Source organism: Spermophilus citellus, assembly GCF_964194105.1.
Source record: "Spermophilus citellus genome assembly, chromosome: 14".
NCBI lineage: Eukaryota > Metazoa > Chordata > Mammalia > Rodentia > Sciuridae > Spermophilus > Spermophilus citellus.
In genome coordinates, this window is record NC_138194.1 from 56084841 (window position 1) to 56156929 (window position 72089).

Genomic DNA, 72089 nt, shown 5'->3' on the forward strand with positions numbered 1-72089 from the left:
ATTTAACAAAAGAGTGAAAAACCTCTACAATGAAAACTACAGAATACTAAAGAAAGAAACTGAAGAGGACCTTAGAAGATGGAAAGATCTCCCATGCTCTTGTATAGGCAGAAGTAATATTGTCAAAACGGCCATACCACCAAGAGCATTATACAATTTTAACGCAATGCCTATTAAGATCCCAATGACATTTTTCATAGAAATAGGAAAAGCAATCATGAAATTCATTTGGAGAAGTAAGAGACCCAGAATAGCCAAAGCAATCCTTAGCAGGCAAAGGGAAGCAGGAGGCCTCACTACCAGACTTTAAATTATGCTACAGAGCTGTAGTAACAAAAACGGCATGATATTAGTATGAAAACAGACATGTAGACCAATGGTACAGAATAGAAGACACAGAGACAAACCCACATTAATACAGTTATTACTTACTAGATGAAGGCGCCAAATACATGCATTAGGGAAAAGATAGCCTCTTCAACAAATGGTGCTAAGAAAACTGGAAATCCATATGTAGCAAAATAAAAGCAAACCCTCTCTCTCACCCTGTACAAAAATCAATTCAAAGTGAATCAAGGACTTAGGCACTAGAACAGAGACCCGGTGCCTAACAGAAGAAAAAGTAGGCCCAAATCTCCACCATGTCAGTTTAGGAACTGAGTTCCTTAACAAGACCCTTAAATCAAAAGAAGTAAAACCAAGAATCAAAAAAAAAAAAAATTTAAAAAAAAAGGAATAGAATCAAACTAAAAAACTTTTTCACAGCTAAGGAAACAATAACATGAAGACAGAGTCTACAGAATGGGAGAAAATCTTTACCACATGCACTTCAGATTAGAAGATTAATCTCCAAGATACATAAAGAACTCAAAAAACTTAAGACCAGAAAAATAAATAAATAAGTAACCCAATCAACAAATGGATTAAGGATCTGAACAGACATTCTCAGAAGAAGAAATACAATTGATCAACAAATATATGGAAAAAAATGTTCTACAGCTCTAGCAATTAGGAAAATGCAAATCAAACTCCAGTAAGATTTCATTTTAGTCCAGTTAGTATTGAAACCACTAGGAATGCAAACAATAACTGCAAGAGAGGATGTGGGGAAAAAGGAATACTTTTTCACTGTTTGTGGCATTGTAAATTAGTACAACCAGTATGGAAATCAGTTAAAAGACTAACAATAGTTCCATCACATGATCTGGCTATACCACTCCTCAACATTTATCCTGAAGAATTAAAGTCATCATATTGTATGTAATGATACATGCTTACAGCAGCACAATTCAAAACAGACAAATTACAGAACTGGCTTAGGTGTCCATCAAGCAATGAATAGATGAAGAAAATTTGATATATACATATATGTGATTTATTTGGCCATAAAGAAGAATAAAATTATGCCATTTGCAGGAAAATAGGGGGAAATTGGGAGTATAATGTTAAGTGAAATAAGCCAAACTCAGAACAACAGGATCATATGTTTTCTTTCATATGTGGATGCTAGAAAGAAAAAAAGGATTGGGGTAGATGGAGAAGGGGATCTCTTGAAAATTGAAGGGAGACCAGTGGAATAGACGAAGAGGAATTGGGAAGGGAGAAGGGGAAGGAAAGGAGACATACTAGTAAATGAAATTGTCCAAATTATACTGTTACGTTATGTGCATGTAGGAATACATTATAACAAATCCCAGTAGTATGTATAATTATAATACACCAATAAATTTTTTTAAATTAAATACTGTTTGATCACAAGGGCAACAAAATTGATATTTTAAATAAACACTGAGAATCATAGATATTATTAACTTCACTTCTAATTCTAATGGTTATGGCTCCTTAAATTCTAATTCTGGATAGATCTTGCAGTAAATTGTACACTCTGGTTATATAATCTAATTTGAATTGAAACTGAAATCTATCTCCCTAGGTTCTCCACATAATAAGTGAATTCATGCAAAAGCATGACCAAGAAAGAGTGGGTTAAATATAAAATCAAGTCCTAAGTTTTATGAGTGAGGAAAGGGCACTGTAGTTGATTTCCTAAAATACTTTGCACTTCTTTTATTTGTTTCAATTTCCCTCCTTGTTAAGTGGTATAATATCAAACACTTCCTGATTTGCACATTAGTCATAAGATTAATGGACTCTCATGAAGTACAGAGAGAAAGATGTATATTGGTAAAAAGAGTTGATGGAATCAAACAGATAAGAAATCAAGAATATTACTGAGTGAGTGATCTGGTCTAAAAGCATAACCTGAACTAAAAGAAATTATAACCTCTTCAGACTTGGATTCCTAAACTTCTATCAGTGGAAAGCAGACTGAGTGCATGTTGCCCCTCTAACCCCCCCCCCCCCCCAGGCAAAGCATGATCTCCAATATTCCTTAGAGATGTAGTCAAGCAGAATAAGGGAACAGGAGCACTTTCCAGAAAACAAAGCCAAGACCCCTTGTTTTAATCAGCTTTTTCCTCACTGACAAGAACAATGTAGAGGAGAAAATGTTTACTTTGGCTCATGGTTTCAGAGGTTCAATTCACAGGCAGCCGACACCATAGCTCTGGGTCCAAGGTGAGGCAGGACATCATGGCAGAAGGGTGTGGTGAAGGAAAGCTACTCAGAACATGGGCACCAGGAAGCAGAGAGAGCTCTGTTCACCAGGGACGAAATGTTAACCCCAACGTTGTGCCCCCAGTGACCTACCTTCTCCAGTCACACCCTAGCTGCCTACACTTACTACACAGTTTATCCATATCAGTAGATCAATGTGCCGGTTAGGGTAAGATTCTCATGACCCAATCATTTCACCTCCACACTGTCTTGTATTGTCTCACACTTCAGCTTTTGGGGGTACTTCATATCTAAACCATAACATCCATGGAGAATAATGAATGGTAAAATGATTCTCAGGGGTAAAATCCAAGAATAGTTAAAGAAAAAATTTCACTGACAAGTTAGGGACCCTTTACAATTTCCCAGTGGAACTCTAAATGTATACGGACCAGCAATTGCTATTTTCATCTATTTTTCCTTCTTCTGAATGTGAACCCTTATTATGGTTCTGCTGACCCTGGTAAGTCATTGTATATAGATACATATGAGAGCAATAACTTTTTGATAGGTCTCCAGACCACTGTCAAGGCTATGATGAGCCCCTAGACTTGAGACTAATGCTATGAATCAGGGCAATCAAGGGTTATCTCTTGGGGAAAGTAGGTGAACTTTGTATGTGGGAGTTAGAGAGAAGTGAATATTAGTGATATTTGGTGTTCTTGCCTGAGCACCAGGAAGGACTGTGGATTATACTTGCCCAACTCACTGATGTCAGGCTTATACATTTGATTTTCCCTGGCCAATGAAAGAAGTGACTTAAACAGAGTCACAGCTGGCCCTATGTACGTAAAGTATGAGCAAGAAATAAACTTTGGAGTCATTTGCGAGGGTAGTATAATCTAGGTTATCCTAATTGATACAATATATATTCATTAATCTATTTATTCAATATTTATTAAATTATTACCATATGCCAGGTACCTGAGGTGAAAATGTTGTCAGAGGAGAAAATAATTGCAATCGAGCAAAAGGGCAACTAGCTACACCTAACACGAGTGCAGAATATGTGCTGAGAATTCAGGATATGGAACTTGAAAACTGCATTTATATTGCTTAGGATTAATCAGATACACATTTGTGTGTAACTATATTTTTCATATGTAGTATATCTGCTTAGATGTATCAGAAGTGCACCAGTTAGGCTCATAATAGAGCTTCATAGTGCTATTTAAAAAAGAAGAAGAAGGAGGAAAAGAAATGCAAAACATCCTTAGAGCAGCAGGGGAGCCCTGGCTTCCTTGGTTGCTTCTATTTTTAGCCTGCCCTGCTTCTGTCAGATTGGGTCAGTTTGAATGCCAGGGGCAAGATGGCGTCCTTGGCAGAATCCAGATAGTGTGGTGTGTTAAAGAAGCTGTGCCTAAAGAACTCAAAAGGTGTGGAATGAAGTACTTATTATTTTTGAAGGGATTTTGTTGTGAACTCCTAAATATCAGAAGATGGTGAATTGAGTAGTTACTACACATGCCCTTGATAAACTCAAAACAGGCACAAGTGGTCACCTTGGCCCTTCTTTTTAAGCAATGTAGTGGATATCGCAGTGCTGATGAGGCACACTCCTTAAAGGTCAGTGTTCACCAGATCTTTATTTGGAAAGATTATCTAAGCATCACTATGTCTTACAGTTCGAGGCAAGGTCAGAAGGAAATCCTGAAATCTAAATCAAAGAAACTTTTCAGAAGGACAGAGAGATTAATCTTGATTCTTGGGTTCTCATAATCATCATTCAGTTGCTAATGAAAATTCTTCTGGAAAGACATTGCTTTGTTGTTTTGGCTTGTTTTCTCTTAAGTTTTTTTTTTTTTTTTAACTAAAGGATTTGGATAACTATTAAATGGTTTCTTGAATCCAGGTGAAGGGTGACAGATGTGTAATTTGATGTCCTCAAACAGGTTTCCCATATTTAGCACTCAGTGGGATCTGCTCCTAAGTTTCCAAAGTCAACCTCAAGGGGTAATAGTTAAAATAAATTATCCCATACCCTTTATTTGTACCCTGACTCCTCCAGAACTGATCATCAGCACATTGTATACATACCTAATCAGCTTTTTTTTCTTTCTAATTCTCCTTTATATTAAATATTGTCCTGGGACAGGACATATTTCATGCATCTCTAAAGATAGGCTTCTGACACAACTGGCAGGTCTGAATAGTAAATCTGAATTTTTCAAATTCAAACTGTGTAAACACTAAGCAATTGCTTATTTGGGGGCCCCAGTTCTAAAAAAAATCCAAACTTTTCTAATTGGTCCCCATATGCAACCCCAAATTTCAGACTGCAATTATGATCTCTCTGTCCACTGAACACTGAAGTGATTCTCCCACTTAGGGGCCATAACCAGCAGCTCTTCAAATCGACTTTCTTTTGGTCAGTTTTCACAAATCTTTACCCTTCTGGTTGTAATTCCATTTATTCATCTGTTTCTTTGTGTCAAACTCATTTTCTTCAGGTGACCTTCTTTCTTTCTTTTGAGATATAATTAAAGAAACTTTTTTTTTTTTTTTTTAGGAAATGAGGGAAGCACAGTAATCTATTAATGAGTAGAAACCACATATACCTGGTTTTTATCTCCTAGTGAGAGACTTTATGTAGGGAAGTCAAAAGTAAAGTGTAAGTTTAGTAGGAAGATGTCAATCAACTCCTCAAAGACGGTTCATGCTAGAATAACGTTGGTTTTTGCAATTTGGTGCTATAAAGTTACAGCACTTGCAATTCTTCCCCACCAACATTTTTTCCTCTCTTCTCTGCCTCTGCTTCCTTCCTCCATCTCCTAAGTTTCTTCCCAGCTCTCTGGTGCTAGAATCTATTATGCTACTACAAGTTCCTAGGATTGTGGGCTTTTTCCAGCTTGATCCAGACCCTGTTAATTTCAGGTAACTATTTCTCTTTTCATCATCTTTCCTAATATCTTGGCCAGGAAACCCTAGGAGGCAGTAATCTATTTGGTCTTCATTTTGGATCAGAGCTGCTATCATTTGTATCTTCATAAGAGACCCAGATGTTAAAGGATAATTCCCCAGCACAACATGGTGGAAATTTTAAGTGGAGCCTAATGTGAGATCTTCTGGTCATTGAAGGCATACCCTTTAAGGGGATAGTGCTACACAATCCCTTCCTCTCTCTGCTTCCACTGACATGAGGTGAGCAGCTCTCTCCACCACACATTCCCCACTATGATGTGTTTCTTTGCCACAGTCCCAAAAGCAATGGGGCCAATAGATTATAGACTACAACCATCAAACTGTAAGCCAAAATAAACTTTTTCTCTTATCAAGTTGATTTATCTCAGGTATCTGTCAACAGTGATGGAAAGTTGAACAAGAGCTTTCTTCCTTTTTAATGTATCATTTGGAAAGAATCTTCCCTTGATACATATTTCATATATCAGATAGCATATTATATTTTAAAAAATATTAGGAATTTTTTAACTAAATACTATTACAGTTCCTTTTTATTATTTAGCACATAGTCAAGTACCAGCATTATATGAGAGCCTCTTTATAGATATTTATCAGTGTTTTCCTCAGAATACAAAAAAATAGAGCAAGATACTCAGTACAAATAGAGAGAGATGTACATATATATTTCAGGAATGTTCCTTATTATACTTCCTTCTTAGCTATTTAAATACTCTGAAAAATTTAAAAAATTATAGCTTTTTAAATCAGAATTTTTCCCAAATTAATACTTTTTTGATAGTTTATAAAACCAGTGCTTTGTGGAGCAGACTTTGGAAGTTGCAATATTTTATCAGTCCTTCATTATAGATAAAAAAGTGTAGACATTATTACCTTCTTTTTAAGATATATGGATAATCTCAGAATGTTTAATATTCTTACTTAGTTATTAAAATAGAAACAAGAGGGTTAGGAATCCAGGCTGGGGCTGAGGTCAAGGCCCATTTTCTTGATCACTGTTCCTATAAATTCAACATTTCTAAAGTTAATAAAAACACATTTTTGAACAGCAATATTTTTTCTGCCATTTAGCTCTGCTGATTCCTACAAATTGGTCAACTTTGAATGTTCCACTTGGATTTGGAAGAAGATAAGATTTGCAATGCTTTGTATTTGCCTTAGCCAGCATTTTTACTTCACTGGCACACTTTTTTGAATTTTATCCATTTTGATGATTCATTTTAGTGGTGTTCTGGAGCAGTCTGAAACTGGTTCCTGGAAGCCAATTTTAATAGTTCTAGGAATTTCCTAAGCTAGTTGTTAAACATGACCATTCTTCAATGTTAAACTACATAATCTTGCAATTAAACAGGTCATATTAAAAACAAAATTAGTAAGTGCTTCAAACTCATGAATTCCTAGTTATTTTACTGCTTTTTACTATTATCTGTGCTCTTGAGGTTATTTATACTTACTGCGGCTGTTTGATGGAAATAGTAAGTAACACAGTGCTACTGTGAATCTAATCACATTGCTGATTTAAATTGACTGTGGTGCCGGTATTTACCCTACATTAAGAAAGTGGCAAATGTTTCATATCAGAGCTTGATTTATTGCTTTGTCAAAACTTGCACTCTATATAGTAGACATTAGGCACATGTGGCCATAGAGAGCATTTGATATGTGTAGTGCAAACTAGGATGCATTACAGGTATAAAATATAAATCAGAGTTTAAATGTAGTATGAATTAAAAGATGCAAAATATCTCACTGATAATTTTTATACTGACTATAGATTAAAATAATACTATTTTGGACATATTTCATTAAATAGGACATCATCAAAATTAACTTTCATTTCTTTGCTTATCATTTCTTTTCTTAAGTACTCACTAGAAATTTGAAATTACCATGTAGCTCACCTCATGTTTCTATTGAACAACATTATTCTAGGCTTTTAAAAATGATACAAAAATGTTAGCAACACAAATAAAACCTAAAATTATGATAATCCTTTAACCACTTCATTGTGAATAGCACACACAAAATGAAATAATCTTCCAGTATTCAAAAACCATTTTCTGAATTAGAAGTTACATCACTGGTAAATGAGTGAAGTTTCAACATATATATTAGCTGTTTTACTTTTGTCTTACACTTAACATAAATAAAAATATCAGCTGGCATTCATTTTGGAACTGCAGTTATTTTTCAATTACAAGTTGTATATAAGATTTGGGCAAAAAGTCAGTGAAAGCATTCTGTGAGCATCAGTGGGCTATGTGGAATTTATAAAGTACTTTACAGTTTACTGTTATTTCTAAATTTTGTCTTTTATCTCCTTTTCATAAATTATATTTATGAGAAATGTATGCAGGTATGTACTTATTTTCTGAAAGCAAATTATTAAACATGTGCAGCATACCACTGACTTTTTTCATTCTCTTTAACAGCTGCTATTGTCCCCAAATTTCTTATTCTTTAAAAAGTTGTCATCCTTTGACATATATTTGCATACCACACTGAAAAATAACAATGCTTAAAAACTGAAAGTCATACAATTAAAATATGTGAAAATTAAGAAAATATAAGGAAGAGCTCATTTATATCTAACTGCAAAAAAAGTAGGGGGGAGAGGTGTTTAGCATGCACAAGGCCTTGGCTTTGATCCACATCACCAAATAAATAAACAAATAAAATGAAAAATAGAAAAATAAAAAAGACTGGTAAATCTCAAGATGATTCTTAAGGGGAATCAATTGTATGGAATGTTGAAAGCTAAGAAGTCAAAGTTAATAAAATTAGCTTCTCTTTTTAAATTCAGTGAAAACCTTTCTAAAAATTGAATCCCAAAGAATTTAAGGCCTATCTGTGAAAAATTGTACTTGTTCTCAAAGTGCTGTATTAATTAAATTATCATGAAACTGCCACTCTTACAAGTGCTGTGATGTGTGGCCTATTCATGGAAGTCAGGGAGGACTTCTCTGAAGGGGAGGTACAAGGAGGTATGAAGCAGTAGGAGATGAGAGGAAGGGAGTGGAAAGGGCCTCTGGATGAAGAGCTCAGCATGTGAAAAGACCCTGTGGTAAGAATCATGGCAAATACAAGCCTCAAGAGACTTTTGAGGATGCAACAAAGAAAGCAAGAAAGGCAGTACTTTAAGATGAAGTCAGAGAAGTTGGATGGCTCAGATCTACATATAAGCATGCTAATAATTATTATATTTTACCTAAGGAGCAATGGGTGGTCATTTAAACGGATGTGGGAGGTGGGAAATGCTAGTGGTGAGTGGGAAGGGAGATGCGCAGATGGTACTGGATACAGCGGGTATGCATTCTAAAAGGCCCGTGGGTAACTTCAGGTAAAGAAGCATCCGGGAAGGGAGGAAGGCCAATGGGGAGGCAGATGAGAAGAGATAGTACTTTGGAACAGAGAAATAGTGATGGAGAAGGAAAAAGCAGATAGATCTGGGGAGAATCCAAGAAGCAAAATCACCAGTGTTTCATTTAATCTCTACTCCAGACAAACACACACTCACCAGAGAACAAAAAGGCCATTGGTCAGGCCTCACCACAGCCTGGACAATCAGCTATTTTTCTAGCAGTTGGAGGGGATTTGTGCTAATCAAATACCCATTTGTCATGCTTTTGTCTAGATCTAGAAAATGCATCTGAGTAGAGAAGTAGTGCATTGTCTGTGTCAAAGAAACAGAAAGCACAATATCTCAGACATGATGAAGTCACATCCCAGTCAGGCCCTCCTGGTGTCAACAGAGAGCAACCACTGCTGTGCATCTCTTCCTCTCTGAACGCTCATCCTTATCCAACTGGAGATGGCTGATGCATTTTAAAGTAAAATTAGTGTTATTCAGAGCCATTGATATAAAACTCTACTTGTATTTTAAAACACGTTTAAACATACAGATAGGGACTGGGGATGTGGCTCAAACGGTAACACGCTTGCCTGGCATGCGCGGGGCGCTGGGTTCGATCCTCAGCATCACATTAAAATAAAGATGTTGTGTCCACTGAAAACTGAAAAATAAATATTAAAAAATTCTCTCTCTCTCTTAAAAAAAATTTAAACATACAGATAGTAAAAGTAATATGTTGAGAGCTGTCCTGATTTGGATTCGCAATGTCCCCCAAAACTCATGTGTTGAAGGGTTGGTCACCAATCCAGCACTGTCCAGTGATTTTGAGAAATGATTGGATCATGAGGGCTCTGACTTCATCAATGGCTTAATCCACTGATAGCTGAATAGACTTTGGGAGGTGGTGGAAACTGTAGACAGGTGGAACATGGTTGGAGGAAGTAGGTCACTTAGGGTATGCCTTGGGGGACTATATCTTGTCCCTGGTCCCCTCACCTCTGTCCTCTTCTTCCTGGCTGCTATGAGCTGATTAACTTTCCTCTTCCATGCCCTTCCACCATGATTTCTGTCTCACCTTAGACCCAAAGTAATGAAGAAATCAACCACAGACTGAAACCTCTGGAACTGTGAGCCAAAATAAAAATGTCCTCCTTGGGCTGGGGATATAGCTCAGTTGGTAGAGTGTTTGCCTCACATGCACAAGGCTCTGGGTTCAATCCCCAGTACCACACACATACAAAAGATAAAAATGTCCTCCTCTAAATTGTTTATGTCAGATATTTTGGTCAAAGCTGACTAACACAAGATACTTAGTATCTAATTGCATGTATAATTCTGTGACCTTTGTATTGTGACTTAGCCATCTTAAAAACTTCGAAAGCAAACACGTTTTTACATGATTTCCTTTTTATACTTAATTTTGGGAATGTTTTCAATGAAAAATATTAACATTATCTACTCTTCTCTTAGTGGATTACACTTGTTTCTCTGTCTTTGTCTCTCCCCTTTCTTTCTTTAATTGCTGTAAAATTGTATTAAGAGTTTATAGTTTCAAGTTGTGTGATGGTACATGTCTGTAATCCCAGTGGATAGAGGGGCTGAGACAGGAGGATCCAAGTTCAAAGTCAGCCTCAGCAATTTAGGGAGGCCTTGAGCAACCTAGCGAGACCCTGTCTCAAAATAAAAAAATAAAAAGAGCTGGAGATGTGGCTCAGTAGTTCAATCCTCAGTATTCCCCCCATCCCAAAAAAGGAAAGAATCTATATTTTCTTAGAGAGTACCAAGATCTGTCAGATTACTTAATTTTTAAATCTTTCAATAATTAATCACACAATGGAACTCTGTAAATATCCATTTAATTGGCAAATAATACTGTAAAACATAAAGAAAAGGGGGGGAAGGAAGAATAGAAGAAACAAAGAAGAGAAAAGAATTACTTTATCCCTTACAGGGTAAAGAGAACAGAATTGCTTTATCCGTTTTGTTCTATTTGATTAGGATATAATGGGAAAATGTGTGGTGCCGAGTAGGCTCAGACAAGCTATGATATTGATGCTGCTAAACAACATACTCCTTTGACTATTGAATAAATATTATTGCTTTGGAAAACCAACATCAGTTCTAAAACTATAAATTTGTTTTCATCAAGTAATCAAATTTTTATTCAAAATCATTGTGCCATTATACTCTATTACAAGAGTTTATCTATTTGATTAGAAAAATCCTTGGCTAAAACGTATTTTTTTAAAGAATAGAAGATATTATGACTCTTAAACAAATTGTACACCAGATCTGTTTGCTCCTCAGATGAATGTATACCATCCATCTGCTAAACATAGCAGCTGTTTAATATTACACTGTGCCTTATAGGAAGTCAAGAAACTCCTATGTTGTAGCTATGTCATGGGACTTAACATAGCAGCTTTTAGGAGGACAGTCATTTGGGAAATAATGATACAGAAAACAGGAAACACAGCCTTGGCTATCTCAGTGACAACAGAAAATGATACTTCTATTTTACCCCACTCGTTATAAAATGAGGCCAGAGAGAAGATGATCAGCTATGACCGTAACAGAAAATAAGCAAAGAGCAATTTTACTTGTAAAGCATATTGTCAAAAAACCACTACATTTCCCATTCTGAAGTCCTTTTAGGTTCAAGGCATCTATTTACAGAGAAAAGAAGGGGGAATATTAGCTATTTTCCTGATACCTTAGAAAGCTAAGTGAATGTAGTTTTTCATAATTTTTCATTTATATGCTTTTATGGGTGTATTACAATATTACATAGTGGTAGGATTTGTTGTTACATTCTTATACATGCACATAATATTAAAATATAATTTGATCAATTTTGTCCCCAGAACATTTCATTTATATTTATCTTAGTGCTTCGAAATTATTTTCTTTACATGTGTTCCAAGTAAATTTGTCAATAATAGACAATTTACAAACACAGACTCAGGTTTTATATTTGGTAGAAAATACTATTTTCTCATTTTCTCTAAAATCAGGAACAAGACAAGGATATCCATTCTCATCACACTTTTTCAACACAGTACTTGAAATTTCATCCAGAGCAATAAGGCAAGAGAAGAAAATAAAAGGGATACAAATAGGAAGTGAAGAAGTCAAATTATCATTGCAGATGATACAAACCTTCACATAGAAGATCCAAAAAAGCCCACCAGAAGACTTCTAGAGCTAATAAACACATTAGCAAAATTTCAGGATACAAAATGAACATTAAAAACTCAATAACTTTCCTACACACCAATAACAACAAATTTACTAAGAAAGAAATCATGAAAACTATTTCATTCACTATAGCCTAAAAAATAATAATAAACAAAAAAATATGAAGAGAAAGAAAAACAGAGAGATAAACTTTAGGAATAAATCTAACTGAGGAGATGAAATACCTCTATAATGGAAATTAAAGAACATCATAGAAAGAAATTGAAGAAGACTATAGATGATGGAAGGACGTCTATGTTCATGTACAGACAGAACTAACATTGTTAAAATGCCCATATTATGGAAAGCCATCTAGAGATTCAGTGCAATCCTTATCAAAATACCAATGACATTCTTCACATAACTAGAAAAACAGAAGTCCTAAATTCATTCGGAAGAAGAAAAGACCCAGAATAGACAAAACAATCTAAGCCAAAAAAAAAAAAAAAAAAAAGCAATTCTGGTGGCATCAAAATACTGACTTCAAATTACACTACAGAGTTACAGTAAAAAAAAAAAAAGCCTGCATGGTACTAGCATAAAATGAGACTAGACACAAACCCACATTGATACAGTCATCTAATCCTTGACAATGGCACTAAAAACACATGTTGGAGTAAAGACAGCCTTTTAAACAAATGGTCCTGGGAATCTTATATACCCATACATAGAAGAGTGAAACTAAATCCCTATCTCTCACCCTGTAACCCACAATGGATGAAAGATCTAGGAATTAGACCAGAAACTTTGCAACTGCTGGAAGAACACATAGGGTCAATATTTCTATGTATAGGCACAGGCAACAATATTCTCAGTAGGTCTCCTAAAATTTAGGAAATAAATCAAGAATTAATAAATGGAATAGCATCAAAGTTAAAATCTTCTGCACAGAAAAAAAGGACCATGAAGAGAAAACCTGCAGAATTGAAAGAAATCTCTACCAACTATTCTGACAGACGATTAATGTCTATAATATATATAAAGAACTCAAAAATTTACCATCAAAACAACATGTAAACCAATCAGTAAATGGGCAAATGCACTGAACATGCTTCTCAAAAGAAAAAACACTTATGGTCAACTAACACATGAAGAAAAAAGTTCAATATCTTAAGCAATTAGGAAAACGTAAATCAAAACTACACTGAGACCTCATCTCATCCCCATTAGAATGGCAGCCATTAAGAATACAAATAATAGTGAATGCTGGAGAGGATGTGGAAAAAAGGAAATCTTTTACACTATTGGTGGGCTTGTAAATAAATATAACCACTGTGGAAATCAGTTGGAGTTTCCTCAAATGACTAGAAATGAAACCACCACATGATTCTGCTATTCCATTTCTCAATATTCATCCTACAAAATTAAGGTCAACATACTATAATGACCACATGCATACCCATGTTTATGGCACCACAGTTCACAATAGCTAAATTATAGAACCAGCTTAGGTGTCTCTCAACAGATGAATGGATGAAGAAAATGTGGTGTGTGTGTGTGTGTGTGTGTGTGTGTATACACACACAATGGAATTTCATTCAGCGATAAGAATGAAATTATGTCATTTGCTGGAAAATGGATGGAACTTGAAACCATTATGTTAAGTAAAATAAGCCAATCTCAGAAAGTCAAGGGTTGTATGTTTTCTCTCATATGTGGCAAACTGGGAGAAAAATGGGGTTATGTAGGGGTGGAGAAAAGGCTTCCATGAGAGTAGAAGGGAGACCAATAAAAAGGAGGGAGAGAATTAGGGAGAAGAGGGGAGGTGCTGGGAATGAAATTGATCAAATTATATTGTTTTTTAAAAAAATTATAAATGACAGTGGAATGCATTACAATTCTTATTACACTTAAAGAGCACAATTTTTCATATCTCTGATTGTATATATATAGTATATTCTCACCAATTCATGTATTCATACATGTACTTTGGATAATAATGATCATCATATTCCACCATCATTAATTACCCCATGCCCTCTCCCTTTCCCTCCAATTGGTTTTTTGGAAATGGATAACTTCACTTAGCATTATATTCTCTAAGTCCATCCATTTACCTGCAAATGCCATGATTTTTTTCTCTTTTATTGCTGAGTAATATTCCATTGTGTATATATGCTACATATTTTTTATCTATTCATCTATTGAAGGGCATCTAGGTTGGTTCCACAGTTTAGCTATTGTGAATTGTGCTCTATAAACATTGATGTGGCTGTGTCCCTGTAGTATGCTGTTTTAAATTATATTATATACACATTACATTATATACATATTATATACATTTTATATATAATTATATATATATATATATATATATATATATATATATATATATATAATTATATCATTGTGTACATGCATGGATATGTAACAGAAAACCCCACAGTAGTGTGTAATTATAATGCACCATAAGGTGAAAAAGAAATAAAAGGAGGCCCACTTTTTAACAAAGAAGATACTGCTCTCTTAGTCAATAATACTTTCCTGTGATGCAAAACTTTATACATAATTTGTTATGGTTTGGATGTGAGGTGTTCTTCAAAAGCTCACATGTGAGACAATGTAAGAAGGTTCAAAGGAGAAATGATTGCATTGTGAGAATCTTAACCTAACTAGTGAATCAGTCCCTGATGGGATTAACTGAGTGGTAACTGGAGGCAGGTGGGGTGTGGCTGGAGAAATTGGTTCATTGCGGGTGTGGCTATGGGGTATATGTTTTGTATCAGGAGCGTGGAGTCTCTCTCTCTGCCTCCTGATCACTGCGTTGTGAGCTGCTTCCCTCTGCCACACTCATCCTCCATGATGTTCAGCCTCATCTTGAGCCCTGAGAAATGGAGCTGACCTTCTATGGACTAAGACCTCCAAAACTGTGAGCCCTTGAATGGACTTTTCTTCCTCTATCATTGTTCTGGTCAGATCCTTTAGTCATGGCATCAAAAAAGATGATGAAGACGTAATTAAATTTCATGTTAAGTATTTAATAAGCTAGGAAAAGAAGGAAGGAAGAAAATGAGGGATCGAGGGGGGAAGGAAGAATCAGTTGAGTGAAATAAGGGTCCTTGTATCCAAGAAGGTTCATTTCCACACTTATTAGAGGTGGTGTAAATATTCTGGCATGTGTGGCCTTTCTCCAAGAGAAGAGTGATATTGGAAGAGGTAGGCTTTTGATCATTTACCAACGGCTGTGCCCTCTTCTAAGACACTTGGTTTTGTCTGATCCTCAGAAGTTTACAGGCAGGTTCTATTATGGACTCCATTTTAGGTAAGGAAATGGGGTACAGACACATTAATTTAGTTACTGGCAGGTTCTGGATGGAAAGGAGGTAAACAGCATCCTTTCAGCTGTTTATAAATATATCCTGAAGTTGTGAAATAAAGGTAATTTGTGAGGGTATCCTGCAAATTTAAGCACTTTTTAAAAACTGTTTCTCTTCTCCAATTGTATAAACTGTATTTGTGTGTGTGAGTGTGTGTGTGTGTGTGTATGCGAAAGCGCACGCCTATGTGTTGCCCTTGCTGAATTGCTTAACTCTGAGGAACTGCTTTCTTATACCACTTTTCACCCTATGAGATTATACTTAAGTGTAGAGGCCAGGGCTTTGCATTGTAAAGTTACCCTGGTATTCACTGCAGACATAGTCAAAAGAATTGCATAGAAATGCATCCTTTAATTTGATCCTTTTCATTCACAAGGAAAACTAATTTATCTTTCAAAATCTGGATGATGGCTGATGTTTAACAGACAGGCATAAGATCGGGGCAGGATAGACTGCACTGAGTCATAAGTTTAAACAACTAAACTGTGTTCTTAGAAAGTGTGACTGTGACCCGTCTAGAAACCTGTACACATAATCCCTTGCTCGTTTTACCAAGACATGTAATTAAAGCCATAAGCTCTATAAATAATAGAGAGCTATTTTTTCTGAGCTATGTACAGCATATCGTGGATACAGTTGTACAAACACACTCGTGTGTGTTGTTTCCCACCTATTCTGTTAATAAATATCTCTGTATCAGCTCATCGTTAAAAAATATGTCTGCAGCTAAATTCAAAGGAACAAATTAAACAGGATATTGATGCATCCTAACTTGCTCCTAACCTTTGATAGATTTCCTTATAAGGATGGATAACCTCTTTTTCAAGACACTGGTTCCATAGTCTGGCTTAACCCCTTCAATGGAAGGAAGGTTGTTCTCACAATCCCATGTCGGCCGAGAGTGTAATTCTTCTATGCCAAACCCTATCTATTTGGTAGGAGCTCATCCAAGCCAATACATTAACACTGGATAGAATTTTGAGAGATTTAGAAACATATCATTATAAGATTCACTCATGTGCCAATGAGGTGCCCACACAGTGCCCCCACAGCACTTCTGCATGAAAGGCAGTATAGTATAATGGTGAAAAGGGATTTTGCAGAAAAGCTTCCTGAGTTTGAGACCTGTGGCTGGCATTGTGAGTTCAGGTTAGTAACTTCAACTCAGAGACTCAATATTCTCATATTTGCAATCTCAAACCAGTACTGATGGTAATATTAGATGATTTTAACTAGTGTGTTCTAAGCACTTAAAACATGCCATGTGCTGTTCTCATCACTTACATAAAATCACTCAATTCTTACTACAACTGTAAGAAGTTATTATTATTATTATTATTATTATTATTATTATTATTATCATTATCATCATCATCCCCATTTTAGATAAAGAAATATGGGCAAAAAAGTTCAGTAATTTATTCAAGTTTATGCAAGATAATTACCCTGTTTTAGGTAAAGTGTTGCTATTTTGTTTATCATAAATTTATTTGCATTACCTTTGATTTTTTTAAAATACTGCATTAAAATGTTATTTACTTGATCACTGAGTTATTTGATGCTCCCCTTATTTTGTACATAGGTGAAACAATTATCTCACTTGATTAACTGTTGTCCTATCCCCAGATTATTTATCACTAAGACATGTGGGCATTAAGTGAGATGATGAATGTAAAATGCTTGGCACTACAGGGCCCTATGACATGGTAGTTATTATTCTGTCACATAAATGAGAAAAAAGAGCAAAGTTATTTTTCTAAGTAAGCACATAATGTCAGTTAGAAGAATTTACAAGTCTTGCCTCTCTCATCATAAAATAATATACAACTTTAAAAGTCTACTTTTATATCTATAATTATGAGGATTCATCTGACACTTTCTTCTCCAAAACACTTTCATATAAAATATACATAGTTTGAGCTTAACAGGATTAGGTGGATAGGGAAAGTATTTTATCTTCTTTTTAATAGGTGAAAAACAAATTCAGTGACATAAATGGTTTGGTCACAGAATGCAGTTAACAAGTCTTGAAAAGTTTTACATGGTCTTTTTGTATCCATTTAAGGGAAGTTTTTAGTAATTGCATGAGTCAGACACCTTTCTACCTCAAAATCTATATAATTTCAGTTCAGGTGTTTGGTACCTACCCTGACTCCTCCACCTGTGTTCTACAAAGTGATGAAGAGGATGGAATGGATGGGGAAACCTTATACATTGCTGAGCCCCACAAAATTTCTTTTCTCCCTGAAGAAAACATAACTGCTTACTGCTTCTGTTGGGAGCTGGGTATGAGGGGTACTGATGTGAATGATGATTAGCAATGAAATGAAGAATTCAAAAATTTTTTTCTTCTTCTTTGTTGCTTTTATGCTTTTAAAATTGTTTACAATAAATGTGCATTATTATGTGATGTGTGAAATGACATTTAAAACCACCAAACCTTTGAGTCTTCAGTTTGAATGTATTCCAACACCAATATCCTTTATGGATATTCCTAAAAAAGATTGTTGCAATTTCATTTCTCAAATACTTTAGTTTTAAGAACTATTGTTTTCAGTAAGTGATTTATGATTACTCTCATATTATCCCTTCAAATTTTGATTGTAAATCTCTTGGAATGGCAATTAATCACAGTGTAAAATGTAATGTTTCATATTTTCTAGAAATAACATAGACTTGTGATTTTTTAAATCAAGTGTTCACACTTGTGCTCCTGCAGGGGAAGGATAGCTTTGAGATACATATTTTTTTTGCAAGGAAAGTGGATACAACAATGATAGAAGACACAGAAAAATTAAAATAGTCATGGTAAAATATTTTTCTCTTGATCTTTCATTTGAAAAAGTTTTGAGTATACTTACTCTTTTTTTTTTCGTATTGTTCTAATGCTACAAGATAAACAACTCAAGTATTTTAAATTCTGATCTTTTTTACCTTTTACTTCAGTTTTATCAGTGTTTCTCATTTTTAAGTCAAAACACCATGCTCATAAATTATGGAGGAATTACAATTAGCAACCATGTAAAATCAATGTCAACTAATTAAATTGATTAGCTTTCATAATATAACAATCTCTAATTGTTGAATATCTCTTTGACCAGAAATATCACCCAAAGGCTAGCAAGGTGGGCACAGGAGCCAGATTGTCTGGCTTTGGGTTTGGCAAGGTCTGTGACATTGGGCAAATTATTCAATTTCTCTAAGCCTCAGTGTCATCCTTCATTAAATGGGATTAATAATAATGTGTGTCTCACTAGATCTCTTTGAGGATTAAAGAAGTTAGTGAATTCAAGCATATAGAACAATGTCTGGCACATTGTGAGTGATCTGTAAATGTCAGCTACTACAATCATGCCTCACCTAACAGTGAGTCAGTTAAGCATGACTACACATACCATGGAAACTCCGTATTGACTGGTGACATCACAGCCATCTTAGTTTGTGTAATACACAGTTATGATGTTTGCACAATGATGAGATAACCTAAAAGTGCAGTTTTCAGAACATATTCTCCTTGTTAAGCCATATCTGGTTTATGAGGGAATGGCCAAGACTAAATAAAATGATTTCAGGATGCTACAGTGAAACCATGGGATAGATATTGGTACTCAATTTTAATCAAGAGGTAAATTCACACTCTGAAGTTAGTCTAGAGTGTGGAATAATAATGAAAGATATGATTTAGCTTATGGTTTGACTATTTACCTTGTCCTATAAATAAAACCAACCAGTGATTTATTCATTTGCTTGTTCATGTACATGTACTCAATTCAGCACATCCTTTTGAATACAAAAGACAAAACACTGAAAGACATAAACACACAAGAGCATGAAAGAGAATTCTCAGTTTCTTTGAAAAAGTGAGCTTGAAGGCATGTAGAACTAGAGTTAAGCCTTGTGGGGTATAGGACTCAGACTGCAGAAGAAACAAAAAAATCTCTGTAAACTGGGAAATAACATGCACAAGGCAAGGTGAGAGGACCATGGTACTTTACTGCTGGTTTAATGTGGGTTTCCATTAAGCTTTCTGATGATAGGGACAGACCAAATCCTTCCTGCTAAACAAGACATTTTTGGATTTATGTGGTGATTAGCATGAGAGATATTTAATGAGTATTTGTTAAATCAACAAATCAGAATGAGTAGCACATTTGGGGTATAGGCCATTGACAGGTCAGGCAGAAAAATCCCTTTTATAAGTTGATCCCAGGGCAGAATGGAATAGAGACTAGGAAAAGGAACCATACTAGGGTTTTCCAGAGAACATATCTATCTACATCTACCATCCATCTAGCTAACCACATTTTTATATATACATATAATATCTAGCTACACACACACACACACACACACACACACACACACACACACAATAGGATTAAAGAAGTTAGTGAATTAAAGCATGTTGAACAATGTCTGGCACATAGTAAGTGATCTGTAAATGTCAGCTATTGCAATTATGCCTCACATAACAACATTTCAGTTAACCATGGACTACACATGCCATGGAAACTCCACATTGCCTGGTAATGTCACAGCCATCTTAGTTTGTGTAGTACACACTATGATGTTTGTACAATGATGAAATAACCTAAAAGTGCAGTTTTCATATATAGGGATGAGAGAGAGAGAGAGAGAGAGAGAGAGAGAGAGAGAGAGAGAGAGAGCGCGATGATAGAAATTGGCAATTGTTCCATTATCTGACTTCTGCAAGCTGGAGAACCAGGATAGCTGGTATAGTGTTCAGTCTTCAGTCTGAATCCAGAAGTGTGAAAACCAGGATTAGTAATGTTCAAGGGCAGAAGAAGATGGAGAGATTGAGACTCTTCCAATTCAAAAAGAAATGTTAAATTTGCATAAGCCTTTTTGTACCATTTGGGCTCTGGATAGATTGAATGAAGTTTACCCACATTGTAAGTGTAATCTTCTTTACTCGGTTAACAGATTCAAATGCTAATCACTTCCAGAAACATGAAACACACACCTAGAAATGATATTTTACCAGCTATCTGAGCATCCCTAGCCCAATGAAGCTGGCACATGAAGATAATTATCACTAGTGGAGTATTCCAGTACGAGAAATTCTCCTAATTGTTGCTTTTCTTCTATGTTTAAAAAATGATTTATTTTCATCTGTTTTAAATAAGTTATAATTTATATCAAATGCTCTGTTAACTCTTCCTTTTTCCTAAACACTCAAAGAAACAAAATTTGAAATCAGTTAAGTACGCGAGTTTCTTTCTTAATATAACCTGAATTGATTTCCTATGTTACAGAGAATATAACACTTCACAAACATTTAAATTTTTAATGCAGTTTAAAATTTAGTCTTTATTTTTATGAAATTTTGATGAGACCAGTATTTTTCCTACAACTTTCCATAAGACTTGTGAAAAAATAGAGCAATTCTTTGAAGCTTCTCAACTTTATTTCATAATTTGCTTTCCAAAAGTAGCCATTTCTAGCTGCTTAGAGATTTACCACCGTTTCTCCTAATAAAGGCTAATATTGTTACTTCTTGTTTTTTTTTTTCAGATTATTTGTGAACTTCCCACTGGGAAATATAAGGATTGGGCCATTGTTCACTCACAGCACCACCCCTCCACCTTCTTTTCTTTCCTATAGCACTTGCCTTGTTCCTGCATAAAGAGGATACTTACATAGTAATTTTTTATTGGATTAATATTCAACATTTGTTTTATTGTAACTATATAAATGCAAAAACACAAAGTATACCATGATCACTTTTTATTTATTATACAAATTACCACCTCACCTCATGAATAATTATATATAATTCTGTTTAAATGGTTTTCTATGTATTTATTACTAACTCAATACTAAAATTTACTCCCTCCAAGTTGGCAAATTTCCTCTTAGTACATTCAAACATTAAAGGGTTTCCAACAGAGCGTTCTGACCTGCCCAATCTGGAGAACTTCTTGCTTAAGATTATTGACACCTATCATTTTAGACGCTCCCTTCACTAGACTCTTGGGGACCATCCTGACCTCTCATGTTGTTAGGTAGTAGCTAGCAATTAGCAATGAAATGCATGGTAAGGTCATAAAGTGTTCTTTAAATTACTTTGGGGTCCTTTTTAAGCTACTTTAAGAAATCAAATGGTGGCAGTAAAAAAAAAAAAAAAAAAAGAAAAGGAGCTATTTGGAAAACAGATCAAGGTAAAAGGACTATGGGACTAATTCTTGATAGGGTCCCCTGAGGTTGATGTGAAGTTACGAATTATGGCTATAAGTGTCTGCAATTATCTGGGAAGGAAGATTCCTTTAGTAGAGCAGGTGCACTAAAGTAACTTCTGACCAGCTATTGACCCCAGTGCCCACATTACATGGGATTGACTTGTAGATGAAGCTCCCCCAAATAGGATGGCCACCATGACAGTTCTGGAGACAAATTCTAAGGTCAAAAACTCCACCACCTAATATGAAGGAGGAGTTGAACACCTGATTGGCAAAGACTACAGAAGGTAGTTCCCAGTCCTCCTGGTAAACAACAAACAGTAATAAACTTGGAGACAGTGTTGTTTCCTTTGTTGTTCGCTTCTCAGAGAGGGCCCATGCTTTCTCTTGGGAGCATTCTCTGCTTAAGCTTCACTTTGCTTCATAAAGTTATAATAAAGTTTTTTGCATAACTTTTGGTGTCTGACTTTAAGTTTTCTTTCATCAGAACACAAGAGCCAAGGTTTGGAGTTTCAGTTCCCTGATTTCCTGTGACAATTTTAGGTCCCTTTGTTAAATTCCACATCTCCCTCTTTCTTTGCTTACTTGTTGCTTTGATTAAACACACCTTTACTCATAAAGCAGAGAATGTAAATTATTTGATACACTGCTTATCTGATAATATATTTTACATTGGCCCTTATTTAATAATTTAACTTGAAATAGAAATGGATTTTAGAATATTGAGAATATTTTTATTTGTCTTACAGTTTCCATTGTGGTTTTAGAGATGTCATTGTTCTTCAAGTGAATTCATCATTTTTTATTCTTTAAATGAATTATCTAACCTGTTTTATCCTTCTCTCCCCAGCTCCCTTCTCTCTCTCCCCCCCCTCCTCCCTTTTCTTGTCTTCTATTTCACATCTTTGGAATTTTATTATAATGTGGATTTAGTGTGGGATTGACTTCATCTGTTGTACAGTTCATTTTGTTGACCCTACTAATTCACAAACCAGTGACCCCCCGCCAATTCTGGGAAACTATTTTCAATTAGTGTTATTTCTTCCTTTTCTTTCTACATTTCTTATTGTTCAGATATTTTACTTCACAAAATGATCTTATAATTATTTTATTGTTTCTTTCTAAGTTTTCCATGTCTATTTTCTGCTTTACTTTCTGGGAAAATTTGTTTACATTATTATCTAACTTGTCTGTGTATCAAAAACGTGAATTAGAAAGAAGAAAACTGAAAATCAGTGGTGTTAAAGATTCATTTTAAGACATAAAAACAGCAAATTAAAGTCAAAGAAAACATAAGGAAGGAAAAAGTTGAAATAAGAGTGGAAATTTGCCAGCCTCAGCAAAAGTCAGGTGCTAAGCAACTCAGTGATATCTGTCTCTAAATAAAATACTAAATAAGGCTGGGGATGTGGCTCAGTGGTTGAGTGCCCCTGAGTTCAATTCCCAGTCCCTCCTGCCCACCCCCAGAAAATAAAAGAGTGGAGATTTAAGCAGAAGAAGAAAGATTTATAAAGACAAAAGCTTGCTCTTTAAAAACCTGGGGAAAATCATGAAATTGTTAAATTACTTGGGATACTTGACATTAAAAAAGAGAGAGAGAGAGATAAAGGAAGCACAAACCACAAATATCAGGAGTAAAAATATGTTGTTTCTACAATTCCCACAAACATTAGAAAGATTATGTTACAAACAAATTTGAGCCAAGAAATATTTGGATGAAATGAGCAATTTCTTAGCAAAACAGAACTTCTGAAAACTAAAATAGGAAAAAATTTAAAAATCTGAAACACTGTATACTTATTCAATAAATCCATTATTTAAAATATTCCAACAAATTAGGGGCAGAACTAGATTTTGTGGGGCCTGATTCTTGCACAACTTTGAAGACTCTAAGAAAAAAATACAGAATTACATACAGAAATGAATAACTTTTAAGTGAAAAATAGATTACAATAAAAGCTGTAAAAAAATGACAAACACTGAAACATAAGCAAATTCACAAAAATAATGTTGAATTTTAATTAGATACCTGGCATATCTTAATACTTTTGTTCTGCATTGCTTGTCTATAAATACTTTGCATACCTTTCTTTTTAAAACTCATACTTAATTAAAAATTTGACAATTCTCATGGCAATAGTTTTGAAATATTTTCTATAGTTAGAATAAAATTGTTCAATTCTTCTCATCAAACTGATTTTTTTTGTTAATAAAAATTAGAAAAGCTTCTTTTAGGTTAATACTCATTCTGATGCTAAATTTTTAGATTTATAGTTAAATTTAAAAAAAAAACTCTATCAAGTTTCTTTCATTTGTGCACTATAAAATTTCAAGTTACTATCAAGTATGTTCCTGACAGGAGGGATATTATTTTTACTTTTTTATTTCGAAGAACTATAGTTATAATCCACACATTCAATGATGGAAGAATTTTCCAGGTATCAATTTCAAGTTCCACATTTTGTCACCTTGATGATATTTTGTATAAGGACAGTTGGTAATACAGCTTTGCAGTAAATTTACATCTGTCATGAAGAATATCCCAGGTCATCATTGCTTCACTAATCAATTCTACCAAACAAAGAAGTAGCATCAATCTCTTATAAATCTTCTGACAAATAGAAAAAGTGGTAAAACTTTCCAAGTTGGTTTATGAGGCTATTAAAATTTGGAGTATCGAAACATAACAAGGAATTACAAGAAAGAAACATGGCAGGAGATCTTTAATCAATATGTAACCATTGACTAAAAATGATTATTAAAGTATTAACAAATCAAACCTAATAATATATAAAAAGAGTAATATATCATGACTAAGTTGGGTTTATTCCAAGAATAAAATTTGCTTTTGAAATTGATCAATATATTTCAACAGATAAAAATCACATGATAATCTTAATATATGCATAACATTTTGCTAAAATATGACTTATTCATAAAAATATAGTTATATGAGAAAACAAAGAAAAAAGAATTTCTTATGATAAAGCATATCTATAAAAATCTTACAGCAAACCTAATGGACAGATCAGGAATGAAGTGATGATGCCCACTAGCCAATATTCTACTTGAGATTGTAGCTAGTGAAATAAAACAAGAGATAGAAATAAACCTTTTCTTATTCACAAATGAAACATTCATGTAGAAAATCCAAATTAATTTGCTTAGAGACCATTAGAATTAATAAAGGAATATAGCATGTTATATGTGTAATATGAATTATAATGCATTCTGCTCATATATAATAAATTAAAATTAAATAAATAAGTAAATATAACTATTCATCGGGACAGCCTAATGGGTATGTTTTTCTCGTGTCAAATGTAGAATGAATTATATGTTTGAATGGATCATATATTTGAATTTGTTTTGCATTTGTTTTATCTGAGGGTTATAATAAAACTTTAGCTTTGGATTAAAAAAAAAATAAAGGATTTTAGCAAGTTGCTGAATGTAAGATCTCTAAATAAGAGCATTTATATTATTAAATAAGAGCAATGATCAACTTGACATTAAAATAAAAGGGTTTCAAATACAGAAGTGAAATCCTATAAATATCTATGAACTAAGAATGTATGACAGCTCTATAGAAAAAACTATAAAACATACTTGAGAAAATAAATAAGCCAGAATAAATGGGGGACTATATAATGTTCGTGGATTAGAAGACTCAGTATTAGGAAGTTTTGATTCTTCCCAACTTGTTTTATAAACTCAATGTAATCTCGTTAAAAATCCCAGCAGGTTCATTGGAATGGTAATTAACATGCAGATTCTAAACTCTGTACAAATGCAAATGATAATTAACAGCCAAGAGGAAGGAAAACAAAGTTGGAAGGCTCCTGCTATCAGATATTGACATAATCAGGTCACATAATTGAGACAGTGTGGTAGTTACACAGAAGACAATAGACCAAAGCAATGGGTGACAGAGTATGGAAGTAGACCTCCCAAACACAGGATAATTTACAATAAGGGTATAACTGCAGATTGGAGAAGAAAGAAATTTGTTAAACTCTTCAGCATCTACTGGATAACCATACTGGAAAAAAAATTGATCTTGACTTCTATCTTACCTCATTCATTCTCTCAAGGGAATCTAATTTTCATTTTGTACTGAGCCCTACAAACTACATAGCCAGTAGTAATAATAACAAGATGGAGGAGTCTGTACGTGTTCAATACAGATGCAATTTTTTTCCCTAAAGGATAAATGAACTGGCCTACATTAAAATTAGAAAATTCTGTTCATTCAACAATATTATTAGCAGAGTAAAAAGCTAGAACATGGGAGAAGAAATTTACAATACATATAACCTAAGAGGCTTGAACCTAGAATAAAGAAAAATAAGTATAGTAATTAAGAGAAACTAAAGCAACCCAAATAAAAATGGGGGAAGGAATAGAACCATCTTATCATAAGAGAGCTAAAAGTCAAAGGAATGGAAAGGACAATTTCATCAGTCATCCAAAACTGCAGAATAAAACCACAATACGAGGCATACATTGATCTGGTTATCAGAATGGTTAAAATAAAAAAGTCACAATATCAGGTTCTGATAAGGATGTAGAGCAGTAGGAACTCTCATACTTTTGATATTATAACAGATAACTTCTTGTCACCCTAGGAGGTGATTTAAACAATGGTGACAGTTTGGGTGTCTCTTAATGATAATACGTCTCTTGACATCCATAAGAAATTAGTTCTGAGACCCTGGCAGATGCTGAAATTTGCAGGTGCTCAAGTCCCTTTTGTACAATACTATAATATTTTCATGCAATCTATGTGCATCCTCCAACATCCTTTAAATCAACCTTACATTCCGTATAATGCCAAATTCAAGGTAAATGCTATATAAATGTTTGTTATGTTGGATTATTTAAGAAATAATAACAAGAGGGAGAAGTCTATATGTGTTCAATACAGATACAATTTTTTCCCTAAATATTTCGGTCCTCAGTTGCTTGAATTCAGAGAGGGAACCCATGAATACAGAGGGGGAACCCATGAATACAGAGGACTGACTGTACAGAACAACAAGCCAATGAATGAATGAGATAATACCAGTGAAAACATTCATAGGAAAAAAGAAAATATTGTCATATGGTAGACGGCTCAATTGTAAATAGCATTCAGTAAAGTTGTCATAATAATGTAAGAACTGATATTGATCTAATTAAGGTAAACATTTTACCAGAAAAGGGGTGGGAAAAGGTGAGAGGATAAAACAAAAGTAAATCCTCATTTTCCTAGTGGGAGTCTAGTAGGAAATCTGGAAATTGAAAAAGAATCATGCAGTATAAGCGACTGGTTTAGTTATATGGGGGTCAAAGCCAGAAGTATCAAGAGAGAGAATGGTGGCTATCTATTATGGTGACATGATGGGTCAACCTTTTAAACGATGTGCAGGAGATCTTTGGTTAAAAAAAAAGGAAAGGAAAAAAAAACCCTTTAAATGATATGCAGGAGATCTTTGGTTAAAAAAACAAAGGAAAAAAAGTTATTCATTCATAATATTTCCTTCTTCATGAGATAGAAACTGAAAAGCTTTTTTTTTTTTTTTTTTTTTAATCAGAATTTTGCTTGTGAGTGGAAAACTAGAAACAAAGGTTAGTTTGGGGAAAATAGCACCTTTGAAGTTCAGGGAAGCCGATGAACAACTCTGCCCACCATGAAGTTCAGTATTCTGCAGTGAGATTACTCTTTGTTCCCCCAAGTGCATTCCCTTAGTAATTGCTGCATTCACTGTGGGGGTCTTGTTTGTCATTTCTTATTTTTCCTGCTGACCACTCTTTCTTTAAGATGCAGCCACTGTCTTCAGATGCACAGTGTACATCTAGTCAAAGGTACCTTGTGTCTTTAGGTCTGTGAGGCAATTTTCTTTTCCCATTATGTCCTAGTTTAATCAGGCCATTTCTCAGAACTTCCCTGACACCCTGTTGGCATAGCTTACAAAGCTCTGTGGAATTTTCTCCTACAAATCTTCCTTTAGCCAGTACCTGTGTGGGCAGTCCTTAAAAAATACAGTTGTCCTCCACTCATCCTCTCACTTTAATATAGAGAATATGTGAGCATGAAGCCCTGGAAATTCTTCTTAACACACTCAAGAAGTTTGTTATTGAGTACCATTTATAACTTTTTTGAAAAATGGCATCGTGTTGAGCATAACAATGAGGTGAAAATACAAAGCAGCCTTGATATGCAGTGAATAAAGGGTGAGGATCCCGCAAAGAACAGGAAGAGGTAAAAGGACCTGCTGCACAGCACCACCCACAATACAGCCAACACCAGGGTCTGGTGCCAAAGAAATACCCTTCTGGGCTAGACGAGGGTGTGGGCTTCCTCCTTAATGTTAGTTCTGGAGATTGAGGGGATTCCATCTTCTCTGATTCACCATTTATATTGCCTCTATAATGCACAAATTGGTTCCAAGCTCTTAAAAAAAATCTGTAAATTATCTCAATTTGTTGGTTGAATCAATTTCAGTGGTTAATTATTATTTATTTATTTGTTCCACTCATCTCTCAAGGATTGTCATTCATGTCAATATTTCTGGTCAACAAATTTGCTAATTGTATTCACACTATTTTTTTTTTTTGTTTTGTTTTCTAGATATCACCTTTGACTCTTCTCACTCTTTAGGGTTATATAGTTCAACAAGTTCTAAACTTTAGTAGGCTTCATTGATCTGCTACTAACAGAAATGCAAGAAAATTCTTGTATTAAAGACTATTGGAAAGCTTGAAAAGGGTGACTGTTAGTAATATAGCTTTTATATATGAGATGGAAAGGAGATATTGTCTAATAGAATTTTGGGAAGAATATTGCGTTATTAGGTTTTATTGATACATAAAAAATGACCACAAGCTCAGTGATGTCAAACAACACAAATTTATTTTCTAACAGTTCCTGTTGATTAGAAGCCCAGGCCCAGTGGGGCTGGACTCTCTGCTCAGGGTCTCATTAGGCTGAGAGCAAAGTGCTGACCAGTGCCAAATCAAGGTGATCTCTATATAGGGCTCAGTGTCCTCTTCCAAGCTCACTGGTTGCGGTAGGTCTGAGGTCCCTGTTTTTCTAGTTAGTTGTTACCCAGAACTCTTCTCAGTTCCCAAAAGATGCTTGCAGCTCCTTGTGTCCCCTTTCCTGGCCCAACAGTTCATATGCAGGTGCTCTTGTTTCCAACCTGCCAGAACACATCTTTCAGATCTCCTCTACTAGGACCAACCAGAAAAGAACTCAGGTTTTAAAGGGCTTCCCTCATTAGGACAAGTCTGCCCAGGACATCCTCCCTATCTTAAGATCAACTGATCTAAGGCTTAATTCCATCAAAAATCCCTTCACATCAATTTGTGGATTGATGTGTAACTGAATAACTGGGAGAAGGTTTGACTACACCAGGGACCCTGAATCTTGGGGGTATTTTAGAATTCTGCCTATTAAAGCAGTCTAAGAAGAAAGGCAAAAGACTTTGTATACTAGACATAATCTGGAGTGCGCAGAACATGAGCTATGTTTTATTATTATTATTATTATTATTATTATTATTATTGCTATATGACAAGTGATGAAGTCACAGCCAGGTGCAGGTGTCTCTCAGTAGTTTCCTGGGCCAATTGGAGGCCCACAACCTCCCTGCACTTCTTTTCCTGTGATGGCAAGTGTTAGGAAGAACCTATTCTAATAATGAAAATAGGGCTTCTTCAGGATATCTGAGCTTCATATGCAATCTACAGATTTGTTTGTTGACTTGTTTTTTTTTAAAAAAAATAAACTGTATTGTTGTGGTATGGTATTGATAGAGAAAATGACCAGATCATAAGTGCACAGCTCAATAAGTTATCACAAAACGAACATACCCACCTAATCACATTCATCTCAAGAAATAAAAGATTGTCAGAATCTCAAATAAAAGATTGTCAGAATCTCTGTCTCCCTGATGTTCCTCTTGGCTCTGCACAATCCTATTTCCCTAACATTAGCCATTATCCTGATTTTTTTATACCAAAGGATTGGGCAGATTTGCCTCTTTTAAAAAAACTACTTTATAACTAGAAACTTGTAACAAGCAAATTTTTGTCAGACTTCTTTCATTAAACATTGTCTTTGTGAGAAGAACATGCCACAATTAATTTGTTCATTGGATTGTTGATGAATCTGAATTGTCTCCAGTCTTTAACAACAACTACTACTACAAAAAAAAAGTGCTTCTGTGAACATTTTTGTACCTGTGTTTTGGTGGACTGTGTATATTCTTAGGAAGGGAACTGGCAGATTATAGAGTATGCATGAGTTCCACTTAAGTAGTTACTGCTAAAGAGCCTCTCCATCCTTAATTGTGGCTAATGTCTCCCAAATTGGAGACTCTACTTTATCCTCTACGCAGAATAAACTTCAAGTCTTCCGCAAGAGAGAGGAGGCTTGGCCCCTCAGCTATTGGGGGAAGGGACAGAGCATGTGGACCGATCTGTGTTTAATTATAGTTCAAAATACTCTCCCTATTTTAACCAACTTAACCCTTATAATCCCTTCTCCAAAAATACCTGATGCTATTGACTTCAGAATCATGGGGCTTTGTGATATAAATTAGGTTGTTTTTCACCTTTTCCTGTTACCAGTTCGGGATTTGCTCTCCTTAGGTCTGATGCCTTTTCCATATTGCCAGTTTTCAAAAATTTGATGTTGCCACGCATACTCATTTCTTTGCTTCTTTGGCATATACCTTTAACACAAAATCTATTATCTTTTGTTTTCATGGGGAGTGGTGAGGAAACAAATGAAGACAGTGTATGTGTTCAATGTAATATATCTGGGGAGGCAACATTTTTTTACATGTTCCATGTTCCTCCCAGAGTAATGGAAGTTACTTTGCATTATGTGAAATGGCTCACAGCTTCACAAAATAAGATCTTAGCTTTGCTTCCTGTCATTTGGAATTCGTTCCTTTTTTGTTGTTGTTTAGGAGGTATTTGTGCAGTTTTATCTTGCTCATTGTGTGTCATGAGGAAGCATACCATCTGCAGCACCAAATCTAATATCGCACAACCATATGTTGATAGAGTCAAGATATTTATGAGCTGTGACTTCCACTGGGATGGGTTAGTTATTAAGTTGTTCTGGAACTATTTAGATGTTTTATTTCTGGTTTATGCCAGTAGTTTGAGAAAATATGTAGCTTAGATCTCAATATAAGCAGTTTTTTTAAGATATATTTAAGAGGAACAAATAGCACTGGTATGACGGCAATGTCATCCAAAGGGTGGATTCACACAGGAAGTCAAGGAGTATCTGAGAACTCTGAAAATTGTGCCAACTTCCTCTATGCAAAGAGATAGAGTCATATTGAGACAAATTTTTATTATTATGGAAGAAATTAGTCGAGGGACCTACATTTGTTATGGGAATGTAAAGGCAATATATACCTTTGTCCTGGGAAGAAGAAATAATAGGCCATTGTAAGTTCTACTGTAACATTGTTAGTCCCACATGGAATGGGAATTAGTCTTAGAGAAATGGTGGAAAAATTTATCCTGCCACCAAGGAACTGCTTGAAAGTAAAGAGATCAAACGTTCTGAATTTCATCTTTAGAAAAACCTCTCTAGTACATTGGAATGACAATGACAGACATCCAAGTGTGGGAAAGGACATCATAGGCCTCAAAAGGGAGTTTGGCACGGATGAAAGTGAAGTCTGTATTGTAACTTGGACCCAGAGACTTATTACAAAGAGTGGATTCTGGCACAGCCGACGGATGAGACTGATACCCCTGCAGAATTGATCCCCTTTGGTACTGCCTTGGGATCAGTGATTAAATATGTGAGCACAAACTAAATAGGTCAAGAAGGTTTTTCAGCAATCTCTGCGAGCTTTGGGAACAGCAGAGGCTTCACCTATAGAGGGAGTGATTATTCTAAGACCTTGGGGCCTTGGGAACACAGAGATGTTGAATAAGACAGTGTGGAACAGTAGCCAATGCTAAGGGAAAATAACAGAATCAGTGACATGAGTGGACCACCCAGACATTGCAGTTTCTCTGTCCCTAGGGTTTTTGAATAGTTTCAATGAGAGAATATGTATACTGATGCCCCAAGAGTAAGATCCTAGACTTTGTAGTAAAGAGTGCATGTGAATTCTCTGTTTTCTTTGTTGTTGTTATTTGTTTGTTTTCTGACGCTGGGGCTTGAGCCAGGTCCTTGCATATGCTAGGCCAGCACTCTCACTGAGCTACATCCCACAGCGCATGCATGTGAATCCTTAACTAGTTAATAATAACATGAGGTATGACTATTTTCTCAGCTGGTAAAGCAGGTTGTACCTATCAATTTTATTGATGAGTTCCCCATTTCTGCCATATATATGTGTTGTTTTAGATAAACCTCTACTAGTCAATTCAATGTTGAAATTATGGCATCCACATGTTAGTACTGTTATTAGGATTAAAGAAAATAAAAAATGCAAACATCGAACAGTGCTTGATACACAAAAAAGACTGAATAAATCTTGCTACCCTTGTTCTGCCAAGTTCTTTCTGGTTGTTACAAATTGTGTGCAGTATCAGGGCATTAAAAAAAAATCTATGTTATTAGTTCTATGACATCAAGCAATTTGTAGCCACCTTTTCCAGCTTTGGTTTCTTGTCTTTCAAATAAAGACACTACAGCAGTCTCCCAGGGGTGTTGTCAGGGTTAGCCAGGATAAAGAATGTGGCAACTATCTAAAATATTGAGGGTCTTACAAATTGAAGTTCTTCTGATTTTTAGTACCTCCCCAGGAAATGGCAAATCCGGTTCATTCACTAAACATTCATAGTAGCTAATCCGGAATCTTGGTCTCTGCATAGAATAGTTTTCCCAGTAAGTCATCAAAAGAGAGAAAGATTTGAGGTGGATTTTTCCTTTAGTTCTTGAAAAATGTATTATTTTCTGACTTTAATCAAGGATTTTTGTTGCTGGTATTTTCTTATTGTTAGGGCAGCTGGCACAAATATCCATGAGAGACACAGCTCTGAGTTCAAGCAAAGGTTTATAGACAGAGGATATCTGCCAGGCTGCAAGGTGCAGCAGCCAGTGTCACTTGAATGGAAACTAATATACCTTTTGGACAAGGAACAAGAGCAAGCTAGAATTGATCTTGGGTGCAGGTGGTTGGGTAACAACAGTTTTTTGTGTTTAGGGACCTTAGTGGGGGTGGTTACGGGAATAGGGTATCTTAAGTTTCTTTTTCTTGGCTGTTTAGGATCAAGATGGAGGAGTCCCAGAACCAAAAAGGAGTTACTAATGTTTAGGGACCTAACACTTGTCATTGCATAAATTAGTGGTAAAAGGTAATTTGTAAATAATGGTTCAATTGCTTTAACCTATGTGTGGGTTGGGATTTGGTTTAAGTGTTTCTCGGTCATTCATATATAAAGTTTTTGTCTCCACCATTGGGAGACGGTGGATTCTTTAAGAGGTGGGAGCTAGAGGGAGGTCTTTAGATCATTGAGCATATTCCCTTAAAGGGATAATGGGACTTTCCCCTCCCCCCCCACCCTTCTCTCTCTTCTTTGTGTCCTATTCATGAAGTGAATGGTTTGCTCTGACATGTACTCCTGCCATTATGGCCTCACTATAGCCCCAAAGCAATAGGGCCAATTAATCATAGACTGGAATTTCTAAAACTGTGAGCCCAAATAAAGCATTTTTCATATTAAGCTTATCTCAGGTATTGATTATTTTGACAAAATATGACTGATGGAACATGACACAATAAGACTGACTGCCTTCCTCCTTCCCTCCTTCCCTGAACTCACCAGTACCATATCTCTAAGTTCCAATTTTTGCTCAGCTCCAAGCAAAATTTCACAATCTGGGGCAAGAGGGAATATTTGGAGCCAGCAAAAGATAGAATAAATTTAAAAATAAATAAATAAATACAGAGCAAGAGAGAGAGAGAGGTGACAGAGCTGGCAGGGGCAGAGAGAGGGGAGGACTATGATAGGATTACTCGGCAATAATCAATTGAATGAGATTGGAGGACTGGGAAAGAGTCCATGAAGTCCACTATTTGCAAGGGCTAAATTAGCTCCATAAGGAACCCAGGAAAAATTTCATGAAGCCAAGTCTCTAGGCAGGATTCCACAGCACAACAGGAATTGGAACTCCTTTTTCTTTTTTTTTTTCCTTGATTCTTGGCAAAGTGGAAAAATAAGCACATTTCTTATAAGCATTGGATAAATAACACACTCTGCAGAAAGCTACAAGGCACTCTAGGATACCCCAGGCTCCTGGGTGCTGACCTGGTCCTGAGCACGTGTCTTCAGTTGGGATCCTCAGCTGCTTCAACTGAATCAGATAGGGGATTGGGGCCCATGGTGTTCCTTTAAGGAGGATTCCAGCTCTCTTCCACTCTGCTGATCATCTGTTTTTTTTTTATTATTTGCTATCATTCTTTCTGATTGTGCTTTCCCTGGCATCAGAATGCATGTGTGTGTGTGTGTGTGTGTGTGTGTGTGTGTGTGTGTGTGTGTGTTTCTGCCATTGGAATTGATTCCCTTCTCATCAGAATATCAGCTTATGAGTCCTAGAATGCTAGCCTCATTCCAGCCAGTGACTGCCCCTGAGGGATTCTCATCTGCGGCAGAGTCCCTCTCCTGCTTCCCTGCATCCCCACCCCATGTGTCTGACAATTAGTGAGTCAGCATATCATTCTTCTTCCGCTTAGCTGCTGGCAGTAAAGGGAATCTCCTTAGCAGCTGCTGAATTATGTCCGGGAGTCAGCAGCCTTTCTGCAGTGGGAGAAATAAATTTATGAAGTCTCTGCAGGATTTCCAAGCAGGGATCTCATGTAAATCAAGCCCTGTTGTGACTGAATGGGAAGAAAAATAATGAGAGGTGCCAACGCTGGAAAAAGATTTCCAAAACCTATAGGAATTTAAGCAAGGGTTATTCTTTAACTACAGCACTGTGCTTTTAGATCTGTTTCATGTTTTGTTTTGTTTTTTTCCCCTAGGATTAAGTTTCACAATGTCTGCCACACCTGGGTACAGAAAAATCCCCTACACAGGACTTTAAGTCACCTCAGACACAGGGGTGAGTTGAAAGGTTATTTATGGTAGAAGGCTCCTTAGTTCCCTTTGCTTTGTCTCATAGTTATTATCCTTTCCACGACATCTTAATCTAGTACTAGGTTTCTCAACCTCAACTTTTGACATTTGATGCCAAATAACTTTTTGTTTTCCTCTAAGCATTGCAGGATGCCTTGGCTCTGTTACAATACTAGTAGTATATACTCCTCTTCCTCTAATTATGGCAACCAAAGGTGTACCCTGGGGGTAAAACTACCCTCAGTTGAGAATAATGGGTCTAATGGAAGGCAAATTAGTTAAAGGAGAAGGACTCAAAAGATTTGAGTTCAAATTTTATTCCAAAAGCAAGCTCCTTCATGAATCTTCTACTCTACTCATTGATTCTGGAATGCACAGGGTAGCCTGAGAACCATCCAGTGCTGCTGAGAGAACTCTGGATAAGGCCAAAGCTATGAGTCTGATCCTGTATGACCATACAGGCTCCTCAGTTCCATGACCCTAGATTGTGCCTCTAATCCCACCCAGAAGTAATTTAGAAACTCATTCTCTTGCAGGACTGAATTTCTTTCTGTCTTCAGGATTCACCCGTTCACCACCCAGGTAGCTAATGCCAGAAGAATCTTAGGTGATTCAGAGTTTCTTTTGGATATAACAATGAACAACAGTTCAGGTTATCATTCTCCATTTATTTACCTTCCCACCCCCAACAGTCAAGTTATGCACATTAGACTTCATCCAATCAATAGAACTGTTTTCTTATTAGTTTATATAGCATTTTCTAGTGTCCCATAGTATTCACATAAATGTATGACTTTATTTAACCTCTCTCAGTGGAAGACATCTCTGCTGTTATAAAAAGTACTTTAGGGTTGGGGATGTGACTGAGTGGCAGAGTGCTTACCTGGCATGTGTGAGACATTGGGTTCAGTTCCCTAGCACTGGGAAGGAAAGAAGAAAGGAAGGAAAGAAGGAAGGAAGGAGGGAAGAAAGAAAGGGGTTTAGTGGAAAATATATGTAAATGTCAAAGAATGGAATTGCTTGGTCAAGATACAAGAAGTAGAACATGCATTTTTAATTTTGATAAGTAATGCAGATTGTTCTCTATAGGAATTAACAATATGTGACAGTGCCTATCTCCTTGCAGTCAGACCAACACAGTACTGCTAATTTGGATTTTTACCAATTGGTGGTTGTGTTTCAGTATAGTTTTGATTTGCATGTATTTCATGATTGATGAGATTGAATGTTTCTTTATATGCATAAAGTCATTTTTATTTATTTTTTTTTATAAACCATCACTTACTTCTTGCCCATTTTTCTACTGGCTTGTTTTTTTCCGCATGAATTTCTAGAAACTCTTTATTAAAGAGATTAGTCTTGTGTTATATGAGTTAAAAATACTTTTTCTAATATGTTAATTTTTCTTTTTCTTTTTGATGGTGCTGGGGATTGAACCCAGGGCCTTGTGCATGCTAGCCAAACACTCTGCCAACTGAGCTATATCCCAACTCCCATAATATGTTAATTATTTTTGAGATTGTTTATAATTTTTGCTTATGTAGGCAAATAATCTATATTTTTTAAATAAATTTTATTCACTCTTGTAATTTTTTCTTAAGGATTTTTAGTTTTTACTATAAAGATAATCATGTTTCTTCTAATACTTTTAGGATTTCTTTTTTAAGAAATGTCTAAATATTTGATCCATGTAGAATTTATCCTGGTGTTCATTGTGAGGTATAGATACAATTTTATGTTTTTCAGATAGTCCTCTTGACATCCAACATCATTTATTAATTTTTTTATTTTGCCTACATTCACTTGAGATGCCATTTTGATCAGATACTAAATTCCCCCTCTATATCTGACTTTATATGTCTGGAATTTCTATTTATTTATGGACTTTCTATTCTATTCTTTTGTTCTGTTTGTTTAAAGTGCTGCCTTAGCTAGGCTTCCATCAATGGATGAAGGGATAAAGAAAATGGGACATATATACACAATGGAGTTTTATTCAGCCATAAGGAAAAATGAAATTATATTACTTGCAGGAAAATGGATGGAACTAGAGACCATTATGTTAAGCAAAATAAGCCAAAAAAACTCATTCATAAGGTCAAAGGTCATTTGTTTTCTCTCATATGTGGAGGTTGGATAGGAACAAGGAAAAGAAGAGTGGAGTGGGGGAACTCACAAAAAACCAAGGGGGATCAGTAGAGGAAATGTTCCCAGAGCTGGGAAGTGATACTGGCCAAATTATATTGTTAGATTGTGTGCAGGTACAAATGTATAACAACAAATCCCATCATTATGTACAATTATAATGTGCCAATAAAAATGTAGACAAAATGCTGCCTTTTAATTTTGATAGGTTGCTAAGAGCCACAGCCAAGTAATATGATGCATGGCACTTTTGGTTGTAAGGTGATGCCAGCTAGCCATTGAGATGATATGATTATGTTAAGATTTGCATTCATATGGATATTGGACTCCTGCTGTTCACCTCAGCCTGCTACGGGACTCCTGGAGAGTTCCCATTGGTTGGGGAAGTACAGTAGGAGGGAATTCTGGGGCAGGAAGTTGTTCTGGGTTTCCGGTAGGACACCACCGCGTGGGTGGACCGGCTTCTTCCCAGACGTGTACAGGGTATTAGCGGCATTTTCAAAAATAAAGTTTTGTTCCTGCTTGAGTGGCTCATAATTCTGTGCCCAGCCAGACTGCGGCAATAGGTAAAGGAAATTGTTCTCTATAGGAATTAACAATATATGATGGTGCTTATCTCTCTGCAGTCAAGCCAACATGGGGTGCTGCTAATTTACATACACACATATAAAATATATATTAGTATTGGGTCAGGTTAATGTTCAATCATTAGCTTTCTTCCCATGCACTCACCCTCCCCCCCCCCCCCCCGCAAATTACTGGCTCTTCTATTTATTTTTTTCTAAGCATCCACTTTAAAAATGAGATCACTAATATAGGGACATTTTCCACCCCTCACACCCTGAATACTGTCTTCAGGATTGGGAGCCATTGTCTCTTAGGATTCTCCAGCCCCTCTAAATGACTTCAAGTTTGTTTACTTTCCCCTGTATAAAGACCTTATGTACTCATTCACCGGATTTGTCGAAGTATATGGGCTACACAGGAAAATAGTATAAGGAAAACACTGCTCTCTAATTTTATATAAAGTGGTCCATTTGAAAAGAATCCTAAACACAGGAGCAATTAGGAGTTAGCAAGCTCACTGAGTCAGTGACTCTGGCCTGAGTACCTCAAGCGGTTGTCTGTCGGTGCTTACCTTCCAGTGAAAGCTCTCTTTCCCCTACTACTGCAACTGGTTCTTCTTTCCTCCTATATTTACCTGTCTTGCTTGAATAAAAGAAAGGATATTATGAGGATGGACGGTTCTTTCAAAGACTTGTTTTCTCAGCAAAGTCTAAAACTTTAATAATCATTTTAATGGAGGGGAAGTAGATCAAGGATTTCATATTTAAGTGGGTTTACCCACCTCCACTTTGCTACAAAAGATCCTGTCATTTCCTTGCCAACCTTTTAAAACTCATATTGCTGAGCTCAGCAGGCTTGATGGCTTCTGTGTACATGCCAGAGCCTGACCCCAGAGCGTCCTCACTTCTCCAGGACCATTTCATCACTCTAGTTCAGAATAAACGCTAGAATTCTGGCTGACCTCTGATGGTACCCCCTCACCTTGGCACAGAGCATCAGCATACAATTAATAATGTAAGAAAATACAGGTGACTTAAGAAACACTAATAATTCCAGTGATTCATCATTTATCTATATAGTCACAGACACATCCTACATTTCTTTTTTTTTTTTTAATTTTTTTAGTTGTTGATAGACCTTTACTTTATTTATTTATATGGGGTGCTGAGAATCAAATCCAGTGCCTCACACATGCCAGGCAAGTGTGCTACCACTGAGCCCCAGCCCCAGCCCCCATACACCCTGTATTTTTTATACCTTGTGCTTGTAAATGCTAATCCTGTCTTTTATAGGATTAAAGTCAAGAATTCATAAGGCAGGATACTGACCTGGAAAGCCCAAGCTCATGTTGATTCACACCAAGAAGCCCAGAGCCTTGGTTTATTTGAACTAAGACCTAAAACATTCAGGTAACCAACACTACATTTAAAGACTGCACAAATTTCTGCCTAGGAATAGCAGAAGATGGTCCTGGATATGTTTGATTTCTCAAGATAGTAAAACAATCAATAAAGCTAACAGAACACTTTGATTCCCTCTCCTTTCCTTTTTTATTTTTTTAATTTTTAATTTGTTTTAAAGATAACACATTAGCCTAATCTTAAGTGGTATCTTTAGAAAAACCTTAGGCAATATGAAAATGACAAAAAAAAAGTGTGCAAATTAAGGATGTGCACCTATGGGCATGGGATGGCAGGAGACTGACATGGATAAAATATATCCACAGACACTTTAGGATCATCCCATATTCTTAGCTATGAATCTGCACAACCTCAGACTCCAGAATGAACAGGAACGCAGTGGGTGTGGTGGCAAGGTAAGCTCACCTTTCTGCCCTTCAGTTTATGCTGTCTGAGGCACCTTGGCCACCTCACTGTTTGGACATCGATCTTTATCAATGGAAGCTTACTACCTTACTAACACCAAGTACCTACCTTTACTAATAACAGTCAAAAAAAAATAGTTTATTCCCCATTAATTTGTTACACTCTAAGAACATAAACCCCACCTTCTTAATTTTCACAACTTCCAAACTCAGCTTTGTGCCTGGCACTAAAATAATCTGGCAGTGCATTTGGAATATTTCTAGTTCTCTGACTGGTTGTTTGGGTTCTCTTTTCAGCATAGTCACTACTGTATGGCTCCAGGGAGTTCACAGTCTTTCTTAGATTTCTTCTCTATAAAATGAAGATACAGACATTGTAAATATTAAATAAAGTACTTTAAACTTTTTTTTCCCCACCATGCTCTTACCTTAATTTCTTTTCTTAGAAATTACGCCAAAAGCAAAAGAAGTAGAGATTAGAAGGGTGGGGAGGTGGAGAACAAGGTTAGTGTGTACACCTATTGACAGAGGCAGGGCCATTTGATTTCAGAGCATTTGCTTTCTACAAGGAGGCTTCCAGAATGAAAACTGCAAGAACACACTGCCCAAATATGCAGCTTGTCCTCAGTGTTCCCTGTGTTCCTTAGACTTAAGAGATAGTTAGAAATTTTCACATTATTCAATTTTTATTCACCTAGCCAATAGGCAGCCACTGATGTCCCCCTGCCCCAAAGAATAGTTAATTTTTGTAGAAGATTCAAATTTTGGCATGAAACAATAGGCTTATAGAAAGTCTAATTTCAGAGGGTAAATTCCTTACCTCTTTCTTACCATAGTTGTCTTTAAATATACAGAAAAGAATCCCAGTACCTGACTCATCAGACCTTATTTCTCACTCCTGGGCTGTGATCCTGCCTGTTTGCTCTCATTTCTCTGAGGCAGTTGGATTGCTCCAGCTTCTTGTGGCCTGTCCAAGCATGACATCAGCATCCATTACATTCCCCTACAGCCCACACTGGAAAGCTCTCTGTGTTCTATTTTAGCTCTTCAGCCCCACAGGTATGGCATAAATATGGAATGTCAGACTTGTACAAAGTGTCTCCATGCTGCTATTTGCCCAGCCTTTAGTGGGTTGATGGCTTAGGTCCCAACTTTTTTGCCTGTTAAAAAGAGAATTGATGGTGTACTTACGACCTGAACCAGATGTTTAAGCAGAATATGTAACTGCCTACATAATGGAGTCCCCAGGGTCAAGAGCCAGTCTTCATGACTTCATGTGGTCTAAAATTTGACTTTGGAGACACCATGTTCTTCTCTTTAAGCACAAATGAAGTATAGAGTGTGGAGGGGTAGAAAAGAGATAAAATTTTTAAAACTCTGTTATGCTTTAGGTAGACTCACTTATAATTATCTTTCTGTTTGATTCATACAAGATACGTGTGAAATAGGTATCATTCTTAGGCCCATTTTATAGCTGAAGAAACTGAGGCTTAGAAAGAACCTCAGGTCACACAAGGAGTAAGCAGGAATCATTACCAGCAGGCAGTCAGTAATTATGGAAAACAGGATTTGAACTCCACCAAACTTCTTTGCAGTTAGGGGTAGAGTCTCCAGGAAAAGAAGAGATCACTGCCACAGGGAAAAGCAAAGGAAGAGTGTTGACTCTGCTGTTCATGGACGTGTTTGCCCGAGGAGGACCTGCAGCTGATGGCTGCAGAGTGGGTAGAGAACCCAAGGGTTCCAGGGGACCCTGGAGACAACCTATTTCATCTACTCTTCCTCATTGCAGATGAAGAAAGAGATGGAAAAGGCTTGCCCAGGAAGAAAAGCAAGTTCAAGGCTGAGCAAGTTCAAGGCTGAACAAGTTCAAGGCTGAGCCAGGTCTGAGGTTACACATTCCAACCTCCCAGTACCTTCAAGCTTCTCACCCTTCTGTGTCTGCTGGAGCTGCCATCATAGGTTATCCTGGTCCATGCTTCAAACTCCATCTCTTAAAAATAAAACCAACTACAGAAGTGAATTATGAGAACTCTTGTATTTCTTTCTTTCTTTCTTTTTTTTTTTTTTGTATTTTTCTGGATGACTCATAGGCCCTTTACCCAGAAGTACATTATGTATGTATATATTGCTCATAATGTGCACCAGAACATCCACACCCACTGCATTAATACAGCTGGCACGACTACATGTCACAATACCAGCAGTGTCATTAGTATGGTGTCATTATACATGCACAATTCACAGAAGTTCCTGTTCTAATCAGCCTTCCTTTGCTTATTTCTTAAAATTATAAGAGAATGTTTTCATCATTTCATAATGAATAAGATATAACAAGACACTAGCTTAGAGAACTAATTATAGCTTTTAATTTCAAATTAATCTCTTCATAAGGTCGCTCACTGACTTAAAAACCACCTTACCCTAAATTACCTGCAGCTCATATTTCCTCCAGGTCTTCCAGGGCTCTGCTGACTCACAGAATAAGATCATTTTACCTCTAGTGCCTTGGGTTTTTCACTTGTAAACTTGAATAGCTAATATGGACCAGCTTTGAGGCATTTCTGTGACATTCAATGAAAAATGATAGCAAGCTAAATTGTAGCTTTCTTATACTCAAAGGACAAGGCTGTACTAAAAGGTCTAAAAGACTATTCAGCTCCACAAATCAACAGTTCATTTAGTTCATTTGTTTTGTAATTTTCCATGTGATTTAATACAGAAAGGAAAATTGTGCCTTCCTTAAAATACATATAAGAAGAAAAGTTAGGGGCTGGGGATATAGCTCAGTTGGTAGAGTGTTTGCCTTGCACGTATATAGGCCCTGGGTTCTAATCCCTAGCACCACACACATATACATACACACACACAAAAGTTAATTTCTTATGTTGAGTTCTGACCCAAACAGGATCATCAGAATTCTCACAATCTGAACTAGGCACAGTGAGACACATCTACAGTTCCACCCCTGGAAGGCTGAGGCTCATTTGAGCTTACAAAGTTTGAGACCAGCCTGGGCAACATAGCAAGACATGTTTCAAAAATAAAATAAAATTTTACTCTGTAAAAGTGTCAGAATCTACAAGGAAAATAAGAAGAAATTTAGTTATTCTGAAGTTATTCAAAGACATTTGAAAGTAAATGTGACAAAGTTTTTGCTCCTCTATGCATATATTCTGTTTGTTTGTTTGTTTGTTTTTATTTGTTTGTTTTTACATATACTTCTTTTGTTGTGATTCTTTGTTCCCAAATAGAAAATGTACTGTAATGTAGTTGTGGTGCTTATGCATAGAGAATGTTACATATTGAATTTTAAAGAATTAATGACTTTTTAAAAATACCTTTCCTTTGCTGAGTCATTTTGGCAGGGATTAAGGCTGTTTTGTGTTAAAAAAATACTTCCTTCAGGAAGTAATGGCAGACAGCCTCCGCTGCGGTTGCTCTCTGGGCTACTTCTGTACTTGTTTCATGAATCCATTACTGCCCTTTGAGAAGGAGTTACAGCTTTAGTTTAGGCTGTCTCTTTAACCAGCATGGAAGTTCTTTGTGGCTTTTTGGGGTTTTTTTTCTGTGTAATCTCACTCTCAGTGGCATATCTTGTTAAAATAGACATTTTTTAAAAAATGTTATTAGCTTAATTAATGAATTAGTCAGTGGGTGAATGGATCATATAATTGTCCATGAGAGGTCAATGTTTGGTTGTGTGTCAATCAAGGTCCTCCAGAAAGATAAAACCAATAAAGCACACATATACATAGATACATATGCATATTTTATGAATTGACTCAAGCAGGTATGGGAACTGGCAAGTTCAAAATTCATAGAGCAGTCCAGCAAACTAAAATCGCAAAAAAAAAAAAAAAATAAGGATTGACGTTGCAGTCTTGAGTCTGAAATATGCAAAGCAAGCCGGTGGCCAGAAACCCAAGCAGGACTTCTATTTTATAGTCTTGAGGCAGAATTCTGTCTCCAGTAAAACTTTCAGGGCCTTCAACTCATTGGATGAGGTCTACCCATATTTTCTTTCTTTTTTTGGGGGGCGGGGGCGAGGAGTGGTACTGGGGATTGAACTCAGAGGCACTCAACCACTAAGCTGATTGGAAGTTTGCTGGGGCCCCTTTGGCTGTGGCTCTCAACACTAAGCCACATCCCCAGCCCTATTTTGTATTCTATTTAGAGACAGGGTCTCACTGATTTGCTTAGTGCCTCACCATTGCTGAGGCTGACTTTGAATTTACAATCCTTCTGTCTCAACCTCCTGTGCCACTGGAATTCCAGGCGTGTGCCACTGTACCCGGCCTACTCATATTTTCAAGGATAATCTCATTTACTTAAAATTAACTGGTTGTAAATGTTAATCATATCTACAAAATACCTTCATAGCATTATCTACGCTAATGTTTGACCAGACTATTGGGCACCATAGCCCCACCAAACTGGCACATAAAACTAACAATCATAGCATATAAAAACTGAATTGTTCTTCCAGTACAACTGGAAATAAAACAAGTGACCCCCAAGATCATTATTGGCAGGAGGAGGGGAATTTCAAGCAGTTCTTCAAAAACTTCAGTGTGTACAGGAGTCACCAGCGGTCTTTTTAAAATGCAGATTCCCCTCCATTAGGGTTGGAGTGGAGCCTGGGGCTTTGCATTTCTAACAAGCTCCCAGATGATGTTCATGCTACAGGTCTGCAGTTTGAACAGCAAAACCTATGAAAACCTGTCTGGGAGAAACAGGTAGTCAAAAAGACAGGACAGCCTCGATAATGAATGAAACTGAGATACAAGATAAGCAAGAGCCTGTGTGGATGAAATTTTAATGTTCAATATGAGACAAGCCAGAAAAGATAGAACATCTGCAGTAACTTCTACAAAGCAATAGCAGAAAACTTTAAGACTTTCTACTGAAATAATTGGATTCTTCTGAGAACCTACAGAGAGCATCTGAGAGTCTCAGGAACTACCAGGCCAGGACCCTGTGAAATCCCAGAAGAGTAAAAAGCATACCAACTTCAAAATCATGCAGTGAGACCCATGCTAGTCATATTTTACATAACTCTGAGAAAATAAAGGCACCACGATTGAATGAGACCCCAGCAGTACTGGTACTCCTATGTAGCAATTAGTTATGTCAGTATCTCTAAAGCAGTGTTTCTCAAACTTACCCACCAAAATATCCCTAATATCAGAAGAAAACCAAATAATGCATTCCCAAAGTCTGTCTTAAGAGAGTTTATAGTCTTTGAAGTTGCACCTTTGTGCTTTTAAAATCTTAAATATTATTTTAATTATAAATAACTGGTTTTGTCTTAATAGTCAAATTTTTCATGCTATTTATCAACAGATACCTTGAGCCTCCAGCAGGCAGGACTCATGTGACCTTATCCTGGTAGCATATATCACATACCACCCAGAGAGTCGTTTAAGTAAGAAATTGGTCACCTGGGTATTGGTCATTTAAATCAGGAGTTGACAACTACTGACAGAGGGCCAAATCTGGCCTGCCACATGTCTTGGTAAATAAAATCACACCGGTGCACAGCCACACCCACTCATTTGGTATTATGTATGGTGGCTTTCACATTACTGAGGCAGAATTTGATAATTGTCACAGAAACTGAAGGGCCCACAAACCAAAACTATCTATTGATTGTATTGATCAATTCAAACTCAGAAACTGCAAATTACTTTCTAAAGGACTTTGTTTGGAGTCTTGGTAATTGCAATTCAGGGAACACAGGCTCAGATTGCTCTGAATTGGTGTAATAGAGAAGACAAGGAAGGTGGAGCTTATATAAACAACCAATGTAGATTTATTACAAGCAGTAAGAATTCTTTGGTGAGGAAACTTTTGTTGGAATTCAGAATAGTTTCTGCTAACTAAGAACAGAACAGGAAGGAAGAGCATGAGGAAAAGACTAACAGTAAACAAAGACGAATGGGGGGAGAGAAAGGGAGAGAGAAGGGAAAGCATATGGAAATGGTAGGAGACCTTCAATGATACACAAAATTATAAGAGTCTGTGAGGGGCAAGGGGGAGGAAAAAAAAGGGGAGAGAATTGAACAACAGCAGAGGAGGTAGAGAGGGAAGATGGGAGGGGAGGGAAGGGGAGGGGGGATAGTAGGAGATAGGAATGGTAGCAGAATACAACAGTCACTAATATGCCATTATGTAAAAATGTGAGTGTGTAACAGATGTAATTCTGCAATCTGTATTTGGGGTAAAAATAGGAGTTCAAAACCCAATTGAGTCAAATGTATGAAAGATGATATATCATGAGCTCTGTAATATTTTGAACAATCAATAATAAAAAATAAAATAAAAAAAGTTAAAAAAAGAATAGTTTCTGCTAAACAGGGATTCTGTAACCAACAGAAGACAAAGAAAAGTATGTTTATTCTTGGTAAAAAAAAAAAAAAGTCCATAAAACAAGAGTCCAATAATCTGATATGCAACCTTAGTTTCTGGGCACAATGTCATTATCCGTCCTAGATGACTGCAGTCAAAGGGTGGAGGCAACCAAAATTCACATTCCTAGCCAGCAGCTTGAGTTGTGCATGTAAGTCTTATTCCCTTAATGGCCTCTGGACTATATTTAGAAAAGCTCTTTTATTGTTACTTCCATCAAAGTTTTCCCAACCTGATCTAAATGACTGTGTTGGGTGCTCTAGCACTGAACTACATCCCCAACCATTATTATTTTTTATTTGGGGGCAGGGTCTTGTTAAATTGCCAAGGCTTTCCTCAAACTTGTGATCCTCCTATCTCAGCCTCCAGAATCACTGGGATTGTAGGTATGTGCCACCATGCCCAATCTGTATAGTATTTCCTTCTTTCCTTCCTTCCTTCCTTCCTTCTTTCCTTTCCTTTCCTTTCCTTTCCTTTCCTTTCCTTTCCTTTCCTTTCCTTTCCTTTCCTTTCCTTTCCTTTCCTTTGCACTAGGGATTGAACCAGGAGCACTTGACCACTGTGTTACATTCCCAGCCCTTTTTATTTTTTATTTTGAGTCAGGGTCTCGCTAAATTGCTGAGGCTGGCTTTGAACTTGCAATCCTTCTGCCTCAGCAACCCGAGTTGCTGGGATTACAGGTGCGCACCACCATGCCTGGCCTGTGTAACTTGTTCTAAATAATTTATGTTTTTACTTTCCCAAGTTCACATGTAAAGAGCCACTTCAGATGCCATAAATCAGGCAAAAATGAATTAGATAGGTCTAGCAGACTATCGAAGTCTATGGAGTGAGCTAGATCTTCAATTGAACACATTCATGTAACTCATGTGGAGCCAAACAACGACCAGGCCTATTAAAGGGAACCAACCAACTTTGTCCACCTGAGCTGAGCCAAAAGTGTCAGATAGCATGTAAATGCAATGCCTCCTTGTGTAGGTCATCCTGTAATGGGTGATGAACAGGAAGAAACTAGTGTTTAGAATTGTTCAGTACTTATAAGAATGGATTAAAAGAAGGAATTAAAGCATAAAGAAAGTGGGTGTAAGGAAAATGAGAAAATATCCGTGCTCAGGGCAACTGGAGAAATTTAGTATCCTGGAGCCTGAGAGCCCAAACAGTCAAGGGCAGAACCAGCCAGGGCAGAGTTCAAGCAGAGCTTTGAGAAAATGCTGAGGGTTTAATCTGGGATAAATGTGACTGTCAAATCCAAAGGACAGGCACTGGGCTAAAAATAGCAGATACGCCAAGGGAAAGGAAACACAGATTTTAAACAGAGCAAGTGGAAGGGTGACAGCAAAGCTGGGAAATATCTAGAGGGCTGAACCACAGAGAAAGGGAAACTAGTTTGCCTTTTATGAAGTTGGGGCAATGTGAATCAGAAAAGTCAGAAAAAATTGAGGATATTGAAGATGGCCATCTATTAAAAACTACAGTGTCAGGGTGCTTCTGAGGCAATATATGTGTATATATGACATATCACATATACACTATATAAACATATTTTTTGTTTATATATATGTATGTGTGTGTATAGATAGATAGATAGATAGATAGATAGATAGATAGATAGATAGATAGATAATCCCCCAACCCCAACCCCTGGACTCCAAAATAAAGGGCATGGCTTAGAGAACCACACAGGAAAGAACAAATGAACAAAAACAAAACCAAAAAACACTCAATCTAATTCCTCAGGGATTTGGAAGTAGTTGATTCCAGAAATTGGGAAAAGCAAAATGAGATTTGAAAGACAAAGCACAGTTCTTGGAGCAAAGGTTGAAAACTTACTCCTGAAAGAACTTAACTCAGAGGAATGGAAAGAGATTCTTTTTTATTATTTTTTTCTGAAATTGGTCTTGGGAATCACATCATATATGTTAATAAAGAATATATTAAAAGTCTGATTGGCTTTTATTTGTAAACTATCCCAAGAATTTTTCACGTCTAGGTAAAGTACTCCAAATAGGTATTCTTTCTTCCTGCCCCTGCAAATAAAATATCTGGCCCAGTTTGTTTGTTTTTAACTCTTTTTTTTTCATCTATTTTTTTTTACATGACAGCAGAGTATATTTTGAAATGTTATACATATATAGAATAAGTTTCAATTAGGATCCCATTATTGTGGTGGTACATGATGTGGAGTTATATCAGCAAAATTCACAATAGCCAATTTATAGAACCAACCTAGGTGCCCTACAACAGATGAATGGATAATGAAAATGTGGTACATATACACAATGGACTATTACTCAGTCACAAAGAATAATGAAATTATGGCTTTTTCCAGTAAATGGGTGGAACTAGAGAATATCATGCTAAGTGCAATAAGCCAGTTCCCAAAAAAACAATGGCCCTGCTATTTTTGTGGCTTACCACTGTGAAATTCCTTGAACAAGGGATCATTTAGTTTCCTTTGCTTCCCACTGATAGCTAGGTGGAGTTCCTGGATGGCATCTGCCTTGGGATGAAAATGACCCAGAGAATATTTAAATTGTAAGACTGAAAAGAGCTGTAGCTCTTGTTGGCAAGATGGGGCCAGGGTGTACTCTATGCTGAACCTTCAATTATGTGATAAATTACATTTTTATTTGTCTGCTTAAGTGATTTCAAATTGGGGCTCTTCTATGTCCTGATATATACTGATATATATATATATATATATATATATATATATATATATATATATATATATAGATTGATATATACTGATATGTGCCAGGTTCTCCTCCAGACACCAAGAATACAATGGTGAATTCGAGAAAGACAAGATCTACCTGGGAGAGCAAAAAATAATCTTAGTAGATAATTTTAGTAGAAACACCTAGGATGGCTACTAGACTACCAAACTGACACTGCTGTTGGCTACATAATTAGAATTCAGGGAAGGGACTGCATCCCAGGGGAACCACACCAACTCCAAAGTAATGAGTTAAAATTTTTAAATGGTGAATGGGGAGGATGTTTCATGTTGAAAATTAGGGAGGATGTCAGTGTTCGGGGGGAAAGGAAGGGGTCTTCCACAGAGTACCTCCTTTGAAGGAAACTCAAAAAGAGCATTCAAGAAGGTGAATGAAAACCAGAAGAAATGTAACCAAGGAAGTAGAGAAAAGAGTACTTCAAGAGGCATGGGTCAATTGTGTAAAATGTAGCTAAAGGGTCAGAAAAGATCCAAACTGTAAAGACTGTAAGATTAAATTGTAAACTGTCATTAGATTGGTTGTTAGGAATCAGGGGTCAAAAGCAAGCTCAGTATAGAGAAAGAGGTGGGTGTTAGATGGGAGTGAGTTAAAGGGACAGGGAGGAACTAGAGTCCTAGGGTTAGTCCTTTTCTCAGCTTATCTGAAAAGGGAACTAGGAAGATATGAAAGATTTGTATATCTAGGGAGGAGAGGGAGGTTATGAAAGTTCCACAGAATTCCTATTTGGCCCTCCTGGTTGAGAATCTCTAATACAGAGGAGTGCTCAGATTCCTGCAGTCTTTATTACAGTCAATTATCATGCAACAGGTGTTTGCAAAGGGCCTGTTTTAAAAGGTCCACCCTGTGATTCATATAATGAACAATGGGAATTAAATACACAGGTTAGGATTTTCCCAACAGTGTACTTGAGTTGTTGAGTTTGGCTATGAAAGGATTTTAATTCTTTGTGTAAGGTTGTTAATTTGAGTATCTTTCAAAGTAAGATGTGCTTGCTCTATGGTTTGAAATGCAGCAACATTTTATGTGTGTTCTTAATTACACATCATATATACATATCAAGTGATGGGGATGTCCTACTACACAGGGAAAACCTTCTAAACATTTTAGTCTATTTTCTTTTAGTTTTTTTGTTCTTTGTGCATTTGTTAATACCTTCCACGTACTATTCCACACCCAGGCTTGAACCCTGTTTCCTAACAACTAATCTAATGACACTTTACGGTTTAATGTTACAGTGTTTACAGTTTGGATTTTTTTCCAATCCTTCACGAAGTGTGAAGTTGAGAGAACATCTCTCCAAGAGCTGGCAAGATAATTGAAAAGATAAATCACACCAAAATGAGCAGTCATTTAGAAAGATGGAATGATGGTCAGGACCAAGACTTAGGGTGTATGTGAGGATTGAGTGGAGGCCACTCTATGAAAGGGCAGGATCAAATCCTGTTTTATTTAAAATTTTGGCATTTTTTTTTTTGCCAATCATAGATTTCTTATACTTATTTAATTTTTAAAAAACATTCCATTAAAATATTACATATCTAAAGTACTGTCTGTGTTGTTGCCCCTTAAATTTTGCACCTGAGTAGAATACCTGGTTCACCTCATCATAGTAATATCTGGCTAAGAGCATTGACCTTGGGTTCAGACAGATGGATTCTTCCTACAGGTGTGACTTCAATAAGCTTTCTCTAAACTTTATATCTTTATTTGTAAAGAAGAAATCATTAAAGAAAGTTGATGTAAGTAAAGTGTTTAGCTTAATAATATAGCAAATATTCAGCAAACTAAGTATTATTTCAAAACAGAATGAGTAATATAGATATACATTATATAATTAGCATTGTTCAATAGGAATTGAATGTTAACCCCTTGTGTTTTAAAAGATAGCCACTTTTAAAAAGCAAAAGGTAAAATTAGACTTAAGAATGTTATTAAGCCAAATATGTCCAAAATATTATGTCAACACAAAATCAATTTTAAAATTCTTTTTTTTTCTTGGTGCCAAGAATTGAATCCAGGGGTGCTTAACCACTGAGCCTCATGCCCAAACTTTTTAAAATTTTGTTTTATTTTGAGACAAGTTCTCACCAAGTTTCTTAGAGTCTCGCTAAGTTTCTGAGGCTGGCCTGGAACTTGGAATTCTATAGTCTCAGCCTCCCAACTCACTGGGATTATAGGTGTGAACCACCATGCCTGGCGATATTAAAATTCTTAACAGGATTTTTTTTTTTTGCATTTTTTTACTAAGTCTTGAAAACTGGGTTTGTATTTTTACTTACAGGACTCTTGAATTTGGACAAATTGCATTTCATGTGCTCTGTAGTTATTTGTGGCTAGAGGCTGTCATCTTGAACAACACAGATATAGACATTTCCAGATTATTGGAATACAGATTCACTGGGACAGTAAAATAGAGGAAGTGAAGCATTTTTAAACCTTTTTTTAGTAAAGGAACTTTAGAAAGAGTACAACCTCTATGTCTAGGGACAGTTTCTACCATCTCTTCAATAACTCCTATTTAGTCTTTGAAATATGAAAGGCTGAGTATTTGGAAACACAACTAGAAAAATACCAATTTTGAAGGGTATGTTACTTCCTCTTTAATTTCTACCAATTTATCAACCATTCTTTGCTTTGGTGCTGTCCCCACCCTCTTATACTATTTTATTCTATTTCCATTGGCTCTTAAGAAAATCTTAATGTTATTTATGAGCACAGTCAAAATACTTCAGAAATTCAAATCTGCTTCCTGGGCCAAAAATTAATGAGCATTTGAAAGCATCATATGCAGAAGTTTCACAAATAATTTAAAGGCTCAAAAAACAAATCCAAACTTAAGAAACCTATACATGTATATATGTATACACGTATACACACACACACACACACACACCCCTAAACTGAAAGTTGGCAAATACTTCTAAAATAACTATAAAGTCAGTTTTGTAAAAGGAAATACTGGGTATGTGGTGTATTTCTTATTAAGAAGGTGGATATTTGTGTTTTGTTCAACTCACTTCACTGTGCTTCAAGAAGATAAGAAAAAATTCCCCCAGTAGACTGCTTGCCTAGCAGGCATGAGGAGCTGGGTTCAATCCTCAGCACCACATAAAAATAATTATGTCCACCTGAAAGTAAACAAAACAAAACAACAACAAAAAAAACAATAACAACAGTAAATAAAAACTTTAAAAAAGAAAGAAAAAATTGCCCCCAAATATGCATAACATGCTGAGGGATAATATATGATCAGAAACATTTTTCTAAGGTGTTAATTCCAAATCCCTTTGCCTCCTGTCCCCTCTAAGCCCTCCCAATGGAATCTTCACCTTCTGTGCCACACATCACTCTCTATTAGCTATAACTGCAGAGGAGACCCTGTGATTACAGCAAAAAAGACACCCAGATGCATCAAGCACAAATTATTTTCCTAGCATGTAAGGAATTGCTGCTGCTGCTGTGTGTGTGTGTGTGTGTGTGTGTGTGTGTGTGTGCGTACGCACGCGCGCGTGCCCCTGGTTTATTTAAGGCATTGAACATTTACTTGAAGTCAAGACATAATTTGAAAGCATATAAATTGACTCTTTGGAAATTGTATGGATGAAATTTCAGTAATTAACAAAGGATCTATACATTTTTTAAGGTAAAGGCTTAATGATGCATTAAAACAATCTTCCTTTTTTTCCTACTCCATCTACCTGGATGGGAAGTGAAGTTAACAAATCTCATGGAGTAATCATTTCAAGAAGTTTCCAATTCTGAGAATAGAGAAGAGGCCCCTTAAAATACAGCCTCCTGGGGCTGGGGATGTGGCTCAAGTGGTAGCGCGCTCGCCTGGCATGCGTGCGGCCGGGTTCGATCCTCAGCACCACATACCAACAAAGATGTTGTGTCTGCCGAGAACTAAAAAATAAATATTAAAAATTCTCTCTCTCTCTCTCTCTCTCTCTCTCTCTCTCTCTCTCTCTCTCCCCCCTCTCTCACTCTCTCTTTAAAAAAAAAAAAAAAAATACAGCCTCCTTGCACTGTGTGTGCGAACCAGTAGCTTTGGCCTCATTGAGAGTTCATGAGAAGAGTCTGGAGCCAAACCCAGACCTACCAGATCAGAATCTCCACTTTGAAATGTTTTACACGATGGTTCTTATGCACATGGAAGTTTGAGGAGTACTGATAGTAGGACGATTCCCATAATTTTGTTTAAATAATCATTATTAAAAGATACCACAGTACATTGTTTCATTGTTACTAATTAATAAGAAACTACCACAGCTCCTCAAATTTTAAAAAAAGTTTCCCTATTTAATTGTTTAACTAAGATTTTCCTTATAACATGATGCTGTTATTTAGAACCATCTATGATCTGAATATACCTTTAAAAATGTTTTCGTATAATCTACAGCTATTACTGCAATCTAAAAACAATATGGAAAGCCATTCTTCTACAATGACTTTGGGAATAAGATCAGGGCACAGGAATATTTTTAAGAGCCCCTCAGGGAAAGCTGATATGCAGCTGAGGCTGAGAGGTACTACTCTGTTTCCCCCAATTTCTGCTCCACCAGCTCAAGGACTTGGGAGCCCCAATGTCACCAGCATCTTGTTTACATAACAAAGCTCTCTCCTGCACTGACACTGAAAGTTTCTTTCCTGCCTATCCTTGTTGTCCTTACACCCTATGCAGTCATTCTTATCGTTTTTTTCTGCCCTGATTTCGCTCATAAATCATTTCCTATCACACTTCTGGTCTTTTTCCAGCTTCTCAGCGTCTTTCGGGACTCCAGGAGCCTGAAAATAGCATGCCAGATGTGTCCACCTCCATTTTCCTTGATTCCTTCTGTAGGATATTCTTCAGAGAAAGCCCAAAATAGTACTGGCCCTCTCTTGCTGGGACTTCAGCAGTCTCACACAAATTTGCAATTTTAAAATGAACAGACATTAGATACCCAACCATTCAATTCACCTCTTCATTTTCTACAAAGCCATAGGTCATATTTTAAAGCTAGAGATGTCAGGAAGAAGGTGGCTGTGGTCAGAGTGCAGTGAGTGTTAGCCTACCCCTGCCTCCACCCTGGGTTAAAAAATGGTTCAAAAGCATCTCAGGGCAGCTTCTGTGTGACCATGGAGCAACTGACACCCCTATCCTTTGTGTTTGCCTTAAAAAGCATTTGAAAAATTTTTTTTTTGAATGAATAATATTAAAAATTTTTTAAAAGTTGCCTTTAATCCCACTAGGCTGATTCGATAAAACAAATAAGAATCAATTGATACCTTAAAAATGTAATTTTTGTGGGCTGGGGATGTGGCTCAAGCGGCCCGGGTTCCATCCTCAGCACCACATACAAACGAAGATGTTGTGTCCGCCGAGAACTAAGAAAAAATAAATAAATGTTAAAATTCTCTCCCTCTCTCTCTCTCTCTCTCTCTCTCTCTCTCTCTCTCTCTCTCTCCCCCTCTCTCTCACTCTCTCTTAAAAAAAAATTCTGTTGCATTAAAAAGTTTTTTTTAAAAAAATGTAATTTTTGTCTGTTAGTTTTCAACATAATTTAGAAAAACATACATATTTGAAGTGCGCTAATTTAGATTTGAGCTGTATATGTTGGAATGACCTAGTTATTGTATTTCCATCTGCTTTGTTTTTGGGCCGTTTTGATAAGCCCTCAGGTGGAGATACTTCTTCAAAAAGGAAGGAAAATTGTTGTTTTCTATTTGCTGTTGTGCTTCTAGAAAGCAAAAGTGCTGGGTTCTCTTTTCTAGGTCTTTTTGTCCTCTGGCCCAGGCTTCCTCTCACTTTGGGTTTTGGGCTGACAGGCCTCTGCAACCTATAATCTATTTTTCCACTTGATCAGTCAGCTAGTTTGATCGTTAATAATTCACGTCAGCATTGAGCCTGTAGGCAGGAAAACATGTCAAGCAGGCACAATGAGGAAACCAGTTCAAATATGGGCAAGAACATTAAATGCTTGCCTTGGGTTTTGACTTCACTGGGAAGAGAACTGAAAGTGTCCATGGTCCTGGATTCATGCAACCTTTCTCACCAATGTGGACCCTCGAGGGACCTGAAATCAAATAGGGAAGCATAGTATGCCAGGAAATGTGCTTTCAGGAAAGTGTTTTGGAGATAAAGATTAAAAGCACTTTATGAAACTTTTAACAGCGATATTTTCATTTAAGGACATACTTACAAGTTAAACTTTTACTAGAAAACTCTATAGATAAAGATGGTATTGTTCAATGTTTTTGAAGTACAGATTAATATTTACTTTCTAAAAATTGACTCTAGGAATTTATAAATGGAATATTAATCTATTATAAATTGTTTTTTTTTGTTTTAGGCGAAGAAAGTGTGATGTTAATGAATAAATATAATTTTTTAAAAAAATTCTAAGTATTATTAAATAAGTTGCATGGAAATCATGAAAGAAATCTAGAAGGAAGACTTTTTTTTTTAAATCTACATGCTTTAATGAATTTTCAACTCTACATCATGCAGTTTGCTTCCCTGTGGATCAATTACAGCCGGGTTGGAAGCCTGAGCTGACTTCCTCATTCCAAACTCACATTCAACCCACTTCCACCTGTCTTTTCTACTTCGCCCAGCTGGTATGTGCCCAAGGGCCATAAGCCAGCTTCAATGTCAGCCAAGACAGTCTGCTGATGAAAAAAACAACAAACTTAATCCCAACACATTACCCTTAATTCCTTAGACCGGGGCAATCACAGGGAAAAACCAAGGGCTTCAGTAACAACCACAGTGGTATCGGCTCCAGCCCTACCAGCTTTGTCATTGAAGTCTAGATCCCCCTGCACCACCCACCCTGCCTGGCCCAATGTGTATGCCTTGCAGTGGCTGGTTGGCCAGTATGGGACTGACCTGGGGAGAAGCACCCACTGCTCCCAATGTCTTTGCACCATTGCTTCACTATCCCTGCTGGGTCTACACACCCTTCCACCTGTGGTGTGGAGAAAGTCAGGCCCGAATATCTCCACCTGTCCCCTTGGTAGATATGGCTCTCATGGCCCAAAAGAGAGATCTGACTTCCCAATGGAGTCTTGCGTATTGTGCCCTAGAAAGCGTTTCCTTTACGAATGACAGTTCTTCCATCTATTTCTGGAGTATTTTGTGTTTTCCTAGCTCCTTTTAGACCTATAGTCTTAAATCCTTCCAGCATACCAGGATACTTGGGGTGCTTTTAAAGATCTGTTTAGACACAGATTGAAATTTTAATTCAGTTGGTCTCGGGTGAAACTCGGTTAAATGTTTGTGGTGTTTTTGAAAAGTTCCCAGGGAATTTTAATGTGCAGCTAGCATTAAGGTTGAAAAATCCCCCTCTGAGCATCTCTGGGAGTCCTTAGAAAATGTCTCTGCTGTGTTTCAGGAATAAGACTTGGCTGTCAGCAGTGGTCTCTGTTTTTCATTTCTTTTGTTCTGCCTCCTCCATTTGGGTGCCTCCCTGTCTGCCTGGCACTGCCATATCCCTGTGCCCTCCGACCAGGGATGTCTTTCTCTTTTGGACACTGATACCACTCCAACATTCACCATGAAGTCACGCAAGTACCACTTTTAGGATCTGGGTCACTTGTCCTCAAAACTAATCATTGTAAGCATCTGGCAATTCTTTTACCACATGTCTAGGCCCTTTTCATGGGTCACACCATTTCCTCCTCACAACAATCTTATGAGACAAGCCCTACCTCTATCCTAGGATTATGGAAGAAGAGACTAAGACCCACAGGGGAACCCAAGATTCCCTCCCAGTGGTTGTTTTAACAAACAAAGATACTGCCATGATAGATTTTTTGCAGATGCATTAAAAGTTATAAGGTTATTTTCTCTGATGATTAAGATGTCAACCAGGTAGATATAATACATTCAGGTGAGTTCTTTAAATACAGAGTTTTCAGCAGATAGCAGCAGAAGGAGAGTCAGATTTTAAGCACATGGTGTTGTTGAAAGGAAAGTGACCACAACACTCAGAGCGACCAAGAGATCTTTATTGCAGCAGTGCAAAAGAGGAGAGAGAGAGAGAGAGAGAGAAAGAGAGAGAGAGAGAGAGAGAGAGAGAGAGAGAGAGAGAACAAGAGAAGAAAGAGAGAGCAAGGAAGAGTGAAAGCAAGAGAGGGAGACAGAGAGAGCAAGAGAGGGGGACCCGGCTGGAGGGAGTTTTTATAGCCAAAATCTAATGGGGTCTCTGGGTCTGCAAGCTGCCTTGTTGGCATACAATGATTGGATCACACAATAGTTGTTGCTAAGGGTGTCATCTTCTGCCTTCAATCAGATGGGGCAGGGGTCAGATGTGGGTTTCTGTTGCACCAGACCGGTGGGGGTCGAGTGTTCAGCCTTGAGTGGGGTACAGTGTTCAGACTTGATGCAAACAGGTGATAAAGAACCAGACAGAGTGGGGTTTGAGTGCGTGGGTTATCCTGCAGCTAACGATTGTTCAGCCTGCCCTGCAGACAACTTAGTTCAGCCTGTCCTGCACCTAACAGTTGTTAGCTTTAAATGTGGAAGGGGTGTGTGACAGGATTGTGGGAGGCCTCAGAGAACAGATCACGGATGAAGTGGGACCAAAGACCTACATCCAGAAGTAACAGGATTTTGCCAATGATGTCAATTAACTTGAGGGAGACTATTCCCCAGAGCCTCTGGATAAGAAGTCAGCACACCTGACACCTCGACTTCAGCTCTGAGGGACCCAGACAACAGAGAACCCAGACATGATAACGCTGGACTTCTGACCAACGGAACCACGAGCTAATAAGCAGGTGCTGTGTTGAGAGCCTAAATTTGTGGCACTTTGTCACATAGCTATAGAAAACTAATATTGGTAACTTGCCCAAGGTAAACCAAATAGTAAGTAATAAAGGCAAAATTTAAACCCAAACAATATTGGTCAACAACTCTTTCAGATAGAATAATTCCTGCCTTATCCATGCATTCTAAGACTCCCTAATGGATGCCTGAAACTATAAAAAGTACTGAACCAAATATACTATGCTTTCTCCTATACAAATCTCACCTTAATTAAGCACTTAACACACAACTGTGGCTGTAACCTTTGCAGTTTGAAGTGTGACAGCAATATTAGCATAAATTCTTTTTTCCTTCTTAAAAATTTCATGGATTGAAAATTTGTTCTTACCATAGCTCTTAGCAACCTCAACATAATTTTTTTTTCGAATCAAGTTGAGAACTTTATTCACTTTTTCAGTTAAAGGAAGCACTTTTATGGCTTCTCTTTGGCATATCCAAATTTCCAACATCACTACTCTTGTGTTTTGGGCCAGTAGTAAGTGGAATAAGATTTACTTGCACACAAACACTATGACAGTGACAGTCAGTTTGAAACTCAGAGAGCTACTATTTAGTGTGAACCAAGGGATGAGTCATATCCCTAGCAGGATAGGTCAGGATGATACAAGATTTCATCATGCTATCCAAAGTGGTGCACAATTTAAAACTTGAAAATTGGTTATTTCTGGAATTTTCTATGTAATACTTTTGGACCATGATTGACACAAGTAAATGAAATCACAGAAAGTTAAATTAGGGATAATGGGGCTGGAGATGTGGCTCAGCGGTAGCGTGCTCGCCTGGCATGCGTGCGGCCCGGGTTCGATCCTCAGCACCACATACCAACAAAGATGTTGTGTCCGCCGATAACTAAAAAATAAAATATTAAAAATTCTCTCTCTCTCTCTCCTCTCACTCTATCTTAAAAAAAAAAAAATTAGGGATAATGGAGAATCCACTATATTTTAAATGTCTCATGCCTAAGGGACCCCCACTGAATAACCGACACCATACTATATTCTCCCACTCCTGACTGAGACTTATAATTAGAATAAATGCATTGACCCAAGTGTTTCCTCCTCTTTGAAGAAGTTTCCCAACAGGCTGCTTCGTCCCTCAGGCAAAAATGTTTGGTAGGTTTATATCATGTTTCCCAGAATTGACTCCACATCTGATTAGGTTGGGGCGTGATATTCTGCATGCATGTGTTTATAGTTTTCTTTGAGGGAAATGTATAAGGCCTAACACCTGGGAAGGCCAGAAATCCTTTCTAGCCTTCATGACAGAATTCATTCATTGCTCATGCTGAGCTTGGATTTTGAGACTTGATCTGGTATTCAGGTGTAGGACTGATATGTATGGAGTTTCTTCTACTTCAGAATGCACAATACCACTGCGGTATTCACATTTCTTTATTACCCACAAGAGAAAATAGTGAAAATTCACTCCTCAGTATATAATAGCTCTCCTATCTACAGCTCTAAAAATATTTATTTGTGAATGCTAAGCACATGCCAGTTACCCTACCTGATCTGCAAATAATGTTTCCTTTAATCCACCTTATGATAAAGACATTATTTCCATATTACAGATGGGGCAACTGAGGTGCAACATTATGAAAGAAGAATGTGTAGAAAGCGCACTCCTGGCAAAGAGGAGCAGCTAGGATCCACACATCTCTTTACAACCTAAAGTCTCTGGTTAAAATTGGAAACCTGCTACTTTACTTATTGTCAGAATGTCCCTGGAAGTTTAGACATATGCCTCGTGCAGATTTTCAGTATGGCTCCACTGCATGGCTCAAAGTCCCTCACAAAGTCAGTGTTCAGGCAACCTCTGCACTAGCCTGCTGTGCTAGCACATTCCCACACATCTGGTTATGTCATCACTGTAAAAACCATCTTGCATTTTTAAAAACTTTTTAAATTGGTGCATGTTAATTATACATAATTATAGGATTCATTGTGATATATTCATAGATGCACAATGGATAATTTAGTCTGTTGCATTCACCCTTTTCCTCTCCCTTTCCCTTCACCCCTTCCTCCCCAGATTCCCTTTCTCTAGTCTACTGGTTTCTCTTCTATTATCATGAGTTCCCTTTTCCTGTAAATGATAAAATTTTATTCTTCTTTATGGATGAATAAAACTTCATTGTACATATAAATCTATTCATCTGTTGGACATCTAGATTGGTTCTACAACTTGGTTATTGTGAAGTGTGCTGCTATAAACATTGGTATGCATCACTTAGTATGCTGACTTTAATTCTTCAGGATATGTTATTAAGGAGTGGTACAGCTAAGTCATACAGTTCCATTCTTAGTCTTTTGAGGAAACTCCATACTGATTTTCAGAGTGGTTGGACTTATTTACAATCCCAACAAGAATGTATAAGTATTCCTTTATTTCCACATCCTAGCCAGCATTTATTGTTGTTTGTATTCTTGATGATTGCCATTCTAACTGGAGGGTGATGAAATCTCAGAGTGGTTTTAATTTGCTTCCCCCTGATTGCCAAAGATGTTAAAATTTTTTTCATACATTTGTTGGTCATTTGTATTTCTTATGTTGAGAAGTGTCTGTGCATTCATTTGTTCATTTATTGATTAGATGGGTGGGGTTTTTTGATGCTAAATTTTTTTGAGTTCTTTATATATTCTGGATATTAATCCTCGGTCAGAAAAGTAGCTAGCAAAGATTTTTCCCTCATTCTGTGGATTCTTTCTTCATTCTCTTAATTATTTCCTTTGTGGTATAAAAACTTTTAACTTTGATGCCAGCCCATTGATTAACTTTTGAGTTTTCCCTGGGCTTTAGTGGAAGTTCGTGTCTGCATCTACATGGTGAAATATACTACAAAGTATAGTAACAAAAACTGCATGGTATTGGCGTAAAAACATGCACATCAAACAATGGTAAAGAATAGAAGACACAGAGACAAATTTAAATAGATACAGTCATCTGGTCCTTGGCAAAATTGCCAAATACATATTTGAGAAGAAAGCCTTGTTAGCAAATGTTGTTGGGAAAACAGTATCCATATGTAGAAGAATAAAATTAGATCTCTTTCTCTCTCTCTCTCTCGCTCTCTTTCTCTCCTCTCTCTCTTTCTCTCTCTCTCTCTCTCACTCTCTCTCTCTCTCCATAGATAAAAGTCAACTTAAAGTGGATCAAAGGGCTGGGGATGTGGCTCAAGTGGTAGCACACTTGCCTGGCATGCGTGAGGTACTGGGTTCGATCCTCAGCACCACATAAAAATAGAATAAAGGTATTATGTCCACCTAAAACTAAAAAATAAGTATTAAAAACAAGTGGATCAAAGACCTAACAATTAGACCCAAAACTTTGCAACTGGTAGAGAAAAACCTATCACATTGCTTTTCTGATACAGGTTTATGTGTGGTCTCACTGATTAAGTGTTAACTAAATATCTTGAAATAACAATATCTTCATGTTAATTCAAATTAATTTGTTGATTTCAAACAAATAAGTCACCCTAATTCTGAGATGGTCTCTTTAGTTTCTTGTATTTTCTGATAAAGAAAATTTTTACTGTACATATATGTAATGTATTTGTTACTATTACCAATAAACCCCAAAACCATGTCTGTATGCCACCATGATTCAGTTAATAACAATGACTGTTTCTTAATGGCTGCCATGTCCATGAGAGTGCCAATTAAGTCATTTCTAGACTGCAATCTAGTCTGTTCTCTTGTTTTCCAGAAAATTCTTAGTAAATAAAAAGAGCATGCTTTTCTATCATTCATGATTTTTTAACAGAAATGAAAGGAAAAGAAGTGGTCAGAAGAGGAATACTCATGGTATGTTTGAATGTGTTTGGGCTAGGGAATTAGAAGACATGAAGTATTACCCTGGTTATGTCAGCCCCAGACTATGCTTACTAGGCTGTCTAAGCTACAACTTTCATATGCTAAATGAAGATAATGCCTAAAACACTATACAAATGCATTGTTATTATTATAATTATTAAAATTGAGAAATGATAGTGGGTAGTTACCCAAGACTTTAGAGGTCATAAATCTTCTTTGGGAAGTTGTTTCAATGTGGCCTCAATTATCCAGGTAAAGGATTCACCCCTTTTCAATTTTACCTGTGGAGTCATTTTCTTGCAGTGTAGCAGTACTATAATCCTATTATTGCTGAAATAATTGGTGCATGGGGCATCTAGTGCTGAAATTGGCTATGATTATCTGCCCAGCAGGAGCCTCTGGGTTTAGAAAAGCCACAAAGTACAAATGTGAGCTTCACAAAGGCTGGGAGAATGTCTCATTCATGATATACTGCAGTCCCCACCACACCAAGGTACTTCAGAACGGGATTATTGAATTACCAAGTGAAGGAATGGCATTTTGTCCTCAAAAGAATCAACAACCAGGTCAGGAAAGAGAATCAAAAAGATTTATTTTTCTAGTTTCTTTAGTAGATAATTCTTTGGGACTTTTTGTTTCCTTCAAACCTCAGCTGTAAGTTTTTTTTTAAGGTGTGAAGTTCAAGTATTAGAAGATGTCAGCTACATCACCTAACATGCAACCATGTACATTTTACCAATAAACGTCATCATTCATTCATTTATTCATGGGCTCCACCAGATTAAGTGTGGGGCTATTGATTTTCTCCTGCAATCTCAGCCCTCAAGAAACTTACCATCTGATAAATATTCACAGAGTTTCAGGCACTTCAGTAAGCCAAATATTTCCTCTAGTGAAGCTGCCAGTTATTGAAATATTTCCAGAACTTCTTTTTCACTTGTTCTCAGGACCTGAAGTGTGTTATTTATATAACACCTTTCATTCTTGGAACCAGCGCACTCACTGTGTCTAATCCAGCCCTTATAAGAACCAGTGGGTCATCACGAAATGAGTTCACGGAGAAAGCTGCCAACAGGGTCTTGCCCAATACATTCTTGAAAGGTGACTGTTCATGGTTGACAGATGAAGCGATGGAGATTGAAAGGAGTTAACGGCCTTTGCAGGTCGACATTCTAAGTGTAAGAACATCAACCCTCAACTTCTGTCCTCAAATTCCAGGTTTTTATTCCCACCCCCCTTAGTACACCAAAATCTCCAACAGTGGCAAGTCAGTACTCTTCAGACTTGGTATTATGGAAAGTCTCAAAATTCATTAAGAATTAATTTTAAATAAGCTGAGGGAACCCCAGACTTGATAATAGCATTGGATTTATATCTTTGTTTTGTCTTGCATAAAATCAACTTAGGAACACTTGTATAATGAGCCATATTTGCTTAGATTGACTCTGTAGACAATTTTGGAAAACTAGTTCTAAATCTTTGTAAACATGTCGGCTTCACTAAACAGAACATATGAAACTGTTTTGGAGAAGCAGGATCCTCGGGCAGGGTGGAGAGAGATTCACAACGAGGCCTAGGCATTTTGGTGCCGAGGTCTAGGTTTAATCCTCTCTGGGGCACACACAGCACTCACTACATTCATTGTTCACTTTATAAGACAGGCAGTAGAACTTGGGACCCTAGGTTAAGTGACCACACAAGCAAATATATTTCCTTAAAAAATCAAACACGTGCAACTTGTAATCAAACAAATCCTGACCCAATCTAAAACAAGGAACAAGAGTTGCGTCATTCACCTGGAAAATTCTGCCCAAGTCTCCCCTTTCACGGGATTGAACCATCAGCAAGCAATGAGTCAGCTTAGACTGGTAGTTCTAGATAGAAGGCAGTCTAGTTTCTCTAAAGACCTTAAGTAAATGGAATAAGCAACTCAATCAGAAAACTCCCAATTGTGGTTTCCAGATAAGGGCTGCAGCCTCCTGGCCTATCTGTAATTAGAAGACAGACAGAATGTTACATAAATCAAAGCCCACAGCAGTTCAGACTCTGACATCCTGGCAGTGCTGGCTGACCAGACGACCACTTCACCCTCAGGGGTAAACACCATTAGCAGAGTGTGCCTCCGGAGCATGAGGAAGTTCAAATTCATAACCTGAAATTCTTAATTTTAGCATTTATATCTGTGACTAAAATCTGACATCCTCTCAAGGTTCTGCATCCCATAGCTATCCAATAATGAGAGCAATCCATGGAGTATTTTTTTTTTTAGGGAGAAGGAAGTAGCTTGTGTAAATATCAAAAGAAGTCTTTGATTCTTGTCATGTTAGTGTTCATTTGTGTTTTTTCCCCCCTCAGGACCTACATCAGGAAACTTCATAAGAGTCAACTTTTTTTATATAGCATTTGAGGTCCTAGAGCCGGATGAATCACTGGGTCAAATTATATCATTCCTCACCTGAGAAACTCAGCTAAGGAAACAAGAATTTCTAAAAATCAAGGTGGATGTTGAAGGAAGTAGACGGATAAAACAAAGCTGGATAAATATATAGCTATTGCCTGACAAACATAATTTGTAAAGTTGTGGTCACTGGAACACAGAAGAAGAGTACTGCCACGAAAAGTTAAATTTTGGACCATTTGGAAGGGGTCCAGATTAGTTCCATAAGAACCAGAGAAAACAGCATAATGTTCCAAAGGGTTTTTCCCTCTACTGTGTTGAAATAGAACATTCTCAAATCAATGGATCATTTGTTCATTCTTTTGTTATTTAGACCAACAACTACCAAAGGGGTTGGCAAGGCACTGTAAAACATTAGAGAGAATGTTAAGGTAGTTAGAATTTCTTCACAGGCCTTTCATTAGACAATCTCTTAAAACTCATGACAAATGTTTTGGGCCATACTTGTGCCCAAAGCCAGTCATCACGTGGGACGTGACTCTGGAGTGCCCTCTCTTCTCAGCTCTGGGATCCTATGGCTGACCAACCTGCCCCATTCAGCACTCCCAGTGCTTCCCCAACCACACCGCTGTCAATGTCTTGGCTGGGCACAGAATCACAAGCCACCACACAGCTTTGTAGATACAAATAGTAACCTTTATTGCTGAACTCACACCAGCCTCTACACACATTCTGGGGCAATCCCAGTTCTCCTCCGCCCCATTCACCTACTCCACCAGGCTTTTTTCCAATCTCCTTTGAATCTCACGAGAACTCAACGGGAACAAGCAGCAGGAACACCCTAATCCTGGCAGCAATAATCTTCAACCTCCAACTTCCCTAAAACCCCTATTGTCTTAAACCGGGAACGCCCTAAACCCAAGGACCGGGATACTTCCTCAAACCTGATCAGCTCTAAACCCGGATCCGCCTTCCTTGAGCAAGGTCACCTTACATGCAATGTCAACAGCGAAATCCATTTAACATGGGGTACGCTAGCAAGGAAATTTCGATGCGTCATTTCTACTTGGCAATGGCCCTCAGCACACCGCCATACTCATTATGCTTCCCAGAAGAGAGGACCACTGAAAAGTGACCCTAGTTCCACTTCACAACCTCTGCCATGGTTACCAGCAGCAACACTTGGCAACATGGAATCAATCTATCTTTTACTCATTTCTGGTTTTCTCGGCCATTACTCAAGGAAAAGTTGTTGTTGTTGTTGTTGTTGTTATTATTATTATTATTAAACAAAGCTATCATCTCCAGAATATTTAGATCCAAACCCTTATTCCTTAATTGCCTTCTAAGCACTTTGGCTGCAATTATTTGGCCTTACCTTCTCAACTTCCTCATTTTACCTAAAACTTGGATGTTCTCAGAAGGCCCTACACATCCCACAATGCTCTTAAGCGGAGGTATTTCTTTTTTTATGCTCCATGTAACTCAGGAATAAGACTGGAATCAGTGTCTCATTTGCTCCCTACTTTTAAGCCATTGCTATTTATCCCTACAATCCTTCCCCCTCCAACCCACTGTTTTAAAAAGAAAAGCAAAATGCATCTGCTTTGAGGTTCCTACGACTGAGCTAAATCACCTTCTCTCCTCCTTATTGTAATCATCCACTCACTTCCCAATTGTTTCCCTTTCATTTATGGTTGACTCCAAATCTTAGAAACATTTCCTCTCCACCCTGATACCAGCCATCATCCCAGGAGACTTTTACATGGAAATTTACCTCCGTCATTTCTGCCACAGGTATACCTTCCTATGTCCATGCCACTGTCACCAACAGTACTATGAAACAGTACAACCTCCAAAATCACCAAAGTCACATTCCTCTGAACCTTCTAGCAAGCTTGTTCATCTGACTGCCTTCATATCAGTGGGTTAACAAAGACCTTGATCAGATCCTCTTTCCACTTCCTTCCCTTCTCTCTACCCATTAATCCTCTTTAGTCTTCTAGCCCATAAGGTATGTAAGTAATTAGCTGGCTTAGATTTCATAATATTTCTGTTTAATCACTTCCTGGCAAGTACCATCCCCTTTGCCAATCTACCTGGAGAAACCAGCAACAACTAAAATCAAACACCTCAGAATAATTCTCTTCTTGTATTACTCTCCACAGTATTTCCAAGTTATACTATCCATTATTATGGCCCCAAATATAGTCCCTTGACCATATTGTCTTCTGCATTCTAAACACACATGTAGTTACGCCTACTTGGCATATCCCATTGGGACTTATGAGGAACTCAAAGGTGTTATTACCAAAATTAAACTGATGGCTCAACCCCATGATGGTCAGTAACTCAGCAATCCCAGTAAGTGGACCTCATCTGGCATCCAAACAACCAACCAACCAAGTCCCACCAGTTCTGTTTCCTTCATGCCTCTTAAGTGTGCCCGACCTTTCCACCTGTTCCTTTGTCTATATGGTCAAGCTACCTTGAGTATGGCAACAGTTTCCTCACTACTCTGCCATAGCCACTCTGTACACTACTCCTCAATTTGTGCTTCCAACAGTGGCCAGATAAAACTTTTTAAAAATGTCTCAGCAGCACTCCTAACAACATTTCAACAACGTTTGCACTTAGTACAAAGTTAAAAACCCTTAACACAACCTTTCATACCGCACAGCATCTGGCCTCCTGTTTTACAAATGCATGGAGCATGATTCTAGACTCTGCTCTATCCTCTTGCTCCTCCTCTTCATTTGATTGACACCTACACACTCTTCAGGTCTCAGCCGAAACATGCCAATCTATGAAACTATCTTACTATATAACTGTAAATGAAATCAAATAGTTATAACTGAATACAATTGTCTGTTCACTGTGTTCCTGCTTGGCTAAAACATCCATAGGCTCAGAGACTCTATCAGTCTTTTTTGCTGTTCTATCTAAGGTTAAACAGCCATTTTGGTGTTTCCAGAACTGAGGGGGTTCCTGGGATGTGGGACTACAAGCTTAAAACCAGTTGGACAAACTGGCAAGTTTTGTTACCTTAAACACTAGTGCATAGAACAATGCCCAGTGCCTACTTGTAAAACAAGTGAGTAAATGGAAGAGCTTTCCTTCTACCCTTAAAAGTAATGTGTGTGAATAGGAGAAAAGAGTGGAATAGTGGTTTATAGAATTGAACTGCAGAGATGATGATTGTTTGCCCCAGAACTTTCCCCCTGCACTCCTTCAGTGGTAGAACAATAGTAGGTTGATTCAAAGGATCAAAGCATTTCTTAGCCCTACAAGGAATTGGGAGAGATGGTCATACAAACTTCATCTTGACTCATGACAATGCAGCAGGAAAAAGGGGTCTCAAGGTTCTCCACTTACTAGCCATAGGTCCTTGGATCAGTCTCTAAAGTTTTCTAGACCTCAATTTGCAAATCAAGAAGGATGAATTTTCTTTTATTCTTTCTAGGTCTGAAATTCTTTCTCTCCAGTTCTGAAATTCTCTTGTGTCCTTTAGATTAGCATAGCTTCACCAAGAGAAAGACTCATACAGGAAAATCACTGAAGCTGTAGGAGATAGCAATTTCCCAGGCTGTGACCTTAAATATGTTAATAGAACCAAACCTTAGTCCTCTATGAGTCCACTGTTATCTATGGCTATTTATTCATTCGTCTTGTGTTTTAGTCCCATTATATGTTAGGAATCGAGCTAAATGTTGGTAGCTGGCTTGGCTGTCTCCCAACTATGGTGGACCTGCTAAGTAGAACCATATTCTTTGCTAGGTACCAAACCCAGTTGAATGCTATTTTCTTACCTCCAACCTGTCTATGTTCAGGTTTCCTCTCAGCCTCTTTTCCACTCTACCAGGGGTCTGTAACCCTTTTCTATAAAGGGTCATATGTTAGATAACTTTAATCTTCATGGACTTTATAATCTTTATCAGAGCTATTTAATTTAGCCCTTGTAGTCTGAAGAAATCCACAGGGAACCTACAACTAAATAGATGTGGCTATAGTCTGGCTTTTCTCACTTAACATAATGATATAGCCATAATGTTTTATGGACACAGAAATCTAAAGTCCAAATGACTTTCATGTGTCACAAAATATTCTTTTAATTTTTTCCCAATCATTTAAAACCATCAAAATGATTCTTAATGGCCATATAAAAGCAGGTGGTGGCTGAATTTGCCCACTGGCTGTAGTTCATCCTGCATAATCATTATTTTCATTATTGCTATGTAGTATTTAATGTGAGATTCTCTAGGATAGACTGCCTAGGATTGAATTTCAATTGTGTCTTTTTTATTATTAGGATAATTATTAGCACATATTAATTGCACAAAACAACAGGTTGCACTATGACATTTTCTTTGTTTTTAATTTGTTCTAATTATTTATACATGACAGCTTATTATGACATTTTCACACATGCAAGTAGCATGCTTTGATCCAACTTCCCCATTTTATTCTTCCCACCTCATCCTTTCCCTCATCCCTAATGGTCCCTCTTTTACTTTCATTTCATCTCCCCCACCTAGATTCTACATATGAGAGGAAATACGGAACATTTGCCTTTCTGAGTCTGGCTTTTCTCACTTAACATAATGATATCCAGTTCTATGAATTTGCCTGTAAATGCCATTTTCTCTGAATAATGTTCCATTGTATATATGTAACACCTTTTCTTTATCCATTTGTCTTTTGATGAACATCTAGGTTGATTCCATAACTGGGCTATTGTGAATTGTGCTGTGAGAAACATGGGTTTTCAGGTATTTCTACTATATGCTGACTTCAATTCCTTTAGGTATACACCCAGGAGTGGTATAATTGGATCATATGGTATTTCTCTTTGTAACTTTTTTTTTTTTTTTTTTTTTTTGGTTCCAGAGATTGAATCCAGGGGTTCTTAACCAGTCCTTGAGCAATATCACCAATCCTTTCTATTTTTTTATTTTTTGAGACATGACCTCACTAAGTTGCTGAAGCTGGCTTTGAACTTGAGATCCCACTATCTCAGCCTCCCAAGCTGCTGAGATTACAGACCTGGCACCACCATGCCTGGCCCTATTTTTAACTTTTTGAGGAATCTCCATACCGTTTCCGTAGTAGCAATACTAATTTACCTTTCCACCAACAGTGTAGTTATTTTGGGCTTTATAGTCTTCATGAGAGATCTTATCTAGTCCTTGTAAGTTATTTTCCCCTCTCTCTCTCTCTCTCTCTCTCTCTCTCTCTCTCTATATATATATATATATATATATATATATATTTTTTTTTTTTTTTTTTTTTTTGTCAGCATCTGTTATTTTTAGCTTTCTTAATAAGAGTCATTCTGATTGAGGTGAGATGGAATTTCAATGTGATTTTGATTTTCACTTCCCTAATGGCTAAAGACACAAAGCATTTTTTTTTTCTTGTACTTATTGGCCATTTGTGTTTGTTCTTTTGAGAAGTGAATGGTCAGATCAATTGCCCATTTCTTTTTGGAGTGGATTTCTTGCTCTTTTTTTTGCTTTTGTTTTTGAAGTTATAAATTATTCTTATTTATTTCAGATATCTGGCCTTACATTTAGATCATGCATGTGATAAACATCTACTTTTGGAATAATTGAAGTTATCTTATAAGCTAAGCACATGAGCAACTCTTGAAAATATTTTATGGCTCTAAGAATATGATACTCTTCCTTTGCTTGGTACATACTTTAGATATAAACATTTGGTATATAAAGATTGTGATAATATTTAAACTAAATATGTATTAATAGTGTTTATGTGGTAAAAATCATAGATATGCATAAATACCATTTATAAGAGGATATATGAGACTATGCATTTCCAAATGAAGTATTATATAATAATCAAAATAAATTAACTGGAGTAACAGCAAATGATAGGAATTTCAGCAGTATTGGTCAAATTTCTATATAAACAATGAAATACATTTCATACATTTAAAAACAAATAAAATTTTGAAAATATATATTTCAAGTCATGTATTTTGGTGCAATAAAAGTATTAAAAGAGAAAGCAAATAGTGAATTTGGGAAACATAATGTTTCCTTAGATGGGAAGAGTTAAGGCAAGGGCTGAAGACAGCAAGGTGGCTAAACAGATGTTATGGTCAAGATGATAGCATTTTTTCCCTTGGAGTTTCGCAGGTTATAATTGCTTTATGAATTATTTTTGTTGTTGTTTTTTATTGTTCTTTTGAGGGTAAATTTTTTTGAGTTCTTTTGTATTCTGGATCCAAATCCTTTGTCAGATAAATGGCTAGCAATGACTTTCTTCTATTTTGTCAGTTGTCTGCTTCCCTTGCTGTGTGGAAGCTTCCTGATTAGATATAATTCCATTTGCCTATTTTTTTAGCTGTAACTCTTAATTAAACCTGAGTGAGCTTGGTTAAGTTTCTAAGCCACAGTATAAAAGTGCTTCTCTATCTGTAAAATGGGAATCATTTGAGTGCCTACCTAATGGGCTTATTTTGAGAATTAAATGCTATAATGTTTTTAAGGTAATAAGAATGGTGTTTACAATATAGTATTCAGTATACTTGTGACTATTATAGTTATCATTAAGTGGTTCTCATGCCTGCCAATGCCTCTCCCCCTTTATTTAGAATATTCATTTAAAATTCCTTGGAGACATGAAAAGCATTTCCTTTGAATCTCATCCTCTACCATTCCCTTCCCTACCTATGATCTAGTTCTCAGAATCACTTCTAATTCTCTCAGTCATATTATTTCATGTCTCTGTGTCTACCTCCCCTTCCCCCTTACTCCAATTTTATCTCTACACACACAGAAGTCTTTCCATTTCTACTTACTCTCTACCTTTCAGTCCAACACCAGCGCTGGCTTTTCCCTCCTCTGGGTTGCTATATTACTGTGTGCAGAACTCTATCTTGCAACTTCCACACTTAATCATGAAACCCATGATAATATATTTATCTTTTCCACTGGACTTTGAGCTCCTTGTGAACGAAGGTTGTGGGTTTTTAATCTATTAGAAAAACCTGTAACAGTGCCTAGCGCATGGGGACACTTGATAAATACAAGCAGGAAGAAAGAGAGAAAATAAAAGAAATAAAAGGGAGGGAAAGAGAAATGGAAAAAAGAAACAAGGCAAGTAGTTATCCTGCTAGCTGTGGGACACAAACGTAGGAACATAAGCAGGGGGACACTTGCTATGCCACTTCTCCCAGGTGGCAGAGTTTCTCTATTTTGCATTTGTGTAGCCCCCTATTTGCTGACCTGCTTTCTCCTCTATAATCATAGGTGAGATCTCTGGGACTTCCCAGGCTTGTTAACTGTCTGGAACATCCTAGAAACAGAGAGGGGTGAAAACAAAGACTGGGCTATATAAGGGAACAACGTATGGGTTTTTTTATTGTTTGTTTAGATTTTCTATTTTGAATAGTAATCACACAAATTATTAGGTGAAGTTCACTGAGCTACAGAGATACAACAAGCACATCTATTGATTGAAGCACAAATGCTCTTTGGTAATTCCGTGTGCTTGTCTCATAGATAGGGTTCTGAAACACGTCTAGAACACTTGGAGATGCAAGTTCATTAATTAGACACTTCAACTTCTTTGAACTAAGAGGGAATTATGGGTTTTTAAAAATAGTATCAAAAGAGATCAGAAAAAGAAGAGAGCTAGTGAGGAAAGTTACAGTAAAGAGATTTAAGAGAATAAACAATTTATCTCCCATTTTATCCTCCAGAAAGCATATGTGACAATTTTAAAAGTAGGAACTGACAGCTGCAATCTTTTTTCCTTTTATTTATTTAATTATTTTTTATTCTCATTTGTTATATATGACAGCAGAATTTGTTACAATTCATATTACACATATAGAGCACAATTTTTCATATCTCTGGTTGTATATAAAGTATATCCACACCATTTGTGTCTTCATACATGTACTTAAGTAATGATGTCCATCTCATTCTACCATATTTTCTTCCCCCATATGCCCTCCCTTCCCCTCCCACCCCTTTACCCTATCTAGAGTTTGTCTAATCCTCCCATGCTCCCTTTCCCAATCCCACTATGAATCAGCCTCCTTATATCAGAGAAAACATTCAGCATTTGGTTTTTTGGGATTGGCTAACTTCACTTAGCATTATCTTCTCCAACTGTATCCATTTACCTGCAAATGCCATGATTTTATTCTCTTTTAATGCTGAGTAATATTCCATTGTGTATATATACCACATTTTCTTTATCCATTCATCATCACTGATGGACACCTAGGTTGGTTCCACAGTTTAGCTATTGTGAATTGTGTTGCTATAAACCTTGATGTGGCTGTGTTCCTGTAGTTTGATGTTTTTTAAGTTCTTTGGGTATAGACTGAGGAGTGGGATAGCTGGGTCAAATGGTGGCTCCATTCCCAGTTTTCCAAGGAATCTCCATACTGCTTTCCATATTGGCTGTGCCAATTTGCATTCCTACCAGTAATGTATGAGTGTGCCTTTCCCCCACATCCTCGTCAACACTTATTGTTGTTTGTGTTCTTAAGAGCTGCCATTCTTACTGGAGTGAAATGAAATTATAGAGTAGTTTTGATTTACATTTCTCTAATAGCTAGAAATGCTGAACATATTTTTTGTTGATTGGTTGTTTATCATCTTCTGAGAGGTGTCTGT

At 36.9% G+C, this 72089-nt stretch overlaps 1 long non-coding RNA gene across 1 annotated transcript; it reads right to left on the bottom strand.

Annotated features, from left to right (window-relative positions):
- Nucleotides 1-28571: 28571 nt before the first annotated feature.
- LOC308633451 lies at nucleotides 28572-40305 on the bottom strand. The gene is made up of 3 exons (XR_014018786.1): nucleotides 40082-40305; nucleotides 38008-38078; nucleotides 28572-28825 (listed from the first exon to the last, which is right to left on the bottom strand). It is a non-coding gene; the product is annotated as an uncharacterized lncRNA (long non-coding RNA).
- Nucleotides 40306-72089: the final 31784 nt, after the last annotated feature.